Here is a 71,367-nt window from a genome sequence, read left to right as displayed (position 1 = left end):
ACAAACAGCGCATGCGCGAATACAGGGGAAGCCACCTGGAAAAAAATCAGGGGAAAAAGCAATCAGGGGGAAGTGATTTCTTTTTAAAGGAAGAAGGAAAATAAATGAACTGGGGATATTATTAAGCTCTCATGGGAGCTCACCTGCATTTAACACAGTCCAGAAGCGGGAATAGTAGGGGAAAGAGGATAGGAGGATAGGTGAGAGAAAAGTAAAGATGAGAAAGGTGAGGAAAGAGTAGTTCCACTGTGGTCGATTCCGTCGCACACAACACACCACGAACACTGTTGGCTGGCGTAATGGTGCGTCCGGGAGACGTGAAACCTCGAGGGGTACGGTGAAGCGCGGAGGCGAGCATAGTGCGACGAAGAGCGAAGTCTGCGGCGGTCCCGACCGTTTTGGAGGCGGGTACTGGGGGGGGGGGGGGGGTGGGGGGGGGGCGGGAGCTGGCACTCGACCGCTCACACCAGCAGAGCGAAAGCCGGGCGACGTCCAACGGCCCGCGCTAGAGACGGGCCGCCGAAATGAAGCCCCTCCGATGCACAGGAGCACGAAAAAACACGTCCGCTCAACTCCGAAGCGACGACCGAACTCCCCTGACGCACCCGCAAAAGCTACCTCTCCGAGCGTACGAAGTACCCGCTAATCTACGCGCTACCCTTCTCAGTTGCGGAGAATGCAAAACTGCATCTAACGCGGCAGCATGGCACAAAAGTTCGCTACCTACCACAGGAAAAACTTCACACAACGTTTCTGCACAGCGAAGTTTTCACGGCGCACTCACAGCAACGGTGGCTGCCATGATGGAATGCGTTGGTTACTAGGTGAATACCCACTACTGCCGCCAACTCTAGTAGGCAAAAAGACAGCGGGCAACGCTGTGAGGGTGGCATCATGTCAGCGCCCGGGTGTAGCACGGTTTCAATGCACGGGCTGGCCGGGCAGCTTTTCCTCTAGAGTCAGTAGTATTAACTCTATGCTCTCTCGCGAGGGGCATTGGATTGGATTCGATTGGATTGGCTTGGATTGGATTGGATTGAATTGGCTTGGCTTGGCTTGGTTGGCTTGGCTTGGCTTGGCTTGGCTTGGATTGGATTGGATTGGATTGGATTGGATTAAAGTGGATTGTGTTGGATTCTGTTGCGTCATACCCGCGGCAGACGCGCTGGGGCCGGCGCATGTGCAGTACTCTCTCTTCCGCGGTTTCCTCTCCTTCGGGCGCGCTGCGCATATAACCGGTGTGCCGTTCTCCGGCGAAGCAACATCCACGCTTGGCTCAAACACCTAGAGTCCACGCCGCTTTACAAGTACGCCAACGTCGTCATCGACTGGGACCGGCTTACGCAGTCCCCTCAACGTTATGCGCGCTATAAAACGCGGTCCCTTCGCCGTTCCGCCTATGCGTCGCATCTACACAGGGGTTCCCGCGAGGGGAGGTGGGAGTTTTTCGCTGGTGTATTGCACGCCTGAGTATGCGCCCATCGCCAGTTCCAGGTTATGCATTCTGCCATAGGGGACGGAGGGAGCGCACACGCACAGCTGGGCTAAGGGAATTCTAGATCACTGTGGCTGGTCTTCATGCCGCTACCGCTGACATGCCTGTTGCGCTGGTGGGAGACACATGAACGGCTCATGGCTGAATGCTGTGCTCCGCTGACCTCCGTCACCTGTCCTACGTAATCAAGCAGTTTTGGTCTGGTTTGGTGTTTCAAGGTATGTCCTCACTTGCGGCGCCGCGCGCGCAAAAACGCGCGCCGCAAAACACCCCTTCGCGGCAAGATTCCTCTGCCGCGAAATGGTAGGCTGCCATTCATCACCTGAGAATGCCTGCCGAATGCACTCCACCCCATTCTTATCCTTCTAATTATCTCTGCCTCATGGTTGGGATCTGGGGCCACAACTTGGCCTCAATAGATATATTCGCTCACCACTTCTACTGCCTCGTAACCTATCTCAAATTGCTGTGCTGTCCCGAGGTTATTGAGAATTACTTTAGTTTTCTGTATATTAATTTTCACGCCCACGGCTCTACTCTGTTTGCCCAGTGCGGTAAGCATGCTTTGCGATTCGTCCCCCGAGTTACTTACCGAGGCAAGCTACATGATCAGCAAATCTGAGGTTACTGAGGCATTCTCTATTAACACTTACTCCCACCTCTTCCCAATATAATGTTCTGAATACTTCTTGTAAATATGCTCTGAATAACAGTGTAGAGATTGTCTCCTTGTCTAAAGCCCTTCCTGATAGGTATTTTACTGCTCTACTTGCAGAGGATGATTGTAGCTGTGGACCAATTGTAAATATCCTCTAGTATGTTTGCCTAATGGTCTTCTACACCCTGGTTCCGTAATGCCTGAATGACTGCTGAGGTTTCGACCGAGTTGTAAGGTCCACTTATGAGATTAGCGACCAGGCACCCGAGCTGCGCGTGAGAACCCGCCGCTCTGTCTGGGGGCCCAGCACGGTGGACTCTAAGCTGCAGCCGTCGCTAATTCGTCACGGCGCGCACGGGAGACGGATCGTCTGGCACACCGCATACCACAGGGTTAATCCCCCATTGAGAAAGCAGACGGCGCCGCCGGATTCAAGGGAACGCGCTGACGCGCGGAGGTGATGGGATTACCGGCGTGTCTCCATTGTTGGCGCGCCCTGGTCAGCATGACGCACTGTCGCCGTCTTTCGCTTTCACCCCGCGGGGTCGCACGAACCTGCTCGTCTGCGGGCGTGCCGTTGACCCGAAGGTGCCGGGGCCTCAATGAATATTCCGTGGCGTGCTGAGTGACAGCTGTCTACGTGAATTTGGGCACTCCCATCCGCGTGTACATACGCTACAGGGGCGTTCCCGAGAGAGGGCGATCTCGAGGTTTTATAAGGCCGAACTTGGCCGTTGGAAATCGTTCTTGTCTGAGCGCTGAGCTGGCAGTTCCCGGCGGGACAAGGAGACTCGACCGTTAAAGCTAGGTTGGGATTTGTGAGCCCCCTAGTCGAGGTTAAGATCGCGTCGGAGGTTTAGGGTGCAGCGCCGTACCGGGCAACTAGACGGATCTTGCGGCGAGACAGAGTCTCGGCCCTGGTTTCTCGAGCGGTTTGTGTGCGCTCCGAGAATAGGAAGAGTTAGATGAAGTTGAGGAGCTCGAGTGATTTGTGCGCACTCGGAGCTAGCGTCTAGCTGAAGTTTGCAGTTTTTCCTCTATTATTCATGTACCCAGTTTGCCTACTGTAAATAGCTGTATATAAACTCCTCGTTTTATTTAATCAACCTCAACGCCTCGAGTTCGTCAATTCGACCGCCGTCTCCAAGAGCTGCAACACCATCGCCCTGGCAGCCTCCTGCCAAATCAACCGGAGCCCGGGAGATTGGGTTCCTGATCGACACCGGACTTCGGGGAAACGATCTTTACTTGAGTCAAATGCTTTCTCATAATCTATGAAGGCTATATATAGGGGTTCAGTATACTCAGACATCTTCTCTATCACCTAATTGATCGTGTGAATAATGTCCATTGTTGAATAGCCTTTACGAAACAAACCCTGCTTGTTTTTATTTTTGACTGAAATCTAAGGTGGCAAAAATTTTGTTAGCGATTAACCTAATAAGTACCTTGTAGGCGACTGACAGTACGCTGATCGACCTGTAATTTTCAAGTCCTTCATGTAACCTTTCTTACGGTTTAGGATGATGTTCGCGTTCTTCCAAGATACTGGTACACTCGCAGTCACTAGGCAGTGCGTGTACAGGTTTTCCTGTTTTACTAGTACAATTATCCCAATCACGACACCAAAATAATTAGAAAAATAAGAATGGGGTGGAGCGCATTCGGCAGGCATTCTCAGATAATGAATGGCAGCCTACCATTGACCCTGAAGAGGAAAGTGTTCAACGGCTGCGTCTTAACGGTACTCACCTACGGGGCAGAAACTTGCAAGCTTACCTAAAGGGATCAACTCAAACCGAGGACGACTCAGCGAGCAATGAAACGGAAGATGATAGGTGTAACATTAAGGGACAAGAAGAGAGCAGAGTAGGTCAGGGAACAAACGCGTGTTAAGGACATACAAGTAGAAATTAAGAAGAAGTAATTGGCGCGGGCAGGGCATTTAATGCAAAGGCCAGATCACCGTTCGGTCATTAATGGTAACAGAGTGGATCCCTAGAGAACGAAAGCGTGGCAGGGGGTAGCAGAAAGTTTGATGAGCAGATGAGATCAAGAAGTTTCAAACTTCTTGATCTTCTTTAACCCCGCGGTGGGGATAAATTGGTCGCAGTTAGCACAGGACCGGGATAATTGGAGATCTACGGGAGAGGCGTTTGCCCTGCAGAGGGCATAGATAGGCTGGTGGTGGTTTCGGTGGTGGTGGTGAGGATGATGATGGTGTGACAAAGCTTTCGCGCATCTCAACTTTCTTTAAGAAGGGATGTTAAAGATTTTTTTAAGATGGAGCGAAAAAGCACCGGTTCCAGACGGCGGCTGTCGGACATTGTCGAAGGACACGTCGAATCTCAGTCGATCGCGACAACATGGCGTCACGGATAATATAATAGCGATTTGCAGAGGGCGACTGATCGTGGGATAGACGCCTTCACGGAATGCCGTAGGATCCGTCGGGCACACTTGAAGTCCATGTTTGTACACTTTTGATGCTAGAGTTCTGCTGCACAGTTGAAATTAACCAAGTTGAGGTATTTCTTTCTAAGCGGACTCGCAGGGCTTTGTTTTGAAATCTAGCTCGTTCCTTCAAAGCTGTCGGGTGATGCACCAAAAATAAAGCTTATACGGGTGTGGCTCCAATCATTTTTAACAGCGTAGCTGTAGAGTAAATCGTAACTTTTTGTGTCCGCAGTTAAAAATACGAAGAAATTGCGGACTGCGTTCACTGGAGCTTGGACTTCGCGGCGACCACCCGGAAGTTAACCAAACCAAGAAAATGTCTAGCGCCCGTGTGTGCGCGCCTCGCGACGACCGGCCAGCGTCCCCTGCGCCCGTTTGTCAAGCCAAGCATACCCACTTATGGAAATTTGCCAAGATTTCGGCAACCACGGGGCACTTTAAAAATCCAGAAAATGCGAGTGCTCGTTTGCGCGAGTTTCGCGGCAATCGCCCAGCGTCCCAGGCGCACGTCTTTCAAGCCGAGCATACCCACTTAGAGTAATTTGCCAAGATTGGACAAAAAGGAAGTCCAGCGTTCGGCGCAATCGTGGCAACACTTGTTCGTAACGCATAAGATTCAAGCGTTCGACGTAATCATGGCAACAGTTCCCCGGAAGGAGAAAGACGCGTCATAACATACGCCCCTCCAAGGTGGTGTCCAATTATTATCACTTCCAAAACAAATGAATGAAGCTCACAGTTAAGCAACAATGATGGAGTAAATGTCGCTGCGGCATAAGAGAACCTTGCGCCGCAAGTGAGGTACTAGCAATGTTTAGTGTACCAGCCAGTAACACTGGAGACCAGTTGTTTAAAAGGTGGACCACCGCCTAGGATACGCTGTATTTCTCTGCACTGGGTCGTGTCTGTTGCGGACCACTGAGCTGGAGCGTCGCCCGCAATAAATCAGCGTGGTGAGTGAAAATCACGTCAGAGTCGTATTTGATAGTTTTTCTGGCCAATTCTAGAGTTGCATACTTTGCGTATACCCTATTGTCGAATTCATTGTTTTTCCGTGATTTCTAGAGGTAACTCTTATGGCATCGCACCCGCCTTTGAGCATTCGCGGCACCAAGCAAGCAACCGACGTCGGTTCGGAATGCACGCGTGCCGTTTCTAACAGAATTGGAGTGGATTGTTCAATCACTATCTCACGCACTCCTTTTCCTTTCATATGTACCAATTCATCTCGTCGCCGCGTCATCACAGGGAAGCTGCGATTCAGGGTCATCACCCTTTCTTGCTACCTTTCGGCGTGGTGTGGGTTCATACGGACCATCCCGCCCCCCCCCCCTCTTTCGGTCTTTCGTTCGCTTTTGCATCCATTCGCGGCAATAAAAATTAAAAAAAAAAATGTCTGTGGCTTACCTCGTATAGGATGGTTATGGAAGCGAAAGCAGAAGAAGCACAGTTTCTCAACAGATTTGGTTAGATGAACGTTCCGTACTGCGAGCGCTCACTACCGCCATTTTGCCAGTTTACCAGACGAGAAAGCGAAAAGAGCTTGTCGAAAAGAGCACTGCTTGCGACGGAATTGCAGATGGCGGTGAGCGGAGTGGAAACCCGAAAAGCATCTTGGGAGGGACATCTCGTGCACCACACACAACGACGAGAACTGTGGAAAGGGGAGCTACCGTGCCATGGCGGCACTCCATAGTTTTTCATTTACAATTGCTTCACTAATGTTCATCGCTTTAACAAACTTCTTGAAGGAGGCTATTACTAATATCTTTCATTTGTATATAGGTACATAAATGTATCGGCGGACAGTATTTCAAGACCACTTTATTTATGTCCTGTTTCCTTGGTCAACATCCATAACCAGGTAAGTAATGTACAAACACGCAATACACCAACACCTTACTTTGTACATGTAAAATAATCAGAATAGCTCCCATAGACAATGAGATAAAAAAATAAACGCAAACAATTGCCGATTGATTTCAGTCCTTTGTGCATCATACAAACCCTTTGGGTCCACATAATATACAACGTTGACTTCATCGGCGGAAAATGCGTTCTAACCTCCTCACCACGGCTTCATGAGTTGACTGCCTATGACTTCTAAACTCGCGTGCTTCAAAACGCAGGCTCCCAAGACAATTGCGGAGAGAAGCCAGACTGACGCAGTTTACTGCGATCTTGGAAAGGCTTTCGACATTGTTAATTGTACACTATTGCTTGAAATAAATTGCTATTCTATGACGTCGATGCTCGTTTAGGTCTGTTAGTAGGCAGATATCCGCACATTAGACACCAATAAATTAGTGTAAACATCTGCCCATTACGGCGCAACCACTGGCCCGCTTGAAGGGTCCGCACTGGACCCTTTGTATTATCTCAGCGTATCCATAGCCACTCACACTTCCTTTTCTATGCTAGTGATATAAGCGCCTGCAAAACAGTTCACTGCATAAAGTACTGCCTCGCCCCTGCAAATAAAATATCAACTCTCGCACGCCGGTGTCATGAACAGTGCTTGATTTAAATCAACGAATAATCAAAGCGATCATGCCTTTCAATTCTCCTACAACAAGAGTAATCCTCGTATTTCGGAACTTATCAAAGTTATGGACCTTTTAGGTACTCCTAGACAGTACACTAAGCTTCACTCTCCATGTATAGCTGGTCAGACTGGTACTAATTTATCTTCGTGCGGTGGTGAAGTTTTACGGTGATTTTGATTCTCCTGTTTCAATTCTCTGGAGCTTTATACGTCAGTTTACCATTATCGATTGCGGTATTCATCCCCTGTTACAAATACCAACCCAGAAGACTACCTATCAATATTTTTAAAGGTGCGATAAAAATCTGCAGGAATTAAGAACAATGTCTATTATGCACAGGATTCTTAGGCCGCTTGTGCAGAATACTAGTTCTTTAGCACCAAATAAGCCTATAAGTAACAAGCGACGTTGGAATATTTTATTCCTTAAAATTATTTTATTTGTCTTTGTCAATGATGAATATTTATACCACTGTGGTGACGAAGTGCCTTCATTTAGTTCTGCTTGTTTTACACAAGCACAAGGTGTCGCCCTGCGTATGAGCGGACCGGACCAATCGTTGGTACTGTTAATAATATGCCAGCCTTCCTGTTGCAGTGGGTCGTTGTTTCTTGGAGAACTTGAACCAGCAGTGCCATCTTTCGCAATAGATGAGCACGTTTGCCTGCTAGGTGACATACATTGATACTCATCGCCCCACCACAATGGCGTTAAAAGCAGATTATCTTGATATTCTGCCTTTGTGGGGCTTGGAAAACTATATTCGTAAACCAACCCGTGTCGAATTTTCATCACGACAGCTGACCACGTCCTGCATTGACCGCATTAACATCCGGTCGCCTTGGGGTCCAATCCGCTCTAATAGAAACCACGTTTGCAGACAATTACGTCGTCTGCTGCAGCATAACACAACTGCTTAGACCACCCTCAGTAGAGATAGATTTCGTGAAAAAATCGTCTCGGGTACCGATCACCGGCAGTTCGACAGACTAGATGGCCAGTATGATTGCCGTCGCTTTCTAAACATTGCGCCTGATCCCCAAATTTACGAAAAGTTGTTTGAGGTTTTTGATACTTGCCGAAAAATAGCTACGTGCAAATATACGATGAGACCGCGAAACACGGAAAACAGGTGGATGTAGGCTGAAATTCTCTCTGCAATAAACGAAAAAGATTTACTTTGGGCACAAGCTAGGCACTGACCTGAATACGTTGAACTGCAAAACAAATTTAAAATGTTCAGAAACAAGGTAAACACGATAATTCAGCGTGCTAAACGTGCTCAGCTTCGAAGTGAATTCAGAGGAGCCCGAAGAAAAACGTGGTCAATTTTAACAGTATAAAAGGAATAGAAAAACGTGGCAATAAAATTGCTTCTATTCTAGCTGCTTTTCCGGGTAATGCTCGAAGCATAGCTTATCATTCCAACAACTTTTTAAAGCCAAGCTTTTTATTTCTACCCCCCAAGGCTTCTGTTGCAGCCGTTGTGTCAACAGAAAACTACCATGAACAAATAAAAGATGTTACTGGCACTGCCAGGAATCGAACCTAGAACAAATACAGAAACGGAGCGAGAGCCCGTTGTCCTACCGATAGGCCTACAAGCCCCCGCGGAGACGGGAGAGACAGATGGTGCATTCACCGAGCACATCTGCGGGTTCACCCCCTTCGTTCTTGCTGAATGTCACGTGAGAGTGCCCCCGCGACCGGTCATTCCGCAGTGCTCTACGCCCGCCGTGCCTATCGCGGCCGCGTGCACGCCTTCAGCATCCACAGGTAGTCGTGGAAATTAAAGGTAGGTCACATCAACGCATGGCATCTCACTTCTTCTCAGTCTCTTCCGCCGATCTCCTCGCCTCTGCAGGCGTTGCCAGAGACGGAGGAAAAATGAGATCGTCTAACACCGGGTTTCAGCTTCCTTTGATTTTATATAAACAAGTTTCCACTCGTGCTTTAAAAATACAACTCAACCAATTACCAGTCATTGATCGCGCATTGATGTGAAATTAGCAAAGAGCTACGTGTGTAGAACCACGTGGCTATGTAGCAACGTGACTTTGTAGAGCCATGTGTTTGAATTCAAGTGACCTCGCATGGGTAATCGTTGTGGGTGTCGTGTGCAGCTTCGCTTTCCAACCGGCTTCACAGGATAGATTGGCGCGCATTTTTTGTTCTCGAGTTTTGCAATAGAAAGGCCGAATGCTCAGCTCTGCACGCTCTCAAGCAGTTTGGTGCGATCAGCCTATCTGCTCCTTATCACAGAGCATGCGCTTCTGTCACTCTTTTCTGGCCTCCATCCAAATAAATTCCTAGGCATTGATAAAATTTCGATCTCGGAACTGCGACGAAATTTTGATGCCAGTTAATATATACTCCTGTCACCCCTGAATAACGTTATTGCAACGGGAAAAATACCAATTCATATGAAAGCAGTAATGGTTAATCCAGTTTACAAAACAAACGATCGTAGCAAAATAGAAAACTACAGGCCAATATTTATTTTATCATGCCCCGCCAAGATACTTGAAAAATATCTTTTTGGAATTATTTCAGACGTTTTAGAGATTCACGATGCTACTTCGCCTTACCTGTACAGGTTTGGTCAAGAAACAGGCACTGAAACTCGGCCTGAGAACTTTTCTTATTTGTTTATTTGAGCTTTCGAACACAGTCAACATGCCTGTGCTCTGTTCCTAAATATTAACAAAGCTGTCTACTATGTGTCTTTTAGCCCTCTAGTACGTAAAATTTTCTTGCTTGGATTCAGAGGACCATTCTCTTAGTTGATCATAATGTCTTGCACTGCCGGCGTCACTGAGTTTCTGTAGGGGAGTCTCGTAACAGGTGTTTACCAATAAAATCTAGAGTTCCTCGAGGTTTGATGTTATTCCACTAGCTTTTTAAATTTTTGTTAATGATCTTTACAATGCGGTCTCCACTCCGCTGTTTCAATATGCTGACGACACTTTGATAGGTTCCCGTGCTCAACACTACCGTCAGGCCATTACATCATTGCAGACTGCAGCACGTAATGCAATGGGCTGGTTTTCTGCTGATATAATTATTGTTGACCCTCTTAAACCGTGTGTTTCCACAATACATTAAAAAATTAGCAGTGGCGGAGCTCGGCTATGCCAGGATATAAGTAGCGTGAGCTAAGGTTCAGCTGGTTATTCTTACCTTTGCTGGTTGTGTAGGATTAGCTTGATTACCATGCTTACGGCTGCGTCAGTAACACACACACGGTATACGCATTATGTGCCACATGTATTTATCAAGCGGCTCCCGCGCAGCGTCACCAATCGCCCTAGAGCTAAGCTGGTTCCACAGGGGCACGCCGGTGTTGCTGCGATGCGCGAGCCATCGGTTCCACATCTGCCCACCCCTCGCATGATCATCAAGTGTACCAGGCCGTCACGTACGGAACGGAGGTCGGCGAACACACTGGACACGTGGGGTCTGTGAGAGACACCGGGCAGCGAGCAACGTCCTGTGCGTTGTGTGACATCACTGCTCCTGGCGCATGCGCAGCACGGCTCTCCAGGAGCCACGCGAGACTGTTCAAGCTCGGCCAGTGTAGCTCACGCTACAAAGGTTGTGCTTGATTACCCGTTAACTGTGTGCACGACTTCATGTTCTTCATGTGCGTGCAAACCAGTTAATTGTGCCTCGACTGTTAAATATTTTTGTCTAATCTTTCAAAGAGAGCTCACATGGAATACTCACCTAGCATACGTCCGCAGAAAGCGCCGCGCACTTTTTTGCATTTTGTACCACTTGCGTTTCTTTATGCCATTATCAGCGCGGACGATTATTTTTCATGCATTTGGCTCCAGGTTCTTAGTTATCACTGCGCATGTCGATGGCAGCAAAGGCTGACTTCTATTCTGAGCTCCTTTCTAACAATTTAACTTATAATGTATGCCTCCGTGGAAGTACGAATATTTTACACGCTTACAATGGTCCATTTTAGTCTTCTGGTAATGAAATTATAACTATCGTGTTAAGGAATTTAGGGACGATTGACTTCTAGGAAATATACATTCCTACACGCAGCGTTAGGCCAACAGATCGGTATAAGGAACAACGGTGCTATACAACGCATGGTCAAAGAATGCGGCGCTACTACCTACTGTGGTCCTTCAATGAATTGCCACCCAGTGTATTGGAAGTGACGACTCACTGAAAATAGAGAAAATACCTACTTGCATTTTCTTGCGAAGATGCCTGACATTTGCTTGCCACCGCTGCCCACTACTATTTCCTTTTGTTAGGTTCCTGTTGCTGTAGGGCGGAGTATATCCCGAAATGTGCTTATAGTTTACCCTCTTAGTTCCACTGATCGTTACGTTCTAGCTGCTAAACTAGATGATTCCTAAACTTTTTTTGTATTCACCATGTGTGCGCATTTTCGCTGAATGCAAGGCACTGCCCTTCAAGCCCACTGCAGCTTTGGCAGGCCTGCGACTTTCTGCAGTTTTGTATTCTCTGTAATAAAAGTATTAATATTAACATTATTGTTTTTTCGCTAATTACGTACTTTTTTCCGGAGATGCAAGGCGAATTCAGGGTTGGTTGGTCCACTTTAGTGATTTTGTATTTGTATTTTCAAGGTCATTTTGCATACCATTAAAGCGAACCTCCGGTGTTCGCATTGCAGGCGTCTGTAACGTGAAAACGTCCGGCGGGAAAGCAATACATTGGCCACCATAAGGACGGTGTTTTGAAGCGTGTAACGGGTATGCGTCTTCCGGCAAATGCAAAAAACCTTTTTCTTTAGGCTGCATACATCAACACTCCCAGTGAAAACATGGTTGCGCGAAAAAGGAATCTCTATTACTCGGTCTGACAATTTCTGCTTATGTAATCAACTAGAAATCATTGATTATTGCTTTGTTTTGTGCGGGGAAGCGGTGGTTTTGGACATTACCCCTTTTGCAATTCGGTTCTTGCCCTTTCGAGATGCTACTGGAGTGCTCTATGATATATGCGTTGTGATGAGATTGTATAGCTTGTTGAAGTGCCGCGTGATTGACAGGCACGCGGAGTCCCCTCGCCGAACGAAGTCCATTTTTCGGGAGCAGGCTGCGTTGGTGCGGAGCATTTATGCGGCGCATAGTGAGCCACCGGAATTGCCGCATCTGTTGGATGCTTGCGTCTGCTGGCCGGAGATTTGAAGGGCGGTTTATTTTAGCTGCAGTGATGTGGGTCTTCTTGGATGATAGATAGTTTTTGCAGCCTGCAATCAGTGCAGCTTTCCATGCAGTAAAAAAATAGATAGTTGTGCCGTAGCAATACTGTACTAATAGGTTTGCCACAGCGAAGACCTCAGTTGAAATCCCGTCGGATCAGGCATGAGCTTAAGTAGTACAAGTAAATTTATGCTAAAAAGTTATTTATAAAGAAGACACGTAATACTAGCATTTTTATTTTATCCTTTACAGCGCGGCCATTGTTTTACCTTGCAAAAACGACGACGGTTTCTCGCAGTGCACTTTTGGATTTCACCCTAAAAGTGCCTTGTCGTTGCAAAGACCCCTTTCTTTATACCTGGTGCAACAAGTTAGACAACTTTTGTACGGCATTTTATAGCCACTGGATCACGGGTGCTATTTTTTTTATTCACCCCCTGCAGCGGTGGCTATTATTTTGACCGCACAACTACAGCTGTCCCTTTTCGTTGAAAGGGCACCTAATGCTTTCACCTAAAAATTTTACAGCTTTTAGCGCTCCTTGTTTCTCTTCTTTCAAAAAACAGTGGCCCCTAATCTTAACTCTTTATAATAGATTGCCCTTACGTTCAATAGTATGATTGGAAATCGTTTTAGCAGAAGTAGGCATGATAATCAGCTAAACCTACGCAACCAGGAAACCTAAGAATAACCAGCTCAACCATAGCTCACGCTACGTATATCCTGGCATAGTCTAGCTAAGCCACTGCTAATTTTCCCTCCGAATCTTTGTGTCGTTTTAGACGCAGTACGAAGCTTATCACTATGCGTTACTCACATTCTTGACTGCCCCGAAGGATGAATAATCTAGTTCATGCGCAAATATGTCCAGGTGCAAACTACGCCTTTTCTTGTGATAACGAGGTCCTAAAATACCTTAGGAAAATTTAGCCGAAGAATACAACTGTCCTGTAAACATTCTGGAAATATTTATAAAGTTTTTGTGCATACGGAAATCATTTTATTTTATACATCGTCCTCGGGACAGGACGCAGCCCGCCCAATCATTTCAGAGAAAATCTGCACCAATCAGAAAATTCTAGTTATTTAGATCCCAAGAGAGCTTCATGAAATGTTCCTCCATCGTGCACCGAAGATCATCATCAGTAGAGGCGAGTGCTGTGACTAGTCGGCATAATCAGTCCCACTACACCTTGGCGTGTATATCGGCTCGCGGACAGAGAAGATCAAGATCCTGTTGAAGCCGGACGCCTGTCGCCGTCTCCCTGGATCTAACCCTCATACCTCTACAATTCCTAACTTCGCTATCTTGTCGAAGGCCATCTCTGTATCAGGTGATCAGTTCCGGTGAAGAACATGGAGAAACTACAAGCCCAGCATCATTTTCATCCACAAGGATGGAACGAGAGCTCCAGGCGCAGATGAACCACCCGTGAACTCATCATCAACCCTGGAGGCCTGTACGTGATCATTGCCGAGCTGGCAGTGTCCATCCTTGGTTTCGCCCGCAAGCTGACGTACTCATTCGTCAACTACCGCAAGCTGAAGAGCAACGCCGAGGATGTGCGGCGTTACATCGCATCCATGGTCAAGGTAGTCGTATTGCACCGTGGCAACGAACCGTCAGCTCACAGTCCAGGCGCAGCCCACTTTCAATTGCACAGCAATAAGCCCCTTCTAGGACAGCCGTCGATGGAAGCAGATCTCAAAAATGGCGGAGCACTCAACCAGATGTTCGCTAATGTTGTCAGGCAGGAGGGAGAAAATTCCGAGTCGTGTCGCCATGCACAAGCCCTCAACCCAGTGTATACTTCGTGCATAAACACAACCGCTGAACGACGAGAGGAACATGTCGGCTGCACGAGACAGTTTTGCCATCATCGCTGCTTCTAAGCAGATACTCTTGGTTTAGAAAAATACGTTAGGGGACACACGTATACTCAGACGTAGTGTTCCATCTTCAAGAGTACTGAGTTAGCACTGGCGGTTACAATGGGAAAACAGAGACCTTCTGTAACACATAGTGAGATGTAGTATTCTGTGATATTAGCGCACTGAAAGAAGGCATCACTGGCAGTAATACCAACCAAACTAAAAATTGACTAGACATCTTGGATATTCAGATTCTGTTGCTGGCTTTTTGTGAGGAATAAATATTTTCGATGCGTATTCTGTCTCACTTGGGTTTTGTCTCGCTCCTTGCCAAATATTGTTTCCTATGTACTTTAAAAATTAAAACAGAATTGTGAACGCAGCCGCTCCTCTCCTCGTCCAACTCTGTGGGCTTGTGCACTGCTTGCAGCAGTCCGGTGGACAGTGAAACTTACGGTATGTTTTGAGTGCGCAAAATTACATTTTTCTCTTGGTTAAGTGGCTTCTGCAAAAGAGAAAAATGTTCCTTGTTATTGTATTAAAAGTTTTTTTGTCTTTTTCAGATCGCATTAAGAAAAATACGGGTCATGTAACATCTTTTTTATTTGCGTCTCATCCTATTATGTGGTCGAAGGAAGCTTCGTTTATCTGAGACATGCTTATAACTAATGGACGCACTTTCATGTACAGCAGAATCGACTGATTTACTCACCTCGCGTAATGCGCACACAGCACCCTGGAACATTGCATGTATAACATTGGGCACGGTTTTCGATTGTCTACGCCTTTCAAAGCAAAACAATGGTGTACGTTTACATATAGCCTTCTAATGAATATAATTCTTTTGTATCATCTATGCCGTCTAAATCGGAGTAGGCAGCTCATGGCATCCTTTTATAGACTCTGAATTATAAAGAAAATTGTAGCGCTCGACAGACCAAATCCACAGCCAAAAATGTTGATACTACGTGCAGCGATAGCTATCATCCTTCCAAACCAGCAGGTGCTAGTCATCATTAGGCTTGTCTGGATGCCTGGCCACTGTGGAGTAGCCCTTAATGAAGCCGCGGATACATTAGCGAAAATGGCATTGTCGTTACCTATTGTGGAGGTGCTTCCCCCGTTTGCTTGCGTGTTGGTAGCCCGTTATCGACAATACCTGTTGGCCCAGGACGTGTCCGATCACGGGCTGCACACCTCTCCGGAACTCGAACACCTCAGGTTGCGGTGGAAAAGAAACCTCTGCCAAACTCGCTCGTGCGAAGTTTCGCTGACTTCGTTTCACTTTGGTGTTCCCCCACTTAACAGGTATCTATACCGGGCAGATCTAGCAACGTCACCCTTGTGCCACTTCTGCCATGAAATTGAATCGGATGAGCATTTCTTCCTTTTTTGCCGCTGATTGTCGCATCACCGGAGAAGGCTGCTGGAGGCTCCCCTGCGGCGTCTTGGAATGCCACTAACCTTGCCAGTGCTTTTGTCTTTTGGAGGCACGCAGCTAGGCCACTGCCATGGGGATGTCTGTCAAGCCATTCATTCCTTCATTTTAGAGACGGCTCGTCTGCCTTGTTAAAATGATTCTGATCAGGCTGTCTCGCTCCTCTTTCTTGTTCTATTTCTGTCTTCAACCTATATTCTAAATTCTTTCTTCGACTGCACCTTTTTGCCTATCTGGTTTTTTAGTAAAAAAAACTCTTCTTGGCCAATCCCCCTGAGTGGGTATGCGCCACTTTATGGGCCACCACGACCACCACCATCGTCCGTCACTCGCGACCTACGTGTGGAATTTCGGGGCACGAGCAGAGAAGAAAACGTAGATTTGTCCGTGGCCGAACCCCCGGCTACGTCGGTATGGCACGGCCCATCGCCTGAAAGCGCCTGCCGTAGGCCCCACGTCGAGCCCGGATTCTAGAACGGCGTTTCTACCAAAGGTGCCACGCTGGCTGAGGCAATCGTCATTACTGCCAAAAACACGGCGTAACTGCGAGCCCATCGTCGTTCACAGACATGGAACCGGAGGTCCAGACGCACGCGAACCTGCCCGTGGTTCTCCTCAACCGCGAGAGCCTGTACGTGGTCATCGCCGTGCTTGGACTGTACATCCTTGGTTGCGCCTGCGTGCTGACATACTCCTTCGTCAACTACCACAAGCTGAAGAGCAACGCTGAGGAGGTACGCCGGTACATTGCTTCACAGGCCAGGGCAGCCGACCAGCAGCATAGGAAGCAACTGGCAGCGCAAACTGCAGGCGGATACCCCGTCCCGTCGGACGCGAAGAATGCTCTTCCTGGACAACAGCCGATGGAAGAAGTTCTCAATAAGGGCGTAGCCCTCAATGACACCCTCACTATTGTGGCCAGGCAGAATGAGGTGCCGAGTCGTGTCGCCGGCGCACATGCACAAGCCTCGGGTGAAGAGAAGCCCATTGGATCGACGTGAGTGCTGCGGGAGAAAGAAGAAATGACTGGTGCGGCCGACGCTTGCGTCGTCGCAAGTCCTTATTACAGAAGCCTTTACTACCGAACAATGTTCGCGTGAATGCATACGATCCCGGGAACTTTTTAATTTTCTAGTGGGATAGATTAGCACTAGTGGCGTATTTCAGTTTTCTCTAAGGGGGTTGAGATATGGATCTCTCTCACAGTCGAATATTTCGTGGCATTACTGCACGGACAGAACATTGTATCACCGTCAAAAATGCTCCAAAACAAATTGACCTCAGAGCTTGAATATCCCCGTTCAATTATCATTTTTGCTTGCTGGCTGTGCCTGTCCTGTTAAGCTAGCGTTTCAAGTTCTCAGTTAAGGAGTGAATTTTAAAGCGATGCAGTTAAGGAGTGAATTTTAAAGCGATGCTGTTAAGGTCTGTGTTTACACATATCGTATACGTCAGCGAAACAACGTACAACGCAAATTTTAAATGCAGAGCATTTCTTTACCTCACGATGTTATGCGTCCATAAGTCGGCGTCCGCAGCCAGCCAGCACGTGCGCCCCTCCCCCGCTCCTCCTTGCTCTCAACAACAGGTGCGGGCGCGCATGCGCGTGCTCCGGCGCTGAAAGAGGCGTTGCAGCAGCAGCTGCTACCTCCTCTCCCTCTACTGCGCGCGCTACGAATATACTCGTTGCCCGAGCGAAGGATCCGCGGCCCGACGTTGACGTTTGGCCACGGCTTCTCGTGCACGAAGTTCGGCGTCGGCAGCGCGCTTCAGACGCTTGCGTTCGGCGTCGGCAGCGCGCCGTCTCGCCGCCTTGTCTTCTGCCGCCGTCGATGAAGAGGATGGCACGATGTCTTGAACTGGTACTGCAACGCTGACGTTGGCTCGCGTCGCGGTACTGGTTGAAGGTGTTGCTTCCATCGCTTATGAACTTCGACGATGGCGCACTGCCCTCCGGAGAGGGATAATAAGAAAGAAGAGAAAATAAAGAAAAGAATAATAATAAAGATCCAACTGATTGCCCCGCAGAGAGAGTGGGGTGCAAACGATGGCAATAAATAACACGCTGCGTACTTACGTCTCTCGTCTCTCTCTCTCTCTCTCTCTCGTCTCGCAACCCAACTACCCAACCCCTACGACAACAACAACTACAACTACCACCGCCAACTACCACAACCTACGCCACGTGACCAACCCCACTGCTCTGCATTTACTCGTGTCCCCCGCGCGGGGGCATGCGACGGAGGTTTTTTAATCTCCAGAGCTAGTGTTTTGTGTTGACGTCTCGAAGGGCTCCTGGAGTGACGCCTTCGCAGTTCTTCCCCTTGAGACACGAGCACCTTGGAGGGCTTTTGGCGTTTGGCGTCGTATGTTTCGCGGGCAGTATGATTGCACGACGCGATATAGAAATAGGCAGACCCATGTTGGTCCTCTAGAATAAAACTCTACTGCTTCCAAAATTTTATACAGCTAAAACTAGGAAGTAAGCTCCATCACAAATCGTGAGCGCATATCGTGAACGAATCGTTAACATCTTCCTCTTTTTATTTTTAACGAAAGTGCAGTTTTGCGTCACCGACGGCCCCGAAGAGGCGAAGCTGAGAGAGGTTTGCTGAAGGGTTGGCGGGTAGAATGGAAGACAGAGTTTGTTAACATGGCGTCACTTTTATACCTTCGCCGTAGCCCTCTGGTGGTGGAAGCACTACATATACTTAGAACCGGTACTACATGCTTCCTCCTTTGATACGAACTCTCCCTGAGGAGGAAAAAAAATTGCACCATGTTCCCGTGGGGAACCCTGATGATGATGCGAAGCATGATAGGGGTTCCTGGGGTTCCATTGTGTTGCCGTTATGTTGAGTGATCTGGTGTTTAGTGGCGCCAGAGGGAATTCCGCGTCCGGGTCCACACCGGTGGCAAAGGCACGCAAGTACTGTTGTGTGACGGTGACTAAGCGGTGGTTCTCGAGGCCCCGAAACTCGTCCATCATGTTCTTGTCGATGTTGTCGTCTCTGTAGTAGAATCGGTAGTCTCCGTCAGCGTTGGTGAGGTAAAGGAAGTTGACGTTGGTGCACCGGCTGAGAGCAATGTACACGCCCTCCTCTTCTTATCTTCGTCTTCTCCTTCTTCTTCTTTAGCGGTTCCCCTACGGGAAGATGGCGACGATGGTTGAGCGCGAAGCTATCTCGTGATGAATTTTTTGGTTGGCCAATCCCTAGGGGTATCCTGCCACAATCATCATCAGAGGCGCGGCGGACGGGGCACGGACAAGTGACATCCCCCCGAGCAAGAGATGCTCCGCATCTAAAAGCCAGATACAGGAAACATGAAGCAACAAGCGTGAACAACATCCACATACCCAAGCATGACAACCGTGGCAGGCATAACATACGTTTTTCGCTCGCCTATGCATAACAATCCCATAGCCAAACTATGACCAAACGCCAGAGAGAGAGAGAGAGAAAGACTTTATTTGAGGCCAGCAGGGAGTGGGAGGTCGGGATGCGCAGAGCCTCCACATCCCACCCACGTTCACGACGTCCTCGGGACTAGGCCCCGCCGGTGTCGGCGTGAGCGGTGCGCGAAAGGTACTCGGGAGTTCGTCCCTTTCCCCCCCGTCTGCGACTCGCTCCGCTTCTGCCTGGCGAGAGCAGCCTCGAGCTGCTGGACGGCTAGAGTTTGTGCGTTCAGGTCCGTCGAATAGACGGCACTCGTTATGGTGTCCGGCAGCCGGCCGTAGAGGTCGGCAGCTTCCACGGGGTGCACTGCACAGTCCCACAGGATGTGGGCCAGAGTTGCGCGATGTTGCCCGCACACACTACACACGTCACTGGCGTACACGTCCGGGCACACGTGACGCGCGAGCGCCGGCGTGATCACTGACTGTGTTTGTAGTTGGCGTAGTAGCACTGCCTGCTGTCGTGTTAGTTCCGGGTGGGGCGCCGGAGCAGTGCGCCGGCCGAGCCGGTACCACTCCAGCACCTCCCCGTACGTGAGGAGGGGCTCCGGGTCCCACTCCACGTCGTCGTTGTCGTCTTCGTCATCGTTGTCTTCGCGATGGCCTCCCTCTGTCGCGGAGCTCGGCAGGGGGGAAGAGACCGCCGCCGCGCGGTTGGTCAGTCCTCGCGCGGCTGCGTCCGCCGTCTCGTTGCGGTTGGGGAGACCGTCGCCCACGTTGCCTCTGATGTTGGTGTGCGCCGGGAACCACCGAAGGTGGGTGGCCGGCACCGCTGCACTGATCACCGCACTGCACTTCACCGCGCGCACTGCACTTTCACATACGTTGTTCTTGGCGTAGTTCGCGATGGCCGTGCGCGAGTCACTGAGCACTGTGGTGCACTGCGGATCCGTCAGCGCCAGCGCGATCGCCGTCTCCTCCGCCTGGCTGGCGCACGGCACGCGGACGCTGCAGGCGCTGTATATTTCTCCCGTGGTGGCGCGGACCGCCACCGCTACGTAGGCGTCGGGTCGATTGGTGTACCGGGCGGCGTCCACGTACAGGGCGCCCGTGTCGTTGGCGTGCGTTGCGGCGAGAGCGCGGGCCCTCGCCTCTCTGCGACCGCGGTTGCGGTCGGGGTGGACGTTGCGGGGCAGCGGGAGGATCCGGAGTCGCCCCATCACCTCCGGCTGGAGCTGCTGCCGCTGCTGTTGCTGCGCTGTCTCGTTTTGCTGCGACGACGTGCCCGCCAGCCCGAGGCGTTCCAGGATACGCCTGCCCGAGCTCGTGGTGGCGAGGCGCTTGAGTTGCGCCGTTCGTTGGGCCTCGCTGATCTCCTCGAGGGTGTTGTGCACCCCGAGCTCGAGCAGCCGGGCCGTGCTGGTGCTATTTAGCAAGCCCAGGGCCGTCCTGTACGCCTTGCGGATGGCCGCGTTGATGCGGTCCCTCTCCTGGCGCAGCCAGAAGTGGAACGCCCCGACGTAGGCGACGTGGCTCATCGCGAAGGACTGGAGCAGGCGGAGGAGGCTGGCTTCCTTCATTCCGTTGTGCCGCGTCGACACCCTCCGGATGAGTCGGGCCGCCGCGCCGATCTTGGTGACGAGGCGGTCCACCGCGGTCTTGTTGCTTCTGCTCGCCTCGATGTGCATGCCGAGGACCCGGAGAGTGGCGACCCTGGGGATGACTGTGCCGTCCCTCGTTCGTATGTGGATGTTTGCCGACTCTTCTGCCACTTTCTTGCGGTACCTGCCCGGCGGTGGGACGATCAGCAGCTCCGACTTCTGGGGCGAGCACCGCAGTCCCGTGCCGATGAGCTGGTCTTCGATGGCGTTCACCGCTGTCTGCAACGCGTCCTCGATGTGTCCGTTGCTGCCACCGGGGACCCACAGCGTGATGTCATCCGCGTAGATGGTGTGGCGGACCTGCGGGATCTCCGAGAGCCTGCGCGCCACGCCGATCAGGACTAGGTTGAAGAGCAGCGGTGATATCACCGAGCCCTGGGGGGTTCCCGTGCTCCCTAGCTTCTTGGGCGGCAGCTGCAGATCGCCCGCGTGTATTGTGATGGTTCGTTCTGAAAGAAAGTCCCGAATATATTCATAGGACCTTCTGCCCATGCCGAGGCTGCTGACCTGCGCGAGGATGGCGGAGTGCTTTACTTTGTCAAACGCACTCTGCAGGTCCAGCCCTAGCACGGCCCTGTTGTCGTTGGTGCGTACGGACGCGTCCAGAATGTCATGTTGTAACTGAATCATTGCGTCTTGTGTGCTCAGTCTCTCCCGGAAGCCGAGCATGGTGTCCGGGTAGAGTCTCTCCGATTCTAGGTATCGTTGCCACCTGTCGTTCAGTATGTGTTCTAGGATCTTCCCCACGCATGACGTTAGGGAGATTGGGCGCAGGTTCTCTATGCTCGGCGGTTTGCCCGGCTTTGGAATGAGTACCGTCTTCGCCGTCTTCCACTGCTTCGGTAGTGTTCCCGAACGCCAACAGCGGTTGCAGTATGTCGTCAAGGACGCGATGGCTCCGTCTCCGAGGTTTCGTAGGGCCTTGTACGTTATCCCGTCCCGTCCGGCCGCCGATTTGCAATTGATGCTCTGGAGCACAGCCCGGACCTCCCACTCCTCGATGTCGCGGTCGAGAGCCGGGTTGTCCACGCCCGCGTATTCGCCGTGTCTTTCAACGGGGGTGCTTGGGAGGTACTTGGTATCTATGCGGTTTCTCGTCTCTTCTTCTCCCAGCGCTTTGGTTGCCGCGTGTATGACCTGCGCGAGGCGGTGTTGCTGGTAGCCCTTGGTGCCGGTCTCGTCCAGGAGGTGGCGGAGTAACTTCCACGTTCTCCCCTTGTGGAGTTGGCCGTCTGCTTCGTTGCACACCGCGTGCCAGCGTTGGGTGCAGAGCTCCCTGCTGTACTTCTCGATTTCGCCGCCGAGCGTCGCTATTCTCTTGCGGAGGCGGTGGTTGTTGCGCTTTCCCCGCCACCTCTTCTGCATCGACCGGCGGGCTTCCAGCATGTGCGCCAGGCGGTTGTCCATGCCGGGGCAGTCCTCGTCTACGTCGTGTTCCGTCGTCACGTCCTTCGCTAGGCGAACGACGTCGCTGGTCCAGTTCTCGATGTCTGTGATGTCTCGTGCGGGCCCTTCTTCTTCCACTCGCGCGCGGAAAAGATTCCAATCCGTAATCTTTTGTCGGCGGCGATCGCGCTCGTCTCGGTGTCGTGCGGACGTCGGCAGCTCGATCTCTATCACGAAGTGGTCGCTGCCCATGTTCTGGCCCGTGTTTCGCCACTTTACGCCTCCAACGCCACACAGCCACCTCTGAAATCCAACATATAGCAATCGCAATGCCCACATACTTCCCAACCCGAAGCGAAATACATACCTAGGACCTTGACAAATACTTTCGGTAAAGAAAATAAAACTGACAACACAGTGACACCGTATTGATTGATGAAATCGGTTAATTTACAGTGATGTGATCCGGACACAGCCAAGCGAACAAATCGAGCAGTGGCCGCCGCAGTCAGCACCTCAACTTCCTCTTCTGCCAAACCACAATGCGCTTTTGGCCGATCCCCTTCCATTAGAAACCTGGGAGACAATATCCTTCGGAGAAACTGCGCTGTAAATATAGTATTTTCACCCATTTCTCTTATACCATGGAGGAAAATGGTGGCTGTGCCAAAGTCCGAACAATTGGTTTGTTCACTCAGGACCACAAGATGTCACCATTCCATTTCTTTAGCCGCGCTGTCTTTCACTTGACTTCTCCGGGAACTTAACCACGTCATATTCACTTCACATTCACTTCATATCCACATCACTTCACCACTTCATAGAGTGGGCATGTATGCACGGCAACAGCAATGTACTCACCGTTATTGTTCGTTGCGCAGTCCACTGGACTCCTCACGGCCTACAGCTGGATCACCCCCTCTGAGACTGCGCACTCGTGTACCTCGACGCACAATTGCTGTTTGGCGGCTACGGACTTCCTTTGCCAGCCATCCGCATGCATCCCGATAGCCTTATCGTCGGTGAACAGAACCGGCCTGGTCCCCCCGGCTTGTTGTCAAGATACCCTCGTTCTCGGGATCCCATCCTCAACGTCATCGTTTCCTTGTTTGGTGGACCACATAAAAGGGCACCCCAGCGGCCACCACGCCAGTGGGCATGGATGCACGGCAACAGCAATGTACTCACCGTTATTGTTCGTTGCGCAGTCCACTGGACTCCTCACGGCCTACAGCTGGATCACCCCCTCTGAGACTGCGCACTCGTGTACCTCGACGCACAATTGCTGTTTGGCGGCTACGGACTTCCTTTGCCAGCCATCCGCATGCATCCCGATAGCCTTATCGTCGGTGAACAGAACCGGCCTGGTCCCCCCGGCTTGTTGTCAAGATACCCTCGTTCTCGGGATCCCATCCTCAACGTCATCGTTTCCTTGTTTGGTGGACCACATAAAAGGGCACCCCAGCGGCCACCACGCCAGTGGGCATGGATGCACGGCAACAGCAATGTACTCACCGTTATTGTTCGTTGCGCAGGTTAGTCCCCTTTCCATCCCACCTTGTAAATGCTTCAGGTCAGATGACCTCTGTATTGTTGTTCTTCCTTGCCCAGAAGCCTTGCTTGATCCATTCTGTGCCTTATTTTTGGTATTATGTGGCGACGTTGAGGTAAGCCCAGGGCCCAATGAGGAAATACTGCGATTCGTAAGGGAAACTAATGAGCGCTGCATTAGAATTGAGACTAACCAAACGAACTTGTCAAAGGCAGTCGACGAACTTAAAGCCGCTCATGAATCGGTCGTTGCTTCTATTTCTGTCATCAATACCCTCCTCGACGCCGTTGAGAAGCGGGCTACTACTCTTGAAGGGTGTCAGCGTGACACTGCTTCTGGAGGCCGAACTGATTGTCTATTTAATGAAATAATTACTCTAGGAGCAAGGCTTGACGATGCCGAGGACCGCTCGCGGCGCGATATCTTCTGTTTTTCGGTTTCGCAGAAAACCCCAAGGAAAGTTGGCAGGAATCAGAACAGAGGATTTTGTCGTTTGCCTCTGCCAAACTAGGCTTAGAAAGCGCCGCAGAAAATATTGAGCGCGCTTATAGGATAGGCCTATATGCTCCAGATAAGAAGAGGCCTATTGTAGTAAGATTTGCTTCTTACAAAACGAAAGAGCTGGTGCAGTCAAAGCGATCGTTGCTGGACGATACCGACTTTTATATTAGAGATGACCTTTCACTAGCCACAAGAACTGCCCGCAAGAAATTGCTTGAGTACGGGAAAGGTCTTAACACCTCTTACAAACTGCGCCACAATAGGCTCTCTGTTGGCGGTAAGAACTACGTGTACAACGCTAGCGCTGACTGCGTGCATGAACTTAAGACGACACCCTTTGCCTCAACACCTGCTGTATCATCCCCACGGTCGATGCGTTCAGGACGTGTGTATGGACAGCAGAGCGGCAGCTAGGAGTGCGCGAGCGGTGGTGGTCCTCAACATGAGAATAAAGCGTCCGTCCTCTACACAAACATTCGTAGCCTGTACAGTAAAAAGGAAAGCCTTAGTGCTTTAATAAATGACTGTGAGGCTGATATTGTTGCACTTACCGAGACATGGCTGTCAAGTAAAATAGCGTGCAATGAGCTCTTTCAGCGCAACAAAACGTACGTGGTGTATAGACGCGACCGTGGCTGTAAAATCGGTGGTGGTGTTTTAATTGCTGTTAGTGACCATTTGGAGTCATTTCTAATCATGCTTCATTCTAATCTAGAGATTCTTTGGTGTTGCATAACTTACAGTTTCAAAACATTTATATTTGGCGTTTGTTATCGGTCGCCCTCTAGTGCTGGTGGTTTTTAGGAGAGTCTTCACGATTGCTTGAACCAGATTGCTGTGCGTTTTCCGGGTGTGCCACTTTTCCTTGTCGATGACTTTAATTTTTCAACAATCAAATGGGCGCATGCGTGTCCCTTTGCCGACCCTGCGTCTGCCGAGGCTTGGTGTTTTCTTAATGTCTCTGCCGAATTTAGTTTATCACAGCTAGTCTGTCAACCAACACGTGTCACGCCTACAACATCTTCTTTGCTTGACTTAATTCTGACGTCATCCCCTGACATAACATCCCCCATTACTCACGTGCCGGGATTAAGTGATCACACCGTGCTTCACTTTCCTTTTTCTCTTCCTTCCAATCGAAAACCTAAGCGGCTAAAACTAATCAGAGATTATAACAGAGCTACCTTCGAGGCTATAAACGCTGAACTTTGCGCCTTTATGTATACTTTGCTGCCATCCGGCATGGAACAAAGCAGTGAAGACTTATGGTCCTCTTACAGATGTAAGGTTTTAGCATTAATCAATGAATACATACCTTTGAGGAATGTGTACAGCAATACTAATGCTCATTGGTATACGCGATATCTTAAAAGGTTATCTAATAGGAAAGCCAGGCTCTTCCGTGCTGCTAAAAAATTGTCAAGTCCGGTGCGGTGGGCTACCTATAAGCTAACAGCAGCATCCTACGCGAAAGGTTTAAAAACGGCTAAAAAGTAATATTTCCACGGTACCTTACCCTCCTTATTGAAAACTAACCCTAAGCGTTTCTGGAGCAGTGTGAAGCCGAAGCAGGACTGTAACATTTGTCTGGTAGACACGTCGGGAGAACCAATTCCGAACCATTTCTGTGCCTCTGTACTTAACAATAGCTTCGCCAATTCTTTTTCCGACCCTTTATCAGTGATTCCCCCCACATGCAAGAGTCTAATTGTTTCCCTATGTACCCATTAGCTCTTGATCCCGCTGGTATTGCAGCCATAATATCTAAACTAAAAAGGTCGTCATCCTGTGGTGATGATGACATTAACTGTAAATTTCTTCAGAATACTAAGGAGTACAGCTCAATTATATTGTACTTCATTTACACCAAATCTATTGACGAGAGTTACTTGCCCAGGGAATGGAAGACTGGCAGGGTGGTTCCACTGTACAAGTCAGGTGACGCCCATAACCCTTCAAACCACCGTCCCATATCCATTACTTCAATTCCTTGTAAAATCCTCGAACACATAATATTCACTCATTTGGTTAACTTTCTCGAGTCTAATCAGTTTTTTCATAATTCCCAACATGGTTTCAGAAAAAACTTCTCTTGTGAAACTCAACTAATTACGTTTACCAATGACTTGCATGCATTTCTTGACTCCTCTTTTGTAACTGACTGTGTCTTTCTAGATTTTTCCAAAGCGTTCGATAAAGTTAATCATCAACTTCTCCTACTGAAATTACGTAATTTGAAAATTGATCCCCAAGTCTTACAATGGATAGAAGTATTTCTTTCTAACCAAACTCAGTTTGTGTCTGCCAACCAAACTAACTCCCCTGAGGTACCTGTGCGCTCAGGTGTACCTCAGGGCTCTGTTCTATGACCCTTACTTTGTCTAATATACATTAACGACTTACCTAGTAATATTTCTTCTTCTCTTTGCCTCTTTGCTGATGATTGTGTGCTTTATCGTAACATTACTAGTTCCCCTGACGCTCAATGCCTACAATCTGATCTTAATAATATTTCTACTGACCCGTCGCGGTTGCTCAGTGGCTAAGGCGTTGCGCTGCTGAGCACGAGGTCGCGGGTTCAATTCCCGGCCGCGGCGGCCGCTTTTCTGATGGAGGCGAAAAGCAAAAAACGCCCGTGTGTACGAGATTTCGGCGCACGTTAAAGATCCCCAGGTGGTCAAAATTAATCCGGAGCCCTCCACTACGGCGCGCCTCATCGTCTGAGTTGCGTCGGCGCGTTAAACCCCACAATCAATCAATAATATTTCTACTTGTTGCAAACTCTGGCATATGGAGCTCAACATTACTAAATGTAAAGTGATAAGGATATCCCGTAATCAATTAATTTTTCCTGGTTATTTTCTTAACAGTACCCCATTAGAGTGCGTAGTAGAGTATAAATACCTTGGTGTGTACATAACCAACAATCTCTCGTGGTGCCGACATATTGATTTTATAACATCTAAGGCTAACCGCATGCTTGGATACTTAAAGCGAAAGTTTTCCTTAGCACCTTCTTCTTTCAAAAAACAGTTATATGTTACTTACGTGCGCCCCATACTTGAGTATGCTTCGTCAACCTTGGATCCTGGATATACTAATCTCACTAACCAAATTGAAGCTGTACAAAACCGTTCTGCGAGATTCATAATTTCTAGCTATCATCGTACGGCCAGTGTAACTTCTATGAAATCCAGCCTGAACCTAACTCCTCTCGCTACACGTAGACAACTGTCCCGTCTGCGCATATTTCAGAAAGTGTATCATAACAACCATGTACTCAAATCAAGCTGGATACAACCCAAACGTTTCATATCTGAACGTCTTGACCATCGTCACAAAGTTTATATACCGCACCAAAACACTGTCACCTACTCCCATTCTTTTTTACCGAAAACGTGCCTTGAGTGGTACCACCTGCCTGCTTCATTAGCTTGCATTACTAACCCTGACCATTTCCGGGAAGCATTGCCAAATTCAAATTTGTTGTAAGTTTTCTTGTTTTTTTGTCTTCTACTTCCTAGTAAGGAGTGCTTTTTCGTTTTCGTTGTGTACTGTTTCTTTCTTTATTAGTGTATTGTATGGTTGTGTCGATCGGCCGTTTCTGTGTTCTTTTACGGCGAATGATGTACGTTTACCATTTGCTTTTCTTTTGCTCCAAAAGTGATTGCGTGTACGGTTGCGTTAGTGCATTTGGTCTATTTTTTTACTGTATTTTTTTTGTGTGTGTAGAATGGTTAAACACTTGCCGTGTGCTTCTGACATTATTTTTGCTCTTTTATGTGAGCCCCTCCCCTCTACAATGCTTGTATGCCCTGAGGGTAAAATTAATAAATAAATAAATAAATAAATAAATAAAATATTCACTGCAAGAATCAATGTAAAACACTGAAGATCGCTTCAGTTCACCGGATCTCTGCACACTGCTGCAATGCACGCACACGGCACTTGTTCCGGGAATACCCCGGTCACCGTACTTTCCCCGTTTTATTTTTCTTCCTTCGGGATGATTGCAGGTACGAGGGAATTCCTGTTGTCATTAGGAGACATGTATCCTGTATCATCCGCAATTCCGTCTGTCGGCTTCCTCAAGCTAAAATACACTAGCCTGCTGCGCCTTGCCTAGGTAAGCAACATCAGAAGTCATTTCCTCTATGTCGTTATCTAGGCTCATGCACAGTTTCGAGATCACTGTCGTCTCAACCTATTTGTCATTCCCGCCGCTCAACTTCCTGCAACAAACGTAGTTCTCGCTACGTACTGTCCTTTAGATGGGACGCGCTTATCTCTGGTTCCTCACGAAGGTCTCAAGCCTTCGAAGTCAGTTTTGTTACGCCTGACTCCTTCGGCAGCTTCAATGACTCGACCTCTTTCGTGAAGTTGGAATCTCTGTGTCTGACTTCATCAAGCAAGGACAAGTCATTTTCGAGGTATCTGCGAAAGACTTCAAGCTCAGGAGTCAGCTTAAGGACCTCGGATTGTTTCGATTCCATGAGCAGCTTGTTGTGCTTCGCGTCCTTCTCAATGCCTTGCCTCTTGTCGCAAGAACACCATGGCTATCCGTTTCAGACGTCAACTACAGAGCCTATTGAGAAAGCTGAGATTCCCGTCGGAGCTGATTTTATGATAGAGTCAGCCGGTGAACACGAATAGCATTTGTGCTGAGGAGAGCTGTGCTTGTGGGCACGACATAAAATAGCAGAGATTCCTGCCTATCTTGAAATTGAATAGTTCCTCTGAACCGCCCACATACCGGTATGATACGACCTGAGTCGTTTTTTGGAATTCTTGGCAAACCTTCAAGTACTAGTTTTGCAGCGAAGTACTATGAAATATCTCCTCAGACAATATTGAAACTAGCGATCCTGTATATAAAAGAAAGCAAAGTTTCGGTCACCTCCATCTCAGTGTTTATCCTTGTCGTGATGGAGTTGCATGTTGGCCGAGCTGGTTGACGACGAGTATGTCCTCTTCGTCGTTGGGTGGGGCCCCGATGATTCGTACCGGTAGACATGTGTGTCGTTGGATACGAGGTGACGGTAGATTCATGGCTGCAGGGTTTTGATCACGGGAGACGTTTTCGAAGTGGCCTACAATGTCGCAACAAAAACAGTTTTACCTTGGGCTGGACCCTGTTGGAGAGATGCGAAGTCCTGTCACAACTGCGGGACGTTGGAGGCGGAGAGCGCCAATCACTCGTTCCGGAGACTCTAAGTCCAGGACGTCATGGTGGTGGACTCCTGTTCCTGAGGGTGCTGCAGTAAAATTCGTGACGTGGAAACCCGACTGGACCCCGTTGTTGCTTCCTGTCGCTGGCTCGAATTATTTCTTCCTTAGCTGCACAGTATTGTCGAAGTAAATCATGTACTCATGTTTTGTTTTCTATAATTTGATGACTTTGTCGAACGTCAGTACCATGCCTTCGGCGCGACACCACAATGGCGCATTGTGGTGTCGCGTCGGCGACGGCCCCGAAGGGCGAAGCAGGAGACAAACGCCCGGTGAAAGAGTCAAGCCAAAAGAGAATAATTTATTCAGTGACGTCATATATATAACCTGGGGTTAGCCCCCTGTGGTAGAACCACCGAAACGCCGAGATGCGAAAACCCCGGATACTACACTGAGTAACCACTCTAACATGCATGCTCCAACGAGTTCGTCCGGAGCAGCCGCCGAGAGCGCACGCTGGCAGACTTGCTCCCGTGGTAGCCTATGAAATAAACTTTTCTCTCTCTCTCTCTACCCGCTAAGTCGTCACAAATCTTATAACGTCAAGCGCTGACCACCGTCAGTCGAACCGAGTGCTGTCAAAGTCATCATCATCAGTCACGCACGGCCTAGGCGTACCAACTCAGGGCACGAGCCGAGAAGAAAACGTTATTTCTCCGGTGCCAAACTCTTGGCTCCGTCTGCGTGGTCCTGCCCAACGCTCTAAATATCCCGACGTAGGCATCCAGTGGAGTCCAGGTGCCTTCACCTAAGTTGCACCTCTATCCTTCCGGTCAAGTACACTGGCTAACTGCAAACATCGCGTCGTCCATAGGCATGGAACCTGAGCTCCAGACGCAGATGAACCGGACCGCGGTCATCATCAACCGCGAGGGACTGTACACGATCATCGCCGTGCTGGGCGTATCCATCGTGGGCTGCGCCTGCGTGCTGGGCTACTCGTTCGCGAACTACAGCAAGCTGAAGAGCAACGCCGAGGAAGTGCGGCGTTACATCGCTTCCAGGGCAGTTTCAGCCGACCAGCAGCGCGGCAAGCGACTGGCAGCCCAGATTGTAGGGGGAGCCCCCGTTCATTCGGACACCAAGGAGACCCTTCCCGGACTACAGCCGATGGTAGAAGCTCAAAACAAGGGCGAAGTCCTCAAATATACCTTCGATGTCGCGGCCAGATAGGAGAAGCAGCCCAGTCGTGTCGCCATGCAAAAGCCCTGAACCCACTGCCTTTCGGCGCGATGACACAACTGCTACGGAAGGGAGGAGGGGTACGTGGTCCCCGCAGGAAACAATTATGCCACCACGGGTGTTTCTGAAGAGATACTCTTGGTTCATAATAATTTAAATGCACATGAACGTAGCCTCGGATCTGTTTCGCACATGGCTGGGTTAGCATTAGTAGTGTTTTGTTGCTTTGCATGGGGTAAACGCACAGCTCCTGTAGCCGTATAGTAATAAGGTCTTTGCGAGATTACAGCACCGAAAAATATTCGTATCAAAGGCAGAACTACACGCCAAAAAAATTATACTCATGTCTGAAATATTCAATTTCAGTTGATGGCTTTTTTTTGCTACCAATCCCCGTTGTATGTTGTGGCTTTGAGTTTTCTTGCATCATGCAACAGTACATTTGTATTAGCCGCGTATTAAAAACCGCCTCATGAGAACCCATGGCAACAACTCTTTTCAGTGCACACGCTCAACTTGCAAGCCCGTGGGATGAATAAATGACCGATGTTTGAGGTGTATCTACGCCCTGCGGCCTTCCCGAGTTGGAAGCGGCGACCCACATCTCTTTCTGTTATTTTCTCAGTCGCAATAAACTTTATTCAACAACAACAACAATAATAACACGTATGTTTACAAATTACACGATATTTTCTTCGTGTTTACCTTAGATATGTAGAGACGTAAACATACATCAATTGCTATGTTTTTACTTGCTTCTTTATATTACGATATATTGTATTAGTTACTCTGGATTAAATACTATGGCGTCTGCTCTACGTAGAGACGCGGCCTTTTTGTGAATAAGCGCTATGTATACGACAGCTCGAGCACGCATTCTCATCCATGAACCGTTTCGTGACTGTGTTTTAAATAGTCTTCGTACCTTGAGGCTGTATGAGATTGCAGATATCGCTTTTATGGGTGCACTCGTATTGTATGACATTTTTCTTTTATATTGCAAAAGAATCATGGTGCTTCTAGATGCGACAATACTAATTTGTTGCCGTGCATCTCGTCTTTAAGCAATGTGAAGCATACGGACTACTACCAAAGTTTTATAAATGGAATATATATGTCTAAACAGTGTATCTTGTGAAATTTACTTTGTTGATGTAAAACGGGCTGGCTAAAACAATTGCACGCAATTAATTGCATATACAGATCTATGATATATTCCCGCTCGGATTAGTGCACACGGAGTTTAGCGTATTGTTGTATATATTTTCGCCGGAACTTATGTTTCCTCTTGCTTTTATGTAAAAAGCAGTCCACATTTATTCAAACATCTGTTTTTGTCAAGAGGAATCATTTTCTGCCTCACATCTCTCTTTAGGTGCATTACGCAAGCCATCATAATGTTTTAAGACCACTCGGCAGTGCCATGAAGGAAATAGTCATTCTGTGCAGTCCTACTAAGTTACCATAACGGTCGCAAGGCGTGCGGAACACCCAATCATCAATCCAACCGAGCGCTGTCAAAGTCATCATCGTCTGTCACGCGCTACCAAAGCGCAGAATCTCGCTGCACGAGCAAAGAAGAAGATAAAGATCACGCCGAGGCCGCAGTTCTCGATCCGTATCTATGGCCAGGCCGCACGCTTTAAAGCTCGTGACGTAGGCACGCCATCCAGCCCCAAGGTTCAGGACCGTGTCATCGCCCTGGGTGCGGCGCTACGTGCGACGGGTGTCCTTCCTGTCAAGAGCGTGGCCTAACTACGAGCCCAGCATAGTCCTCATCCACTGCCATGGAACCAGAGCTCCAGACACGAGTGAACCTCCCCGTGGTCCTCCTCAACCGTGAGGGCCTCTATGTGATCATCGCCGTGCTGGGAGTATCCATCCTGGGTTGCGTCTGCGTGCTGACTTACTCCTTCCTCAACTACAGTAAGCTGAAGAGCAACGCCGAGGAAGTACGCAGATACATCGCTTCCCAGGCCATGGCAGCCAACCAGCAGCAAGGCAAGAAACAGGTCGCGCAGAGCGCAAGTGGAGCACACGTTCCATCAGACACCAAGGGGACCCTTCCAGGACAAGAGCCGATGGAAGCAGCTCACAACAATGGCGAAGCCCTCAACGAGACGTTCGCTATTGTGGCTAAACAGGAGCAGGTGCCGATTCGTGTCACCGGCGCACATGCACAGGTCCCGAACGAAGAGCAGCCCGGTGCACCGACATGACAGCTGCGGGAAGAGTAAGAGATGGCTTGCGCGGCGGCCACGTGTGCCATCTTTGCAGATACTCACAGAGGAAGATTTCTCCGTGAATTCGTGTAGCCTCGGAAAATTGTATTTCATTTTGCACTGGTGGTAATTTGCAGCATTCCATTCGCTGAAGACACTCCTCCTGTACTGCCATAGTGTTGTGAATTATATTTCGAGAGTACCCCACGACAAAAGAAAACGGCCGCAGGGTCTGCAATAGTTGCAGGAATAAAAAATAATCTGATACGTTCAATATTCTACTGACTGCCTTTCTTTGCTATCTCCACCTGTCTTGTTAAGCTAACTTCGACGGTATTCGTACGAAGAAACCTTAATTTTAACCGCGCGGCATAAAAAAGCACCCAGTTTTAAGGCACCACGGCAGTAATCTTGGTGAGTACATAAAACCTAGCATGTTCTATCAGCGGCGGAGTTACGAACGCGCCACAATTGAGCCGCAATAAAGGAGAAATTTTGAGAAATTGTTCGCGTTTGTGTTTAAACTTTTGGCATATACATTGTTCCGGAGCCAATATTCATCAAGGTCACCATCATCGGTGGTGACAAGGACTAAACTCTATATTCTAATCTCATCGCCCAAGTACTGTTACCTCGACCTGGAGAGAGAGAGAGAGAGAGATAGAGAAGAAACATTATTTAAGAGGCGTTCATTGCGAACTCTATACTGGACGGAGGTGGGTCCCTGCTTACAGGAATCCATATGCTGCTCTCGCCGCCTGGCCCCTGGTGACCAGCAGTAGGTGATCCTCCAATGCGGAGCTGTTCAGCAAGATCCTCCATCTCTCGTTAAAGGGTAGAGTGAGGTTGGTGGTTGAGGCTCAGGTAAGGGGGGCGGGTGCTTCGAGCTAAACCTACACACTCTTATCACCTGCTGGAGAGTGCGTAGTTTTTTACAGATTAGGCAAGCTTCTTCAAATTGGTTTGGGAACATTCGGTTGAGTAGACGAGGGTGCGGAAAGGACTCTGTCTCGATTTTCCGGTATATAGTTTGCTGTTACTTCGTGAGTGCTGCGTGTTGTGCTGGGAGCTTGCTCCTGTCGTGCCTGTAATAAGTGGTTATTTCCCTGTTGGTAAGCAATGGTTGGTTTTTTGCCTCCACTGCGAACGTGGCCCTGTAAGTCAGCGCTCGGGCCTGCTGGTGGGAAAACTCGTTACCCTCCACCGCAGAATGGTCCGGTACCCACACTAATTCTACTGTTTCCTTCGGCGTTTTTTTCTCGTTCAGCACTCGGAGGGCCAACCGCGACACCCAGCCGTGCTTGAAGCTTCTGTAGGTTGGCTGGGAATCCGTGACCCCCTTGGTCTCGTGCGGTAGAGTAAGGGCAGAGCAATCGCTAGCTCATCTGCCTTTTCAATAATCTTAACTACAGCGGATGCGCATGTCAGCAGCTATTTCGTGGTTGGCACTCTTGCTGTTGACCGGTTCGTACCGTCATTCATGGAGGCGTACGTGAAGATAGTCTCTTCTTATTTTGCCAGAAGCCTGATGAGAGCAAGGGCTCTTGCCTCCCGCCTGCCACACTGGTAAGCTGGTTTAATGTTCTTGGGAATCGGCTTGGTTTTGATGGCTTCCAGCCATTCATCTGGCAGCTGGTATCTGTGCTAAGATGTCGTCGCCCTCCAGCCAATTTTCTGCAAGATGCGTCTACCCGCTTTTCTCCGGTACGGTCGCCTTCGACGGGGAGGAAATATTAAGGGAAGCAGTAGTGGGCGTTGAAACATAGCTCCATGGTACCCACGCCGACGACGACGAAGCAGTGGGAGGCACTGCCTCAGCTCGCGCTGTCATGGCCACATTGTGATCGATTGATTGATTGTAGGTTTTAACGCGCAGACACAAAGCAGGTGATGAGGCGCGCCGTAGAGGAGGGCTCCAGGTTAACTTTGACCACCTGGGGATCTTTAACGTGCACCGAAATTTTGTACGCACGGGCATTTTTGCTTTTCGCTTACATTAAACAAGCGACCGTCGCGGCCGGGAATCAATCCCGCAATCTGGTGCTCAGCAGCGCAACGCCTTAGCCACTGAGCTACCGTGGCGGGTATGGGCGTATTGTAGATTCCTTTTCTTTATGAACAGATCGCTTCACCACTGACCAACGCTCATCTTAGTAGTCCTGCTGCCATGTAACAATATATTTATATACACATAAAGCTATCTTTTCTTTCATTTTTATAATACCGATTATTATATTCATGACACGAAGATGTTTAAACTAAGGGCTCCTAATCTGTCATTCCCGCGTCGAGGCTCCTGAAGAATTATTTCAAGACCGTTCGCCTGATGGTGACCTGCTTAAAGGGATGCTGACAAGAAATTTCAAAGCTGAGATAACTACGGAAAAATATTCCTTTTTGTATGAAAATACCCAACAAAAAATAATATATCAAACCACTTTTGAACTGTTCGCTAACGAGAAAGCTCAGAACGGATGCCGTTTCGACATCGGCATGAGCAAGACGCCTAAGCGCCGCACCATGCACCTCACCCCAAAGTGCGACGTCATGGCCACTCAGATGTAACCAAAGCGCTTGCTGCTGATAGCGCGTGCGGCCCAGGGGCGGTATTCTCGAGTTTTGTCCCTTTTGCGTCCCTTTCAAAAGTGTCCGTTTAGGCAAGCCCTGATTGGCTAAAAGCCAACAACCAGAAGTGACGTAACGCAATCGCGGCAAACCTACTGCCAACGCCCAAGGCGTAACCGGAAGTACGTCACGAGTAAGGGGCGCAAAAGGGACGTTTTCAAAAGGGACAGTTACGAGATTACCGCCCCAGCTTTGAGCAACATGTCACAGTTCTCAGACTGACGTCATGTGGCCCGTGCGCGTGCGACCACAACTGGTCCGGACGCGCTAGCTCACTCTAGCGCGCGCGTCCAGACCGGCCGTGGTGCGATGAGAGCAGTGGCATGAATGGTGCGGTCCTGTCATGTCAGCCGCCTCGGTATTTGTGTCGTTGAAACCGAAACTCACAGGAATAAATCAGGCTATAAATAATTATTCACGCTGTGGTCGACCATTTAAGCCGCCATTTATTCATTAATGGGCTGTAGGCACCGAAAGCACCGAAAAAAGTGTAAGACGAAAATTTCATGTCTGCACGTATTTAATGTAAAATATAAAAATTATCTGCTTTAGTAAACAAAAAAGTGGCAGCGATGCTTGCTCTTAAAGTTCGCCAACTCCGTAATATATATAGAGAAAAAACTTCAATGACTCTGGTGATGTCAGCCGACCTAAGCCACCTGGCTTGCTACGCCAGATAAATCTTTTAAAAATAACCGTACGAGAGAGCAACAACAGAAAAAAAATTACACCACTTTCCCGTAAGGGAGCCCTGAGTAGTATGCAAAGAGGCATGGGGTCGATTAAAGTGGGGGTGTCACCCATCTTCTATGCTTAGGCTCCACTCGGCGCTCATCTTGAATCGGGTTCTTTACCAGCTACCTGTTTTGTCTCCCTCGGAGTCCCAGTATGCTCGTCTGGAAGCGCTGCACCGACAGGGCGTTAAGATATCCCTAGGAGTTTCCCAGGCGGCGGCAAACAAAAAAAAACACCCGCATTTCCCCGAAGGGGAGCATGGGGAAGTGCGAATGCACTGGTGATGCTATGAGGGGGAGTTATGTTGAACTGTGTTGGCATTCGCCCGTTAGTTGCATTTACCACCCCCGCGTGATCAAGTGGGGATTCACACACCCCGGTAGTCGTTCTCTGGAAATCTTGAATTAAAGTGTATGTTCGAGGAGATCACACACACACGCAAGTAAAGTGAAACGACAGTATTCTTTATTCAGCACTTGTTGGTGTTGTCGTTGTAGTTGACGGTCATTATGACCGCCTTGTGGTCACTGAAATGTACGGTCAAGAGTTGTTGCAAGACCGCGCGTATCAGACAGTTCCTCGCAAAGGCCAGGTCGATGTAGCTGCCGTTGATGGTGGTGGGAGCCTCTAGCGGTAGGCACGTCATGGAGTGGTTGGCGAGCATGTATTCCATCAACCACTCGCCGCCCTTTCGCACGTCCACGTTAAAGTCCCCAACAACCACGACCGGGTCCGAGGGCTTACGCGCCTGGCCACACTCTCCATCGCCGCGTCCACGTATTTGACGACGTCGTCGCGCGAGATGTTTGGCGCGAGGTAGAGGGTGACGACCACGATTCCGTCGCCCGAGTACGCGTCGGTGTAGACGGCACTGTACGGCGACTCGTCCCTGACCGTCGAGGTGGACACGGCGTGCGACACGAGGTTCGCGTAGACGTGACCGACGAGGTAGACGCCGCAGTACTCGCCCCGACTTCCGCTCCAGGCGAAGCAGCAGTCGTCGATGGCGTCGGTGGCCTGGGGGCAGGCTCGGGGCGGGGCGGCGGGCGCGGTAGCGCGCTGGAGGACTAGGAACGGGGACCGGTCCTGTTGTCGCCTTTGTCGCCTGAGCTCTTCGCTGAAGGGGAGGTAGCGCTTGAGGAAGACGTCCACTCCACCGGCTCTCCTCTCGGCGAAGGCCCTGGCCGCGAAGTCGTACCCGCACAGGGTGACGTCCGAGCCGGAGTTGTTCCAAGTCTCGGTGAAGCAGAGGAGATCCACTCTGGCCAGCACGGGGTCCTTGGCGACGTCCAGGGCATGCGCCGAGATAGAGCGGACGTTTAGGAGCGCGAGCGTGAACTCCCTGCGGCCGCCCTCGCACACCCTGCGGAGCTCCTGGTCCTTCAGAGCGGAGAGGTACCGCTGCGTGACGGTGACGAGGCGGTGGTTCTCGAGCCTGCGAAACTCGTCGGCCATCGCCCGGTCGGGGTTGTCTTGCTTGTGGTAGAAGGTGTGGTCCCCGTCGGCGTTTGTGAGGTAGAGTCCGTTGAGGTTGGTGCACCGGGAGAGCGCGACGTAGACGAGCTTCTGCGGGTGCGTCTTTGCGTAGTCGTATACGACCGAGGCGTAGGTTCCCCCCTGGGACTTGTGCACTGTGATGGCGCTGGCCTGGACGAGCGGAAACTGCGTCCGCTTGCAGGCGATGCCGGCCTTTCGGTCCACGGTGACGGTGGCAGACTGCATCTCGATGGGCACCCAGGTGTCGACGGACACGTCGTACCCGTTGCTCCGCGCCTCGTGGACGGCCCGAGCGGCTCGCGCGCGAGTCAGCCTGCCGGTGCCGGGCACGTCGAAGTCGAGCCACATTCGCTTGGCACGCGCATCCTCTTCTCCCTCAGCCAGCGGGGAGAACCCGCACATGCGCAAGACTCCGACGGCTCCGTTGACCAGGCTGTCGACCAGGTCGATGTTGTGGGTGATCAAGTAGGGCTTGCCGACCACGACCATCACTTCCCTCGGGAGATTTGCGAACTCGCTGATGACCATCCGCTCGACCCTGCGCTTGGCGTTCTCGAGCAGGTGCGGCGTCTTGCACCCGAGGAAGTCGTCGCGCGCGCGCAGCGCCCGGAAGCCGCCCTCTCCCTGCGCCTGGGCCACAGTCTCGTTGTAGCGCGTGACGTCGGCGTTGGAGTAGAAGATGCGCACAGCCGAGGGCGCGCGTTCCATGGCTTCCTCGGCGGTGACCAACCTCGACTCGATCATCCGCACCTCTTCGGGTTCCAGCGCGCGGCCGTCCCCGATCTTGGTGAGGACCGCGGAGAAGGTAACGTCGGACTGGCGCACGACCCTGACGAGGGGGAAGTACTCGAGGTGATGCCAAGTGACGACGGTGAATCCGAGGAGTCCGTCGGCGCTGCGGGGGCGCTTGAAGATCTCGCTGGCGCGCACGGGCGGCAGCTGGCGCAGGTCTCCGCAGAGGATGACGTCCAGGCCGCCGAAGGGCTCGTTGAGGCGCTGCGTGATCTGGCGCAGGCGGCAGTCAACCTGCCTGAGTTGGTCGGCGGACATCATGCTGACCTCGTCGATGATGACGCACTTGACTCGGCGGAAGGCGCACCGAAACGTGTTGAGGTCGCTGGGCCGGAGGCCGCCGTCTCCCATGATTCCGAGGCGGGAGTCCTGCCTGTTGGCGCGGGCCGCTCGCACGAGCTTGAAGGCGGCGTGGACGGTGGTTCCGCCGACGGCGACGGCGGCCTTGCCGGTGCTGGCGCAGATGACGTAGGCGTTGTAGACCGAAGCGGGGGAGTCGTCGGTCTCGCTGTAGCGGTTGTACACGTCCATGGCGAGCTTGAGGACGAAGGTCTTGCCGCAGCCCGCGGGGCCCGTGAAGAAGACTCGCAGCGGGGGCTGGCCCGGAGTGGTCTGGCGATGCAGGATCTCGCGCAGCAGCTCGTACTGCTCGGGGTTCGTGCTGCGCATCATGGAGACAAACTCGTCGCGGTCCATGACACCGCGTCGCTTGCGAACCGCGCCGCACGGCGTGTTCACCTCCTTCAGCAAGCGGAGCAGGCGCTCGTTGGGGAGCACGTCGGCGTCGGCACCGTCGACCTCGGCCTGCCCGGCCTGCTCGGAGTCGGAGGCGGCGGTGACCCGCGGCGCCGAGTCTTCTTCGTCGTCGTCTTCTTCTCTTAGGCGTTCTTCTTCCTCTTCTCGCTCCCGCCTGAGCCGCAGCATCTCGGCGTAGTGCTGCTCCACCATTTCCTGGACCATGGCGTCGTCGTTGGACGGGTTGTACTCCTTGCGCTTGCGCTCGATCGACTGCTTGTCATCCTCGTAGATGGCGACGTACTTATTGCCGTCCAGCACGTCGACCGCCTCGCTGCGAAAGGGCACGTACAGCAGCACCTGCTCCAGCACGTACGACTCCACGTCGTTGCCGGGGTTGTAGTTGCGGTAGCGTATCACGGCCTGCCGGTCTCTGAGCACGTAGCGGTTGTCGCCCTGCGCCGGCCGGTACTTGCTGGCGAAGTCGGCGAGACACACGTCCTTCAGGGAGGGCGGCCTGGCCTCGTATTTCTGCACGAGGTTCAGCTTCCACACGTCGGTGGAGCCGGGAGGGAGCTTGTCGAGTTCTTCGCGCGTCTTGCGCACGCGAACACGCTCTTCGGGAAAGCCGGTGGGGACGTACACGACCTCCCTGCTCTTGTGCGACATGTCCTGTCTGAGCAGGAACCAGGCCGCCTCCTGCGACGACATCTCGATTCCCTTGAGCATGTCCACAAGGAGCTTGCGGATCACGGCCTCGAAGTCGTCGTTGGGGTTCGCCTTGAGGATCTCCATCACGGTGCGCTTGAGGCTCGACATGCCGCGGTCGGACTTGTTGACATAGTCGACCACGTACGCGGCGCACGCGTAGTGGTCGAGTATTATCTGCAAGTCCATGTTGGAGTCGAGGACCCGGCCTATCCACGGATTGAAGGGATTCACGAACTTCTCGGCCGGCGTCCTCGGTGAAGGACGCACGAACGCGAGAGACCCGCGCGCAGAACGTCCATGTACTCTTCCTCGGAGCGCACGCCGAACGCGTCGAGGAACGAGGCCAGATCGTCGAAGTCCCCGCGCTCCAGACCCTCGTGCATCTCCTCGTACTTTGCCTTGAGGGCCTTCCTGCGCTCCCGCTCCCGCACGCTCTGCTCGTCGTCCCCGTCCGAAGGCGGCGGGAACGGCACCACGATCTTGGTGGAGTCGCTGGGCATGAAGGGCAGGCCGAAGCGGCACTTGGTGCGGCCCCGCTTGTAACACGCGTGCGTGTGCTGGTGGGTATGCACGCGCGGTCGCCTGGTCAGGGTTGTGTGCAGCGTGAGGAGCGTCTCCACCATCTCGAGCGTGTCGGGCATGGCGCCTTCCTCCCCGCTGAGTTCCCCGTCGGGCGCGTTCTCCAGCCAGAGGATCACGTGCACGTGCGCGCTGCCCCGCTGCTGGAATTCCACCCGCTTAAAGTAGTCCTTAACGACGTATGGCCGGAACGGCGAGCAGTTGCGATCTCTGAGTATGTTCATGATGACGTCGAAGATTCTGTTAGTGTAGACGGCGCAGGTCACGGGGTAGTTGTTGACGAGTTCGACCCGCTCCCACGCCATCATCTCGGCCACCGGGCGAGGCGAGCCGTCGGGCCCGTCCCGCAGCCGCTCCAGGGTCTCGAGCAGGCGCTCCCAGTGCACCTCGGAGGCCGACATGGTCAGGAACGCGTGCGGCTTGCCCAGCTGCCGGATCATGGCGAAGAGCTCGCTGCGTCGATCCTGCCAGTACTGAACCGTGTTCGGCACGCCCCGCATGAAGGCGAGGTCGCGGTCCAGCACTTTGTCCAGAAACTTCTTGCCGCCTTTCTCGAGCTGCTCCCGCGTGATGGCGCCCGTGGTCTCGTTGGTCCGAAACATCATATTACTCTCTGCGACGTTGAACCGCATCACCTTCGCCGCCATGTACAGGACGTGTTCCGGAGTCGCTCCCCTGCGGTCGGTGCGCCGTATCTCGCTGCTCGCCTTGACGAACGGCGTGGGGCGCGAGCCGGTGATCACGCGGGGGACGCCCAGGTAGATGGTGGGGAAAGCGAGCTCCTCGGCGTACACGTCCATGAAGAGCGCGATGGGGACGCGGTTCTCGCCCGGAGCGACGTGGAGGCTGTGGGACTGGTCGACCAACCTGTCGGCGACGGCGGCCTCGTCCAGGTCGCCGGTTCGCTCGCCGTCGTCGCTTACCACGAGCGCGTGCGGTCGTTGCGCGCCCTCGCAGGTCTGTAGCTCGATTCGCCTCGCCCCGCGGTGGCCCTCCTCATTTAAGAAGATGGTCTTGGACACGGCGTTGAGGGCGATGGCCAGCTGCATCGGGTCGTCCAAATCGACTTGATCCGGAACGGTCTCAATATCGTCGTCGTCGGCCGCTCCTTCACCTTCGTCTTCTTCTCCGGCGTCGGCGTCAGCACCGCCGGCGTCGGCTCGAGCACCCTCGTCCTCGTCGTCGTCGAAGGCTCCGAGCCGATTCCAGTCGATGCGCACGCCGATCGCGCGGTACAGCGGCGCGTGCTGCAGGTGCTTCAGCCACGCCAGAATGTTGCCGCGCTTGACCAGCCCGCGCGTGTACGTCGCCGGACTCAGCAGTCTCCGCTTGACGTGGACGTCGATCGCCACGTCCTCGGGAACCATGCGGGGAAGGCACTCCACCACGCTGGGAACGTCTATCGGCACGTTCACGATCTGGCCCTTGATGCCGAACTGACCGTTGCCTCGCGTCAACCGCCGGATACTCATGAAGGGCAGCCGGGGCGAGATGAGGCGTTCTTCGACTGAGTTGAGCTCGGGGAGGTGCGCCGGTCGAGGGGGGTAGACGTAGCCGTGACTCTTGCTCATGGCGGACACCCGGCCCGCGAGAAGCGACTCGCGACACGAGGCACACACCCTGTACGCACCGAAGGGAACGAGTCGAGGATCCGTCGCGTCGAGGTCGCTGCGTCTGTGCTCGCCCGGCTGCCTCCCGAACTCGTTCCAAAGAACCCGGAGCGCCTTTAACCGGTTGGCCTCATTGCGGACGCCGCCGATCGCGCTGAGGTTGTTGTCAAACCACAATCTATCACATACGTCGCAGCTGTGCCCGAAGCTGTGGTTCTAGAAGTCTCGTTTGAAGCGCGCGTCCGGCCGCGCAAACTCGCGGGCCCGCGCCCTCGCCTGCGCGGCGCGTTCCCGAGCGCGGGCGGCTTCGGGATCGGCCGCTCGCCGTTGCCGCTTGGTCTCGGCCTCGCGCCGCGCAAGCGAGGGATCGTCCGCTCGTTGCCGACGCTTGCGAGCGGCGTCTCGACGTCGGCCTTCCTCGCCTTGCTCTGCGTGACGTTGGCGTTGTCGCTCCGCTTCTTCGGCCGCGTTCGCAGCTCGATGTCGGCACCTCGTAGCGGCCTAGCGAGCGCGGAGTTCGGCATCTGCAGCTCGCTTCGCCCGCTTGCGTTTGGCGTCACGAGCTTTGAGTTCGGGATCCCCGGCCACCCGCTTCGCCCGCTTGCGTTCGGCGTCACGAGCTTTGAGGTCGGAATCGCCGGTCACTCGCTTCGCCCGCTTGCGTTCGGCGTCGCGCGCCCTTCGCTGTGCGGCCTTGTCTTCCACTGCCAACGACGATGAAGTTGAAGCTACCGCGGTGACGTCACCTCTAGCGACGGGTGCAGTGTTCGCGTTGGATTGCGCTATACTCGTTGTTGGGGGTAGCGTTGCTTGCGAAGGTTCCATCTAGGCGACCGATCTCGACGGAGGCGCGCGCTCGACTGAACTGCCGCGTGGCGCGCGACAGCAGGCGAGCGAAGGGGAGAGCGCGCTACGTCACGTGGCGTACTACGTCATTGCGCCGTTGGAATGCACCGGTGATGCGAAAGAATTCTTCTTGGCCAATCGCCCTAAGTGGGTCAGCTCCTGGAGTGTCAGCTCACCATCCCGGGCATCCGCTCGAAGAGATATACACCAGTGGCGGAAGCGAGAATGTTAGCACTTGAGCACTTGGACCGGTCGTACAGAGATTGTGTTCATGTGCTCACGGACGGATCTGTCGACAGAGAAGCCGATACCAGCGCAGCGGCCTTTGTGATTCCCGGCATGAACGTTTCCTGGGCGGCTCGCATTGACCATTTGACGTCATCAACAACGGCAGAGTGCATAGCGATCGAGGCGGCCTTGAAAAAGGTCAAATTGCTTCGGGTGCAGCATGCGGTAATTCTAACGGATTCCAAGTCGGCCCTACAACTCTTGCAGCTTGGATTTCCAGCCGATAAAATTTGCCAACGCTCCCTGCGTCTTCTTCAGCAGATAAAAGAAAACGGATTTCGCGTTCGCTTCCAGTGGGTCCCTTCCCACGTAGGAGTGCTTGGAAACGAGGCTGCGGACCAGTTGGCTCGTGAAGCGACATCGTGCACTCGTCTTCTGAAGGTGGCTCCAGATGAACGGCGCGTTTTAAAAACAATCATACAGGATCATTTCCGCTCTCTTTGGCGACCACTACATCGACCTTGTGTCACAAAAGGAATGAAGAGGATAGAGGCAACCTTACTGTTCCGCATCCGGACCAACTCAGCGCGGACACCGGCGTGGCTCCATAAGCTGAACATTATCGCTTCACCTCTGTGTGGAACGTGTGGTGCTACAGGTGACATCGGTCATTTTATTATGGACTGCCGAGAGCATGCGGAGGAGCGGTTAGCTTTGTTTAAAGAACTGCGAAGGATGGCCGCTTCGCATGCCTCTTTGAACGATTTAATTTTCCTGGAAGGCCATTGGATCACGAGGAGGGACATCTTTCGTTTGATCCTGCAATTTTTACGTGTCACAAGCCTCAGCGAGGCATGGTGAATTCCCGCGCATAGCGGTAAAAAGGTGCTGATCGGGTGAGCAATTGCCGGCATACCACGCTAGGCTAGGTCCACCCGTCAATAAACATCATCACCACCACCACCACCACCCATTAGTTCTCAGTTCATAGTTTCCGTGAGGTTGAGGTACGTAGCTACCGTTATATTTACCGTTTGGTTTTCCTAGTAATACCACACTTTTCACTTACCGGAACTAAGAAATGGGAAATTGCGTTGACTCCACGGCTGTTTCGCATACTACTCAGGGTTCCCCTACGGGAAGATGCTATAGTTTTATTGGCGGGGGGTAGGGGTGTTACAATGGAGAGGCATTCAAGCGAGAGAGAGAGAGAGAGAGAGAGAGAGAGAGAGAGAGAGAGAGAGACGTTGTACGTGGTATGAGTTTGTCTTTATGTATTTAGGAATTATCATCATCATGTTAAACGTGGGTGACGTCGAGCTGTGGTTGGCGTTCCGTTTGATTATCACCGCCTCATGGTCTGTGAAATGTAAATTCAAGGGCTGTTGTAGTGGATGAACCCTAAAGTGGCTGAAGATGAGGTCGATACACGTTCCCCGGATGGTTGTGGGCTGCTTTGTAATCACGGCCCGCCGAGACTCGCCGACGCACGCCGCTGCCGACGACGATGAAACGTCAAAGGCGCGTGAAGCGTTCTGGTCTCGTGCCGGCCCAGGAAGACACCGGCAATACTGTCGCTCCAGGAGCCATAGAAGGGTAAGACACCACCGGGAGTACAGCAAGCCGAGCACGCGCAGTGGGGATGTGGACGGCGCAACAACGACAACGACAAGGGAGGGACATAGCCCCGACCGTGAGATGCTTTTCATCTAAAAATCGGGGTTTATACCTCCAGGCTATGCGGCGCTCCGTAGAGACGGCAACAGCATAATTTTGACAACTGGAGGGATAAATTACGCTGAATGCAACAAAAGCAAGCAAGAAAAAAGGTCGGTTTGACACGCAGGTTCTACCTATTTTTCATCAATCCCCAGCGCGAGTAACTGCATCCGTGCATATCTTTATCCCGGACTGGGAGAGGTGATCCTGTAAATTCATCGGGCAGTGTTGCTTTTATTTATTTATTTATTTATTTATACAGGTACCTACATCGCCCTCACGGGCATTATTGTAGGGGGGAAAACAAGCAAAGGAATACAGTACAGTCAATATAACAAAAAATGGTTGCAGGTAAAAGGCTGTATGGTTGAAACAACGAAGTGTTGACTTACACTGTCATAAATAAGGCATCACATTGCAGATACAAAGCAAAAACGCAAAAAAGAAGAGTGCTATCGGTTACACAGGGCAATAAAGTAAAATAAAAAGCAATTAGTACGGAACGCCGCAGAAATGTACAGTAGGGATTAGTTCAACAAAAAATTGTGCAAATTTCTAACAAAAGATGAGGGAGGCGCAGAGACAATTTCCTCTGGCAAGCCGTTCCACTCATGCGTGGTCCTTGGAAAAAAGGCGTATTTGAATGCGTTGATCCTGGACGCGTATTCACGCAGTTTTAAAGAATGGTCAGTACGGGGTGACACATAGGTAGGTGGTCTTATATACTGTTCTTTGTCGATGCCTGTTCTGTTCATGAATATGCTGTAAAATAGGGACAGTCGTAGGTATTTTCGCCGGTCAGCTAACAGAGGCCATTGTAATCCTGAACGAATGTCAGCTGATCTTACGGTGAAGTTATAATTGCTTGCCACAAAGCGTGCTGCTCGTGCCTGTACACGCTCTAGGGCTTCTATATTTGATTTTGTTGAGGGGTCCCAGGCACTGCAAGCATATTCCAATACGGGACGCACATTGGATATGTATAGTGTTTCTTTCAACTTAGTTGGTGCCTGGCTAAAATTGCGCCTCAAAAAATTTAGCACGCGACTAGCCTTTAATGTTAAGTAATTAATATGAGCGTTCCAAGACAGGTTGGCAGAAAAAATGATCCCTAGATATTTATATTCTGATGCAACCGGCAAGGTAGCCCCGGCCATGACGTAATTTGAAATCCGAGGCTGTTTTTTGTTCGTAAACCTCACCAATTTACACTTCGACACATTTAATGTCATTCTCCATGAATCACACCAAGAAACTATAGAGTTCAAGTCATTCTGCAATTGAACGGTGTCCGCTTCAGAGGTAATGTTATTGTAAATGCAGCAATCGTCAGCGTACAATCGAACACGGCTAGAGAGATTGTCAGAGATATCATTTATAAAAATAAGAAAAAGCAGGGGCCCCAAAACTGACCCTTGCGGTACTCCTGACAATACATCGACGCTTGATGAGCACACACCGTCAAGAATCACGCACTGCTGTCTTTCAGAAAGGTACGTTTCGATCCACATGAGAAGGGCATTAGGTATACCTAGACAACGAAGCTTTTGCAACAGCAACACATGTGACACGGAATCAAATGCCTTCTGGAAATCCAGAAATATACAGTCAACCTGAAGGCCTGAGTTAATAGAAGCTGCAATGTCGTGCGTAAACTCGACCAATTGTGTATCGCACGAAAAACCCGCCCTGAAACCGTGTTGCAATGGGGAAAAGAAGTTATTACTTTGTAGATGATTCATTAAGTTTGTGTAAATGATATGTTCGAGTGTCTTGCAGCACATGCTTGTCAGAGAAATAGGCCTGTAGTTACACTTTTTTGTTTTATCTCCGCTTTTATATACTGGAGTTACGTTGGCATTTTTCCAATCAGCTGGTAAAACGCATTGTTCAAGCGACGTTTTGTACATGAGTGCTAAAAAAGGGGCGATAGACACTGCGCAGTTTTTCAAGACGAAGTTGGATATACAAGTATGTTCTTGCAAGTTTTATTGACTAGAATGGCTCGAGGCCAGGGTAGGAGGAATGAGTGGGTGCAATGGGAAGTTACAGCCAGTGATCCCGTTAGAGCGCGGACGATGTTGTCGCAGAGCTTGCAAAAGGGGCTCGAAGAGTCGAAGAAAGGGGTCTTGACAGCTAGATCTAAGGGACAAACACATGTGCGGAGAGCGACGTGGTTCCTCAAGCGTTTTTTTTTCCTTTTTAAAACCAGGCCTTCAAGCTTTCATGAGTGTTCCTGACTGCTGCTGAGCCGCTTTCCAGGGAGGAAATCCGCATGCGGGAATGCTTCACTCTTGCAGAGTCATCATCATCATCACGAGCCTATCTACGCCCACCGCAGGGCAAAGGCCTCTCCCATTAATCTTCAATTATCCAGGTCTTGGGCTAACTGCGACCAATTTATCCCCGCAAACTTATTGATCTCATGTGCCCATCTCATTTTCTGCTGCCCCCTGCCACGCTTGCCTTCTCTAGGGATAGTCTGTTACCCTTAATGACCAAGGGTTATCTTTCCTTCACATTACATGCCATTCCCACAACCATTCCTTCTTTATTTCTACTAATATGTCCTTAAAGGCCAACTGCACTGAAATTTTTCTTTGTCCAAATTTGATCCAAATAAGCAGCCTAATCTCTAAAAATCACCTTGGCGAAATCCTAAGCTTCGTAAGCACACAGCACACTAGGTACCATCATTCGAAGTAGCTCCGTGCCCACGACGCTTGCACCTGGCGGAGAGTCGCCGAAACAAGTTCTGAGCGTCCTGTGACGGTGTTTAGGGAACCTGTCCCGCGGAGCTCGTGTTTCTCGACGACTTGCACGGCGCTCCGCCGGGCGCAAGGGCGCGTTCGGCCGGGGTTTCTTTGCTACACCACCGCGCTGTACCGCCGTCGCCATCACACGTTTGAAACTAACCGCATAGGCAGCAATATTTGCCTTTTTTTTCAGCGCAATAACAGAGAATAGAAGCCTACAAACTATACGCGCGCTTGCGAACGTTTTGGATCTAGCAAATGTCTGTTTACTTGGAACTAATATTTATGCTAAAAAAAAAGCGCGCCATACACTTGCCTCACATTTGTCATTCCTATTGCATGTTTCACGGAAAAAATGATCTTTGATAAATTATTGACCGCTGCACTTCCGCGTCCTAGGTCCGTATTCTCGACTGCACGAATTGCCGGCAAATCAGGCAATTTTCCGGAAGTCTTTTCTGATTGGCTTTCAATTTTGATCACGTGCTTCCGGTTGAAAAAGCGGTTGTGTGTGCAGTCGTCATTTTGACGTTGCATGTCGTTTACGGACACCACTTATAAAGTTTGCCTTATTTCTCGTTACTAAAGGCGCATAATCCTTGACCGGCAATGAAAAACTAGACTAAATGCAGCGGACATGACAACGTAAGCTTGTCTTTGCTATTCAACAACAATACCGCTTGTAATACACACCCCCTCTGTGATTGGCTGAGAAGGCGTGACGTAATTTAAACAGTTGGCGGGAACGATTACGTCATGCATTGGCAACTTAAGCCTGCGTAAAAGTAACGTAATGCTACGTAACAGCTGGAAAATGGCGGCTCTTTTTGTCACAAAATACAAGCAAAATAGGGCAAAAAATTGCCCCGGCTTAGGGCACCGCGAAATGCGCGGCAATTTGCAGCAGGTGCAGTTTTGCATGCGCGCTGTTCAAAGCATGCTTCCTACTGAAACAAATTATAGTTTCAACTGCTTCCAAGTCAGCAATCATGGAACATACAGATAACATGCGGTATTTTGCTTTTATGTTTGGCAATAAAATAAAAATATTTGTTTGGCGTAACCGCAACATAAGAGGGCAGTACAAGCCTCTCCATGACAAAGAGAACCCAATGCATGGCATTTGTCCATACTTGTCCTAGTAAGCTGTTGGGTCAGATGATCGAACTCAAGAGAAAAATAACAGTGAAAAGTGACTATTTGGTTCATTACAGCGCTTATTGCAGTCGAGCTTGACGAATGAGTGAATCGGCGACATCGGTGCGCTCCGCAGTTATCAGGCGTAGCGCTTCGCTGCTCTTATGTGTCATAGAAGCGATGGTCGCGGCCGTCTTTTAAATGCGGAGCATTTCTTAGGCTCGCGATGTCACTCGTCGATGTTGTCGGCGCCGTCCACACGCTCACTGCGCATGCGCGTCACGTCGAGGCGCACGTGCGCGTCTCTCCCCCGTACCCTCCTCGCTCTCAACAACAGGTGCGGCGGTGCAGGAGGAGCGCGTGTACCCCGTGCGCTCCGTCGCTCTCAACAACAGCTGCGGCAGTGCGAGGGGAGCGCGTCTGTGCGCGCATGCGTCGTAGCTACCCGTGCGCGGTGTCGCGCTCAGCAGTAACGGCGGCAGGGCGTGTACACGTGATAATGGCGTGGTGGGTGCGTGGAAAGTTCGCGCGCTTGTGTATGGAAGGGTGCGCATGCGCGTCTCTCCCCCGTACTCCTCTCCCTCGAACGCGGGCGGTGTGTATATAAGCGGAGGAGCGCGCGTTCGGAATTCAGTCAAGGGCGTCTTTGCTTGGCTTTCGCTTGACTTGACGCTTTGCTTGACGGCACCAAGCAATAAATACAGACTTTAACTTTACACTCCTTGCCTTCGCTTCTCCTTCATCCAATAAATAAGAATAATAAAGACGAAATAACAATTAAGCATTCCCAAACCATACCCAATTACGCAACATTCACGCGATACCCCCACCACTCTGCGACGCATTTACTCGAGTTCCCCTCGTGGGAAGATGCGGGCGGGTTTTTTTTTCTGTGATCCCGCCATAAACTTGAAACATAGCAGCAGACGATGGCGTGGCGGCGGTGGCGGCAGGGAAGGTGATAACGCAACAAAGCTTGCATTGAAGCAGAGAGCCCAGATATGTTAATAAAAGCGATTGAAAGAAATAAATAGATAAGGTAAAAAATTTTGTGATGTTCTTTAGCTCGACATCCACCTTTCGCTCGCTTTTGGATTAACGTTACTCTATCGCCTTGTGGTGTTGGCGCCAAATTTGACCTCCAAAAATATTTTTTTGTCAGCCTTATCTACCGTCTCAATTTGTATAGTACATGCCAAGTGTTTTTATATATTTTTTGCACAATATTTGATACCTTGGTAGCGATCTTTATGAGTGACTCGTCAAATTACGCTGGATGTCGTCATAGCTATAGGTGTAGCACGTCACTGATTGCTTACGCCATGCTTACGCAAAAAAATATGGGCGAAATGCCGGCAATTTGTGCAGTCGAGAATAGGGCCCCAGTATGTGTAATCTTTGGGCTGGGCCAGCGCCACCTCCATTCTTTAGACCAGTCCAAAGTTTTGCGACCTAACTAGAGTTGCACACGCGGGTATAAACATTTGTGCGACTTTTGCCTCACTCGCTATGTGAACCACAATCAGCCTTGCCCGTGGTAACAAATACACCCTCACCAATGTCGGCCGTCGTCTTCGCGAAGTGCGAAAGCTAAGAAAACTGCAGCTCTCATAAACAATAAACTTGATTTTTTTTTAATTCCCAATTAAAGAACAGTAATCCCGCGTTATGACGAAATCGCTTTACCCAAAATATTGCTTTATTCGAAATTTGTTCTGGTCCCAACCCAGACATGTGCATTTTGGGTCGCATTACTCGAAGCGCGCGAAGAGCGTGACCCGCTTAGAGCAAAGAGGGGAGCGGGGTTGTCTCTGAGTGGCGGCGACCCAGCGGCGAGTCAGGCTGTCAACATGTCGTCGGTTCAATGCAAGCCGTTGTTTCCCCGGCGATTTTCTCGAACTGGTCATGCTCAATTCGCGCCATCCGACTTTAGACAAACGGTCCAAATGCGTGGTACCGTCATTTAATTTTGTTCCTAGACATTCGTCAATGGAGTGGACTCGACGGTGCGCGTACAAGGCAGTGTTGTACACGTTCCTCACAAACAGGAACGAAAGCCCGTTCTTCGTTCCTTCCCAATTTCGAAACGAGTTCCCGTTACAAGTTCTTTTATTGTGAAAGGAACGCGTTCTAGTTCCAGTTGGAACATTGGAACGTGTCGTTACATTACCGTTACATTTCATTTTTAAATGAAAATATGGTGTCGGATTCCTGAGGCGAAACAAAGTGAGAAATTTAAAACTCACATAGAACTACGTATAATATAGGAACACGAAGACCGCCGGAAGCAGTTTATCGGGAGGTAAAAAGAATTCACAGAAACGCCCCTAGACGATTTTGTTTTCAGGGAGCACCAGACGAACTCCCGACATGTCTAACTGCGATTTTGGTGCTCGTCTGTTATAGGTGCAACACATATGACACTTCCCACTTCGGTCTTACATATGCGCAGTAGGTTTAATGCGCTTCAGCTATGCGAATAGAAATTTACTCACATGCAGGAACGTAATAAATGTCTCAATTTTGTTAGAAACCACGTCGAAAGAAACAATACATGGGCCTTTAATGAATGCTGATTTAATGTTACACTAACCTTACGGGCCCGTTTGCTGGGAATTTAGTAAGCGGGTAACAAAAGCGAAGCTTTGCGGATCATACAGCGCAAATTTGCCAGTAACAAAACACAGCAGAACAAGTAATGACTACGAGGTTCGCCATTCAAGTTTAGGTCGGAAGGCGATAACAAGAAAAAAAATAACAACCAACAGTGTAGTCACACACGAAAATAACGCAAAAGAATAAAAGTATGCTGAACACAATCAGGGTAGTAGGTAAAGGAAACAACCAAACGTAGCCAAGTATGTGGACGGGACGCACGAATCAGTTGCGATGGTTAGAAATACGCATAAGGGTACAGCACAGAAAATAACACGGAGCTTAGTCACGCACGTCAAAAACATTTATGCTATAAAAAATATAGCCGGACACTAACTGCGACACAATAAAGTAAAAGAGCAAGCACAAATAAATAAAAAGTAACAAGAAAACCAGAAAACACGTGCCGTGGTACTTAAACGACAGATTCTTCGGTTCTTCAAGCAGAAAAAAAGTTAAGAACATACCAACGGTAGAGGATATGGCAGAAGAGAAAAAAATGTAGAATGAATTTAAAAAAATGAAAACAATGAGTAGAAAAAAAATGGCCGAATATATAGTAGCAACAAAGTAGAGTCCCTTGTTTGAACTCAGCAAGAGTTGCATCTTGGTGTTGGAGTCAGGCAGACAAACCCGTCTTTCGTCAACACTTCGTTGGCAATGTTGAAGAGCCGATCTAGGAAGCGCTTGAGGGTACTGACACGTTGTACTTGAAGAAAAGTTGGTTCCATCCCTCGAAGTTCTTCATTTGCTACAGCGGGTTGGCAACTGGTACCAGCAGGTACCGTGACAGATCATCCTGTGCCTCAGCTGGAATTGTTTGCTGCCCAAAGGAAAAGAAATCCTCGGTCTCGGACGAGGTGGCAAAATCTGCGCTGGAAGGCTCGGTCTCCGCTGCCAGCACTGTCTTTATGTCGTTGGCTGCCTTGTCTCGCATAGAACAACGTGGGATCCATGATAGCTTAAACGTTGGGATTAAGCTAGTTGTGGGAACGAGCTCGCGCTTTCCTTTGAGCGGTCCAAACCTGCAATACCGAGCAATTTCCGGTGACCCCGTGACCCTTGGAATGACCTCACAGCGAGGCAACTCCCTCGACAACAACGCACGCCCGGCTGCGTATTCCCAAACCATATACTGTAGGGGCCCAGGCCGACCACACCCCCTTCAAACAGCGACGTCGCAGCGTGACGTCACTTTCTCTTCGAGTGCGACTTCATGCGCCGTGGATTTTTTTTCCTCGTTTTGGACAGCGGCCGATGGCTTCGCTCCGTGCGCGAAGCTAGGGCTGCGGGGCTGGGGAGCTGACGCACATTTAGTAGAAGTTAAAGGAACCAACCACATGCAGCGTACTATCGGCGTTTTAAATGCAGAGCATTTCAGTAACTCACGATGTCACCCGCGTTGACGGCCGTAGTCCGCATCGCTCCCCCTACACTATATAAAAAAATAATACTTACCGGCGCCAGGTTTCGATTCCACGACTCTGCGGGCGGAACGCAAGGTACATGGTGCTCTACCCACTGCGCCACAAAGCTGACACAGAATGAAAGGATAGGAACGCGCCTTATATCCTTGACTCATTCAACCTTCGGCCACAGGTGCGCCCTCTCCCCCGCGTTCTCCTCGCCTTCTCTCCGCTCGCAACACCCTCTCTCGCCGCGTTCGGTTCGGGCGCACAACAGGTGGGGACGTGCGCAACACCCTCTCTCGCCGCGTTGGGTTCGCGCTGAGCAACAGTCGGTTAGCGCGCAAGAACAGGTGGGGGCGCTCGCATCGCGCTCTCTCGCCGCGGTCGGTTCGCGCTTAAACCACATATGTCGTTCGCGCGCGCTCCGGTCGCTAACATCTGTGGCGTGATCGTGACGTCAACATCACGCGTTCATGTGGCGGCGCGATTTCGGCTCTGTAACACGCTCTCGCGAGGGGCACTGGATTGGATTTGATTGGATTGGATTGGCTTGGCTTGGCTTGGCTTGGCTTGGATTGGTTTGGATTTGGATTGCATTGGAATAAAGTGGATTGTGTTGGATTGTGTTGCGTCATAGCCGCGCCACGTTGCGTCATAGCCGCGGCAGGGGGTTCATGGCACGTTTCACGTTTCACCATCGACTTCATCGACAATGTCTACGGTAGAAGACAACAATTACAACAACAACAACCAATACGTAATTCATACGACTTGCAGGCGCGCCCCCCGCGGAAATGCTCTGCATTTGATCGTGCCCCTCGCGAGGGGGATGTTTAAACTAATTTTTATCGGCAACGCTGAACAGCCGGTCTGGCCTGCCCTTACTTCCCCGTTGACCCACCACGACCACTTGCCCGTCTCTACCATGACCGACTGCTCTCCGACGTGCCAGCCACTTCCAGTCTTAATAGGACTGGCTTACCATTCCAGTACTCGTACTGCATTCGTACGCCTGATTTTATGTGGGTAGCCTTTCAGTTTACCTTCGTTTCTCTTCTGGCTTTATTTTTGTACTTAGTCTCTGTCTATACAGCACTTGTGAACCTGTAGCGTGGGGCTGGTGACTTTCTTCATGAGGTTCAGGCCGCCATTCATAACAATACCACTTCAGTCACTTCTTTTAAACAGTAAAATTTCCGTAATTCAATTGTATGTTCTTACAGTCGGTCAGAAAATTATCTATTACACTATTTCTCAGCACTTTGCTTGAGCGACGGGTTAGAGACGTTTGAGTCCCTCAGCTATGTGCAAAAACGGTCCACACTTTCTATTTAAACACGGTTATCTTTTGGGAAACTCAAATGCGAAAATTGTGTGTATCTTTGTATGTGTGTATGTACTTATGCATTGTATGTGTGTATGCATGCATGTATGTGTGTATGTACGTATTTATTGCATGTATGAATGTATGTAGTTATGTATGCATGTACGCATGTAATTATGTACGTAGGTAAGTATGTTCGCATCATGTATGTATGTCCGTATGTATGTATGTACGTATGCATGATATGTATGTATATGTATGTACGTATGTATGTAGGTATGTAAGAATAAATGTATGTACATATGTATTTCAATGAAATAGTAAGCATGAATGGAAAACTTAAACAAGAGGCTAAGCGTAATTTCCAATGCAAAATTTCTCTTTATAATACCTTCCAACGAAATAGCTACAGGCTTTTACTTCTCAGCGGTAACCAATAATTTTCCTGGTTCAGGATATGTATATAGAGCCAAAATAATACGTTTCGTGCAGCGGCATTTTCTCTTGCTCTTCTATTGCGACAGCGATAAACGCTTGCCATTCCGGATTTATACGTGCGTTGGTAAGAACAGTCTTTTCAACCAGTACACAGAAAAATTAGTAGCCATTCCACCGTGCGAAGGTACATTATCAGCGAGGCTATTTAGAACCCGAGCTATAGAGACGCAGCAGAATTAAGGCCAGAAGTACGAGAAAATTTTCTCGCGTAGCGATGCGAGCTGAGGCGCGAGCAATGGCGAATGCCTACGCTCACAGATATCGGCGTCGACGCAGCGCGAGAAAGCAGCGGAAAGCGGGACATCTGGCGCCATCTGGCGCACACGCATGCAACCGGTGCAACTTCTCAATCGCGATTGAAAGTGCCCGTGTCTGCGAGTTGCCGCTGAATGACGCCGACGCTCGCGCGACGCGTGATTTCGCGTCCATGTGGTTAGGACTTTAACCTTTTCGTACCTATACGTTCTAGAAAGCACTCTCATCAAGTAAAGACAAAATTTGTTTTGGTCTTTTGTGGTCGCGCTGGTTCGCGGCGGTCGATGGTTTCGCTCCGTGCGCGAGCATGACGTACGCGCTGGGAAGCTTCAAGCACGAAGTATACATTTGCTTACCTGTTCACGCTTCTCACTCTCCGCACTCTCTTGCGAGCCTGCAGACGCTCGTCTTCCATCCTGTTCCTAGTTAAGCTAGCGCTGAGCGCGGTGCTCTAAGTGTGCGCGCAGGCGGACGCTTTTTCACGTACAGTGCTCACGGATTGAAACGCGACACAGCGAGCGCGTAGACGCCCGTGGAAGCGAGGTGTTGCATTGTGGTATACCACGAGGGTGAGAGCGGTTTGAACGTAGGGTTACTGCTTCCGGCTGCCAATGGGCGGGACCGTGGTTCCCCGCAGCGACAGCGGGGTGCTGTAAGACTGCAGCGCGTGTGCGCGGCGACGGGAGTCGCCTAGCGGTGCGCGCAACCAATTTCGCGATATCGTCTGCGCGCGCGCTCTTGTTACGCGTGCCCTTCAGATGCGACACAGATAATGTGTATGTAAGGCACGGTCACGCTTATCTGAATAACACGAATGTCTGCACGAAGGAACAGCAAACATTATTCCAGGATAATGAAAAATAAAAAAAGGCAAGGACGCATTTTTTGCAAGCACGTTCATTAGTATTTCGTCGGCTCTCCTCTCATGGCCACGACGGAAGCCATTCTGCGTGGCAGACTGTCGTACAGGCTGGTGGCAAAACTAGAGCAAGCCGCCCGCCTCTGCCATTCCGCGTGCACCGCCGCCCATAGGTCGTCCGCAGAACACCGTTGCGGTGGACAGCGAGAAATCGCTTTTTTTTTATTTCCGCCCAAACGTTTTCGATAATGTTCATGTCCGCACCTTGCGGCTGCCAGTCGAGCACCATCACACACCTCTCCTCCAGGAGGTTAGTGACGCATGCAGCAGTGTGGATGGGGCTGCGATCATGTTGGTGAAAAAAACGCCGTCACGAAACGGACCGTCCAGCGCGTACTGCAACATGACGGTGTCCAGCAAGTCTTTATAAGTGGTAGTGTTGAACCGGCCGTCCAGGCGTACGAGTGGACCCAAGCCGTCTTTGGAGATGGCCCCCCACACGCTCACTCCACACCGGCCGCTGCTGGCAACACGCTGGATATTGGAGGCGTCGAACCTGGGTAAAGCAGGCACAGCAGAAGACAATATAATTTTAGATTACCGCGATCCGTGAAGGCATTACATTACCGCGATAATCGTTGGCTGCGCGCCTGCGTGTTGCCCAGGGAGTAGGGAGCGCTGGTTCTTTAATCTATGCAAACTGCGTGCATCAGCCGCTGCTCACAAAAAGCTTCCAAGGGGGCAGGTTGGCCGAGTTGCAAGATCCTTATGGGACTCCACCACAAATTGCGGAACAGTGCAAACCGTTCTAAAAGCTTCAGCGGTCGCAAAGCGGGAGAGGCAGTCAGGGACCCTTTAACTAACGTTCTACTAATAAAGGCGAAGCTGACGCGTCTAGATTTTTTTCTTTCCACTCAATCGCAGTTGCGCTAATGTCAAGACAACGAGAAATGGCGCTGGTGAAACCGTTATCAGGCATGCTCGTTTCTTCGCAGTACAACATGCGCTGGCGCAGCTCGACTTCTCTGTAGCGAATCGCGGTTACGCTGTATAAACGCAGTAACAACCAAACAATTTTCCTCGCCAAATTTAAGAACCATGCAGCGCATTTGGTTGCCCGTCTATTATATACAACGTGAATATTGAGAGACGACGGTTGGCGTGGCCGTTTATTCCAACGCTCGGGCCAAGGAAGAAGATCAAGCGGTGATGATGATTATTTACAGGTGATGATGATGCCGGGCCCATCGGGGCTAGCACTGATAATAGTGGGTGATTACGAAGAAGCGCCGGTAATATAACCCAATGTACTGGGAGCGTAGTCACTGGGTCTCACATAATGTCCCCTCCGCGAGCGGAAGCGGCCTCCTGGCCGCGAGTCAGTCGGTGGTACGGCGGTTGAATGGCTTCAGCCGGGATACATGAACGATTTCAGTACCACGGCGACGGCGGTCTGTAGGCGGAGTTACCGGCGTGATGGGATAATTGACAGGAGAAGTCTCTTCTAAGATTTGGTATGGGCCAAGAAAACGGCGGAGGAACTTCTCGCACAGTCCGGGGACACGAACGGGTGCCCATAGCAACACTTCATCCCCGGGCCGGAACCGCACAGAGCGATGGTCCACGTCGTAGCGGCTTTTCCGTTCGTGCTGCTGAATATCTGCTCGACGTCGCGCGAGGTCTCGGCAGTGGTACTGCTCAAGCGATGGTGCTTCAGAGGCGACAGGAGCGTAGAAAAAACTGCATTCGAAAGTAATCGATGGGGAGCGGCCAAAGACGAGAAAGAACGGTGAATAGCCGGTAGTCTTTTGGTTTGCGGAGTTGTAAGCGAAGGTTACAAGGGGTACGATAACGTTCCAGTTGCGATGATCAGGACTAATATACATGAAGAGCATGTCCGACAGTGTTCGATGAAATCGCTCGGTCAGACCATTCGTCTGGGGATGGCAGCTGGACGTTGTTTTGTGGGCCGTGTTCGAAGCACGCAGAAGCTCTTCAACAACGGTTGAGAGAAAAACCCTGCCGCGGTCGCTCAGAAGGACGCGTGGAGCTCCATGGGGCAAAATAATGTTGTGCAGGATGAAGTCTGCCACTTCTGCGGCGGTGCCAGAGCGAATAGGCGCAGTTTCGGCGTACCTAGTCAAATGATCTACGGCCGTAACTATCCATCGGTACCCACATTGGGTCGCAGGTAGCGGTCCATACAAGTTGATGCCCACGGTCTCACAGGGAGCCGAAGGACAAGGAAGAGGCTGCAGTAGTCCGGTCGGAGGAGTAGTCGAAGGTTTGCGGTGATGGCAAGAGGCGCACAAGCGGACGTACTTGGCCACAGCTGCAGAGAGGCCAGGCCAAAAGTAGCGGCTACGTATTCGCTCGTATGTTTTTGCGACGCCAAGGTGCCGAGCGGTTGCCGCATCGTGATATTCTTCGAGGATACGACGTCGAAGTGGACTAGGTACTATAGGGACCCATTTGTTGCCATTGGGATGGTAATTTTGGCGGTAAAGGACACCATGGAGGAGTTGAAAGTTGGCGAGTTGACGACGTGCACGGCTGGTCGGAGGTGGCACACGACCGTCGAGGTAGTCGATGATGGGGCGGCAGTATGCGTCTGCTCGCAGTAGCGAGGGCAAGTCACCGTGTCCAGCAGCGCTAGGGCAAGTGATGGGTGCCAAAAGGACATCGTGGTCGAGGCTTTCCTGGAGAGCAGTCGACGGAGAAGATAATGGGCAACGAGACAGAGCGTCTGCGTCCGTATGCTTCTTTCCGGACTTATACGTCACGGAAAAATCATTATATGCAGAGCATTTCTTTAACTCACGGTGTCACCCGTTCTAGTTGTCCATCGTAGTCCGCACCCCTCCCCCTACACTATATAAAAAAATAATACTTACCGGCGCCTAATTTTGATCCCACGACCCTGCGGGCGGAACGCAAGGTACATGGTGCTCTACCCACTGCGCTACACAGCCGACACATAATGGAGGCCTGCGAACGCGCCTTATATCCTTGACTGATACTACGTCAAGAAGCAGCTGATACAACGCATTCACTACATGTGGTCGGAACGCGAGGTACATGGTGCTCTTCCCACTGCGCCACAATAATCATACCCACCTGCTAATAAATGATGTCATACCCACCTGCTAATAAATGATGTCACGTGACCACGTAATTACGTCTCCTCATTTAATTACAATACAACAACCAACAGCAACAAGTGCAACAACATTAACGTAACGCAAACTACTTAACGTCGTGCGCCCCCGGAAATGCTCTGCATTTGATCGTGCCCCTCGCGAGGGGGTTGTTTAGTTTCCTGCCGCAGCAAGAACCAGGTGGCCTCCTGCGCAGCTTGTGGTGCATACCCACTTGGGGAATTGGCCAGGATCTTTTTCTCACGCCACTCTCTTTCATGCCATGTACCCCAGCCTCAACTGCGCTACCTGTAATTTGCGTACCCTACCTGGCACCCTGAACCACATAGTAAGGGAGTGTCAGAAAACCCCATCCTTTGCTCCCAATCTTCACCCAATGTACGAGGATTGGGTGGCCCAGCTGGCCAGCACCGACCTCTAAGTAGAGCGTATTGTAGTGAAGAGGGTCAGAGCAGCCAGTGTAGACCAGAGCTTCCCGGACTAGAAATGTCCCCCACCGGCCGGGCGCCGAACTATCAGCGTCTGAAGCTCATCTAAGTAAAGTTTACTCCCTCACTCAGTCCTTCGAGCAAAATATTTTCTCAGGACGTTTTCAATCACTTTTAGACCTTTTGAGTGAAAGAAGTGAAGTGAAAGAGACTTTAATGATCGCCGGCAACAGGCGTAGTGTCTCCACTACCCCCGGACGTAGCCACTCGTCGATCCTGGTGGCATTCTACTAAGCAACACTTTCGTTACTCACAGAAAGAAAAAATAGAGGTTGTGGTGCAAGTGATCAGTTTTTGTTACAAGGACGATATCGAACTATGGCATATGGTGTTTTAAATAAGTATTCCAGCAACAAATGGTATGCTTGTTTTCCTAAATTTTAAAAAGCATGAGAGCACCACCAAAAAGTGAAGTTGGTAGTACAACTAATGTTGGAGGCAGAGAACCCAGCGACCAAGGCGCCCGGACAAGTTTTCCATGGAAATTCCCGGCCTCAGCGGCCGCTTTTCTGATGGAGGCGAAAAGCAAAAACGCCCGTGTGTACGAGATTTCGGCGCACGATAAAGGTCCCCAGGTGGTCAAAATTAATCCGGAGCCCTCCACTACGGCGCGCCTCATCGCCTGCGTTGCGTCGGTGCGTTAAACCCTTCAATCAATCAAGTTTTTCATGGAAGATAACCAGCATAGTGCATGGTGATCTGTGACCACTGTAAAGTGACGGCCATGGGGGTAAGGCCGGAATTTTTGAACAGCCCAAACGATGGCAAGGCATTCCTGTTCTGTAATGGAGTAATTCTTCTCGGCGGGTGTCAACGAACGACTAGCATAGGAAACGACCCGCTCCCGGAGCTGTGCATCACTTTGAAGGAGAACAACGCCGATTCCGTGGCCACTTGCGTCTGTGTGGAGGATAGCGGGCTTGCTTTCATCAAAGTGGCACAGTACCGGGATAGACGTTAAGGTGACTTTCAATGCCTCAAAGGCTTGTTGGCACTCATTGGACCAAACGTAAGCTACGCTGGACTGTAGGAGCTGATTGAGGGGAGCCGCAATGGTGGCAAAGTTCCGGACAAAGCGACGGAAATACGAGGCCAACCCGAGAAAACTGCGCAGATCTTTTTGTTGGCATGGACGCGGAAATCCGACAACGGCAGCGATTTTGTCGGGGTCGGGTCGTATCCCGTCCTTGCTAACGACATGGCCGATTACATTGATAGTTTTGGTCGCAAAACGACATTTTTTTTTAGTTGAGCGGAAGTCCAGCATTGGAGATGCACGTAAGCACTTCGTCCAAGCGTTGGAGATGCTCAGAAAATGTCGAGGAAAACAAAACCACGTCGTCAAGATAAAAGAAACAGGTCTTCCACTTTAGTCCTCTGAGCACTGAGTCCATCATTCGCTCAAAAGTTGCCGGGACATTGCACAAGCCGAACGGCATGACAATAAATTCATATAGGCCGTCTGGAGTTGCAAACGCCGTCTTTTCCATGTCGGACTCGTGCAACGGTATCTGCCAGTAACCAGAACGTAAGTCAAGGCTCAAAAAGTATTCGGCTCCTTGAAGGCAGTCCAGGGCGTCGTCGATCCGCGGCATAGGATACACATCCTTTTGGGTAATTTTGTTGAGGTCCCGATAATCTATACAAAAACGCACGGAACCATCCTTTTTCTCCACCAAGACGACTGGGAAAGACCAAGGACTGGATGAGGGCCGAATACCGTTACGCTGCAGCATGTCGTTCACGTTCTCCTCAATTACTTGCCGTTCTGATGGGGAGACTCGGTACGGGTGGCGGTGAACAATAGTTGATCCATCAGTTTTGATGCGATGCGTAGCTGCAGGGGTGCGAGAAAGGAGCTTTGAATGGGTATCGAACGAGGCCCGGTGCTTGTGTAAAAGTTCCAGTACTGAGGATTTCTGTGATGGGGTAAGGTCCGGACCGATGGTGACCGCAAGAGACGGCGTAGAGGAAACGGTCGTGGAAGGCCCACTGCCAGTGCAAAGAGTACCAGACGGAAGGATGGACACGTCGTCGGCAGAAACAGAAGCAATCGCACAGCCTTGTGGGAGCAGAATCGCTTCGGAGGTCGTATTACGCACAGGGATAAAGGCGCGCCCTCGGGAAAATGGTACCAGACAAGCGGATACAGCAAGACCTCGCGAAAGGAGGCGGCCGCACGGAATGGCCAGCACATCGCCATCAACAATTTTGTCAGCGGAAACTGAAAGAATGTGCTCTTGGCGGGCGGGCACAACATGATCGGTACGTAGCACCAGACGAGGCGTACTTGTTTCCGGGACAGCTGAGTAATGAACGTCTGTGATGCTAATAGCAGGAGTGCGGCAACAAATAACGGCGGAAGTCGACGAAAGAAAGTCCCAACCAAGAATAAGCTTATAGGGGCACTCCGAGATCACCTCACACTGAACGTGATGACACAGCCCGTCGATAGAAACGCGTACCGTGCAGAAGGCAGAAGGTTGGATGGACGTGTCGTTCGCACCACGTAATAAATGGCCACTGTATGGGGTCGTAGTCTCTTAAAAAGGTCTGCTCGAATAATAGAAATACTTGCTCCAGTGTCCACCAAAGCTCCGATATCGTTACCTTCAACTGATACTAACAACAAGTTTGATGGGTGTTCTGGAGGAGTTGCTAATGTACCGATAGATGCAGTTTCCCCTCCAAAACTCCATGACTTAGTTATCCGAGAGGTGGGTGGGGTCATGCACGACAGGGCGAAGCGGAGACACAGATCGTCGAAATGGTGATGGGGAACGGCGTCGCGACGCACGAGAATTGGTTGGGGACTCAGAAGTGGCAGGAGGAGAGGACCGCCGTGGCGGAGATGGGTAATCCCCCTGGCGGTAGCCGTAACGAGGATTTGGTCGGTCACGTTCGTACGTGTCATAGCCACGTCGCTCATCAATTAAACGCCTCCTACAGAACCGTGAAATGTTCCCGCGAATTCCGCAGTAGAAACACACCGGCCGGTTGAAAGAGGGCTGAGGGCGCTGCGGTCGCCATGCTGGATAGTAAGGCTGCGGCCCAGGGACCGGGTTGACCGCTGCCACATAGCCAGGAACTGGTTGGGCGGGGACGCCTGCCACTAACAGAGGCGGCCTGCCAGCCACTTCGGAATAGGATGGCGTGACTGGAGGAGGGGTAAGATCGGCGGGAAGTACACGCGGCAAGCTCCTCTCTAATGATCTCTCGCAGGTTAGGTGTAGCCGATTAGGGACTGGTAGAAGAGACGTGCACAGAGGTGCGGCCGTCAAGTTCTTCCCGAATCAGTTCGCGTATTAGAGCTCGGAGGTCCTCAGCGCGGCTGTTCCGGGCCACGGTACCCTGCTGGAGACAGAGCGACTGAAGATGTCCAGGCGTTGGCACATTGTCCTCACATCCGAAACGGTAGTCGGATTCTGAAGGGCCAGGGCATTAAAGGCGAACTGGCCGATCCCTTTCAAGATGTGGCGCACGCGCTCAGCCTCCGTCATGTCTTTGTTAACCTTTCGGCACAGGGCCACAACATCTTCAATGTACGTGTACGTCTCACAAGGATGTTGGAATCGTCCCTCCCAGCTGTCGTCCCAGCGGTCGTCCCACCTGTTAAAGGCGCTGACGCGTTCGAAGGTATCAAGCTACTCGTCAACGTCCTCATTACGAAGGCCAGCGAACATCGGTGGATCCCGCTGGCGGCTGGTGACGAAGTACGGTGGGACGGCAGCTGAGCCCGCCCCACCGGTTCCGCTGCCGGTTCCGCTGCCGGTGCCGCTACCGGTTCCGGTGGCACATTCCGCTGTCATAGGCGTGGCGTGTCGCGGCAAGCGACGAACCGAACGGAGCTCCAGGGGTGCACTCAGAGATGGAGGACGAGAGGTCTAGACGCACGCTCCACCACTTGAGAGACGACGGTTGGCGTGGCCGTTTATTCCAACGCTCGGGCGAAGGAAGAAGATCAAGCGGTGATGATGATTATTCACGTTTTTAGCCACGTTTCCATCAGAAACAACATACAACAATATGCCAGAGACCTCCACACGAACAAATGACGGGCTGTGCTGTGGCGATTACAGTGAGGTCAAGATGACTGTGTGCCTCGGAGCCTAGGAAGGAAGGAAGGATAATACAGTGCCTGAAAGGCAGGGAGGTTAACCAGGTTACAGTCGGGTTGGCTACCCTACACATGGGAAGTGGGGAAGGAGGGATTTAAAGAGAAAGAAAGAGTATTGAAAAGACAGGAATAGAGCTTGAGAAGCAAGAGAAAAAAAGATAACTACAAAAACAAAACACTAGGCGCTAATAAAGCCTAAACTGAAACGGTAAACTAACCAACTAACAAATGAACAATGGTGCACAGTGTGTCTACAATCGTTCAGACAGGCCTGTGTCCTTTAAGAACCGAAGTAGTGCTTTTGTGGCCTTTTCGTATTGTGATGGGCTACGTCTGTGACACAGAACAGTTTGCGCAGTTAATGGCAGGTTGTCGAGTTTCCGGAAAGCGGTTGACAGGTGCAGTCTCTGCGTTGCAAACCGGACACAGTGACACAAGAGGTGTTCTATTGTCTCGTCCGTGGCGCACACGTCACATGCAGGGCTGTCAGTCATGCCGATAGTGAATGAGTAAGCTTTAGTGAAAGCAACTCCAATCCACAGTCGGCACAGTAGGGTGGCAGCTGAACGTGGCATGTTAGTGGGTAAGTGGCGCTGTAGGTCAGGATCGAGCGAGTACAGGCGGGGGTTTGAAAACTGCGGCGTATTCCAAACGGTCAGCGTGATTTCGCGGCCGATGGAGCGCAGTGACCTTGCTGCATCATGGCGCGACAACGGGATGTCGGCCAATTGGGCACTATGCAGCTCTACGTACTACCACATTCGGCGCCATTCCCTATCCCGGTAATCTGCCCCATTGCGCTGAATGCCCTCCATGGGACAATTTGGTGCAAGCCAACCTCCCCAAAATCGGCTTTAGCGGCGCGCCCGTGATTTCTCTTCCGTAATTGAACGGTGCGTACTTGGAATTACTTCAGCCAATCAGAGAGGTGATTCGGCTTTCGTTTATTGGGTTTATGGATCTCGTTTTCCTTTGAAACTGAATTTATCTATCCGATGCTCTGAAATGGATAGTCGTGTTGAGCTTCCGGGTGCCTAATCATTTCCCCATTGGTTTTGAGTGCACATTGAATTTGGTAGAGTGGTGTTCCTCTAGGGTTTCTTACAACTGAGGCTGCAAAAAGAGTTTAGATGGAACTACTTTGTCAGACATCTACGGAGTAAGACTGCTGGTCTCCCCTATCATTTCTTCTTCTCTGCCTTCTTAAAACTACATACGTGATCACGGGGTAGAATGGGCTGAAAACGCGACTTAAAGACTTCTAACACGGACTTTGCAGTGCAATGAATAATGGTATCGGTATCCGCAGATAGACAAGGCACTTGAAGGTTCTTTTCAGGCGTTCCACTTTGTACAGAATATTTCTAGGCAACTGCCACAAAGAACGACCTTCCTTCCCCGAAGCGGAAAAAATTAATGACTGTCGGCCACGATGGAGCAGACGCGCCCAAAGAAAGATCATTACTCTAGTCGGGGAAGAGAGCGAGATCTTCGCCCGCACGGAAGTGACTGGAGCTCGTTCATTGCAAGGGTAGAAGGAGCAAACTGCAGGGGTGGAGGATCGCGCCTTCAAAGAACTAAGGTACGCCAGGAAATTAAGCAACTAAGGTGTGAAGCGATCAGGGTTCGGGAGCTTAACGGAGGCGAAGGAGAGAGCATGGCCTCGATAAGAAATGCACAGGCTGGAGTTAGGGGAGGTTTTTGTGAGTAAGTGAACGTGACGCGGACTTACGGCTTTCCCGAGTTTGTTTTTGGTTACTATTTTGTTTCAGATTTCGGCCCCTTCTAGGTGAAACGTGGGTTACTTGTTCTAAGAGTGGCTGACGTAGGCGTTTGCGTGCGAGGCCATGGTACGTGGCATTCAGTTGCAGCCGTGCGGCGTCCTGGCTATTCTCGATAGGATTTTTTTTTTATTTGTGCCTATAATGTGTGCTCTATCTCATACCGCATCGGGCAGAACCGACGAAAATATCAACGATATTATACCGTTATGTGCATTACAGCTTTTTAAACCTTTTTTTTGCCGTTATCTAGCCTCGTGCGCAAAGCTTCCAACATATATCTTGATCAAATTCCCCTCCCCCGAATCGTGGGGGAAAGAAACATAGCGCCAGATGTCAGCTGTATTTTTTTGTCGTTGTTCATCGAAGCTGCCTGTAGTTGCTACAACGTCGGTGTGCTCGCGGTAGACATTCTTAGAGAGCAAAGCGAAGTAGTGCACGTTGGCCAGCTGTTGAAAGACCACGCGGAGCACCAGCAGAGAACATCGCCATGCTGCTCTTCGGCGAACTGAACAATTTCTTAAAGCAGGGGGCTAGTTCTAGGGTACAGCGTAACACCCCACCACCCCATTGGAAGAGCGTATTACCCAACACTTTTAAGGGCGAAACCCTTTAGGACCTCGCAATGTCCGTGCCGATGTCTGGCAATGTCTGTGCGCAGAGGGCTTTACGCCGTCGTGCGCACAGCATTGCACGCCAGCCATCTATCGATAGCGGCGCGCACTGTAGTACCATCTGCGAGCCATCTGGGGAGAGCACCGGTAACTGCAGTAGCAAAGAGCGCGAATTTCAAAGGGTAGAAAACGCAAAACTAAAGCAAATACCCTAAACTATCTCACGATAATTCGTGGAAAAAGGCGCCGTGGACGATGCCGAGGGTGCGAAGTAGTGGGACGCGAATTGTCTTTCGTGCGGCGCTTGTCATTTACAGTGCATTTACTGAACCTCAAAATCATTTAAAACTGAGAGTGCATCAGCACGCGCGGATCATGACGCTCATCACACAAGCAATACACAACTTGCGTCCCAGTGCTTCGCTACATCGACATCGTTCACGGCGTTGAGAGGTGTGATTTTTTTGTTATTTAATACACACGACGAGAAAACAAACAGACCTTTGGCGAAAAAACACAAAAGCGTCCCGTTTGCTGCAGGGCGCAAACCTCTGTGTTCGCCGAACATGATGAGGCACTCCAAAACAAACAGCCGCATCACGTAAGTTTTGCCAGGGCGCACTGTACAGAAGCGGCCCCGCAGTTGTGTTCTCTGGTAACTGTGTCCATGTTCTGACACGTTGTCGCTAACGGAACGAACGCTTCCCTGCGCGCCTATGCCGAGACTTGCCCGGGCTCTCTGGCAGTAATTAAGAACCCCGGACAAACTGTACCCGCGGCCTTAATTGGGTTCGCGGTTCCCCACTAATTAAAGCGCATTTTGCGATGGTGTCTTCTGGTGTCTCGTGGCTGACATGTGCGGGCCTTTTCCGGAAATATGTTCTGACAATACATCACAAAATACAGCGAAGACAACCCAGTGTTGCAGCGCTGTTCTGCTTTTTTTTTCTTCGCTGTGTCTAGCTTTTTACTGTGCTTGTCATACGCCACAAATCTTGTCAACAAGCCACGGCCGCTTGATGAAGAACCTCTTCTTTCGCCGAGCAGCCATGAACGAGCCCTCAGGTTCAGCCTTTGTCCGATGCATTGTTGTGACCCCACGATCAAATAAGAGCTATAATCCCCGGACTCTCAAATATGATAGTCTTTCTTGGAATTCTTCGACGCGAGAATTCCGGTATGTTTGTCAGCCTGTCTGCGGAAGAATGTGTTCTGCAAAGTGCTACTCAGGTGTGGAACACATTACAGCGTAAAGGTTCCCACGCCGAACAAAAAATACAAGATTCGCGCTGTCCCATCAGTCGGCCCGCAAGCAGCGCTAAGGCGGGAAAATTGAATTTCATTAAAAGAACCTACATCATCAGTTCATCCAGAGAGAAGCGAGAGCAGAGAGGAAGAGAGTGAGCGGGGAGAGCGGAGGAGCTACGTGGAAGGGCAGAAGATGACTTCATCTTTCGACGACATTTGGAGTGAAACAAACAGATACGCGGCCATTTTTTATAAGAAAGCAATGTGCACTAGATGGCTTACAGCAGGTGTCAGTATTTACTCTGGGGTTCTTTTGCTTGCCCAGCGCCGTCGACCTTGTGCCCATCACCGTGAGTGCGTCGTTGTGCGGTCACCATCCTGTGTTCATCGCTTATATAATCGTAAATGCATCGCTTAAATCAAATAGCAATGACTTAATTACCTTTTGTGATCAAGGTAGGTGCCATGAATAACTTTTATGGTCAAGAAATTTAAAATAGTAAAGAATTGCCTATAGAAAAGCAATTTTATAAGTTACCCTTCGAAAACACGCCATGGCTATTCTTCCTGGGAGGAAATGTTCGCAGACTGCCCCTAATCTTCTTAGTTGAGCGTGCGAGAAGGACATGATTCAAAGGGCCATGGTGGGAGGCCATGTTAGTGGTAGACGCGCGTGCTTATATCATGACATGCATGGAGATGACATGCTCCCCTTCTTATTAGGCTGTGATGAGATGGAGGCTGCAAGGCTGCAAAGAAGAAGAAATTTATTAAGAAGATAAGACGGCGGACCCTGGGCAATCGCTATTAGTGGGTAGGCGCGAGAACAGGAAGAGGAGCAGAATATGGGCTGGTGACGGAGTACTGTAATAAGAGGACGAAGTCTTCCTAGGGCTATCCGCAAGATGCGGTAGCCGTGGTCTTCCGAGGCCGTCGTCGAGGACGCCCGGAGACCCAGCCAGTTTGCAGCGCCAGCCACATCTACTTGCTGCTCGATGGCCGCGCACTAAATCGCCGCCATCACCTAAGGGTCTTGGTGTTCCCGTGCCAGTCTGCGGCGCCGCATGTATACTGGCTTCTGGACGACCGTGCATTAGAATCGCCGACCTCGACTGGGCAACGGGGTGATGTCGTGGCGATCCACCAACAGCCGTCGCATCGATGACGTTTCATCGACTGCATCAAGTGCGCCAGAGCACGTGAGACGCTTCGTTCATTTGCAGTTTCGTTTTGGAACTGAATTTGGACGTGCTAGTTTCTCCACCCTAGCCCAATTTCGTGTCCTTTGGATAGCGGCCCTTATATCATTCTGTTTGTAAGCGTACGTTCGTCTCATTAACTCGTCTCGCCCAGATAAAGGTTCATCTTCGTATACGCGCCATAGAGTTTGTCAAGTGCCTGTGTCATTTGTGCAACACTTATCCCGAGCCCTGGCCACCAATAACACCGCATAGGCCTACTTTCGTGCATCGATGGACTGTTTCAAAAACTGCATAAGAATTGACACCCACTGCGTTTCCCGCCGCTAGTCGTTCTCAAATATAGTCAGCTTTTTGTTTTAATTTAGCATAACATCCCTTCCTTTTCGACGGTAAAATTTCATGTAAGTAGTGTAAAAAACCCCTTATGTACAGATTGTTCCGCCCTTTGGCGTTCCGCTCTTCCGCTACTTTGAGTGAGGTTTTCAAAGCGCATTTGATGCGCTTTGCAAACATTATATTTTAAATACCTTTAATGTGAACAACAAAAAACAAAGAACTTTGCGTCGTATTGAAAAATATGTAATTCGTAGCGCTCTTATCAATTATGGGAAAAGAACACTGTCCTGCTATGTACCTTCTCTTTTTAATAAACAAGAAGTAGACGCTGCCCTTCTTAGCTTTAAAAAAATTGTTTGTGCGCTTCTGGCTAACCGAAATTCCTTGATTATTTAGCTAGACAGCCGCAAACTTGACATTCTCATGCTCATATTTTATAGGTTTCGTAATCAGTTGTGTATTTGAGTTTGCATTGTATATGTTTTTCTGTTACATTGTGTTAGTTACAAAATTTTTTGTTCGGTCTGTGTTGTGATTATAGTCATCCTTCTGCCAGAGGAAGTTCCCTCCTCTTCTTTATCTTCGTATATATAGTAAAGGGCATAGGCATGTGCCCCGTGCACGAAGTTGGGCTGCCCAGCCCACTCGCCAGCATCATTGCTTATGTGGGCTGGACTGCAATGTGTACTTTTGCTGTAATAAAGATTAATATTAATAATATTATTTAATAATATTATTAATATTAATATTAATAACTCTTATGTCCATAGAGTATGATATCATTGTTATTAGCGTTATTTGTGCTTCTATTAGTGTAGTTCTTTGTAGTGCTAATAATAGTTCTTTGTGCTTCTTTTAGTGATACGTGTTGTATGTACCATGTCATTTTGTTTGTTTTTATGTTTGTTAGTGTACCAGCACTAAGACATCACCGTCGCTCCTGGCCACTGAAAATAGATTGATTGATTGATTGATTGATTGATTGATTGATTGATTGATTGATTGATTGATTGATTGATTGATTGGTTGATTGAATATTGTGAAAACAAAGGTAGAAAACTACAGGTCAATTTCTATCCTCTGCTCGGCAAGCAAACTGTTCAAATCGATTTTGCACGTAATTTTGTCGAGTAGTGTCAAAAACATCCTTCTTCCAGAACAACACAGTTTTTTATCTGGCCGTTCAACTACTAAAAACCTTGTGCCTTTTGTCTTTTGCCTCGGAAGCTGTGCATGGACGGGGTCAGCTCGATACCGTGTACTGTGACCTCAGCAAAGCGTTTGACGTAGTTGACCATTCCTTGCTTCTGCATAAATATCTACTTATAACATTCCCTTTTTCTTCGTGGAGTTACTCGGCAGCTATCTTAATAATAGGTCATGTTTTGTCTCTGTTAATCATAAAGAATCTGCTGCCTACTATGCTTCCAGCGGTGTGCCTGAGAGATCTGTTCTGGGGCCCCTTTTCTTTTCTTTGTTTGTCAATGACGTCTCAGCCTCTATAAATCACTCTTGTTTTCAGTTATATGCTGATGACATCAAAGTATTTACAGAAGTTACTAGCGCTGAAGATTGCATAGCTCCTCAATCTGATGTGGATGCTTTTAGCAACTGGTGCTCCACGAACAAACTTGCTCTTAGTGGCACTAAAACAAAGGTTATGTCCTACACTCGTAAAACAAACCCTATACTTTATCCGTACGTTGTGAAAAGTGTTACTCTACCGGGTGAGTTAAAAATATCTGACCTTGGAGTGGTATTTCACAGTGCGTTAAACTTTTCTGCTCATGTGGATTCTATTTCTAAGCGCGCCCTTCGCCGCTTGGGGTTTGTCTGTCGAATATCAGGAGAATTGAGCAACCCTGTCTCACTACTAAAGCTTTATTTGTCTGTTGTCCGCCCTGTTTTAGAATATGCCTCTGTTGTTTGGAACGGCACGTGCCAGTCGAACAGTAATATACTTGACAAAGTGCAAAATAAGCTCATATCTATCCACAAACATCGTTTCTCCCGCCACAGTGGCAATGGTTCAGACGTTTTTACTGCTAATCCTCTCCATAGTTTGAAGTCAAGACGAACCAATGCTGACCTAATTTTTTATTTAAACTTGTACATGGGAATATTTCTTGTTCGGGGTTGCTTGCAAATGTAAATCTTAGAGTGCAGTCGAAACTTACCCGTAAGTCTCCTATACTTCGTACCCGTAAGACATGCAATAGACACTGCACATTCTACCGCATTCAAGAAACCTTTAATCTCTACTCCCATAATATTGACCTGTTTCATACACCCTTCGGTCTTACATGTGCGACCTTCTGACTTCTGTCTCTCCCTGACTTGGTTCCGACCAGTTTTAATTCTATTTTCATTGCCCTATTTCCGTTTTTCTTGCTCGCCTTTGTTACTGTTCCTACTCATATATATCTTCCCGCCTGTATTGTCAAATGTTTATGGTACTGTGTTTTATCGTTTCATGATTGCTCCAACTTTAGTGCGCCGAAGTAATTGATTTTGTTAAATAACCTTTATTCTTCATTGTAGTTCTTTTCTTCGCTTGTATTTTGTTGTTCTCACGCGTGGATGTATTTGTGTCGTCGTCTGTCTTTTTCTTAAGTGTGCCAGAACAAAGGCTACGGCTGTACCTGGGCACTATAATAAGAAGATT

At 50.3% G+C, this 71,367-nt stretch overlaps 2 protein-coding genes and 1 pseudogene across 2 annotated transcripts; 1 reads left to right on the top strand and 2 right to left on the bottom strand.

Annotated features, from left to right (window-relative positions):
* The first annotated feature begins 23,543 nt into the window (after positions 1-23,543).
* LOC144157839 (uncharacterized) lies at positions 23,544-33,046 on the top strand. Its single transcript, XM_077688575.1, has 2 exons — positions 23,544-23,637; positions 31,942-33,046. The coding sequence occupies exon 2, from the start codon at positions 32,354-32,356 to the stop codon at positions 32,783-32,785; it is 432 nt and encodes a 143-aa protein (XP_077544701.1). The 5' UTR covers positions 23,544-23,637; positions 31,942-32,353; the 3' UTR covers positions 32,786-33,046.
* A 2,297-nt stretch (positions 33,047-35,343) lies between these two features.
* Positions 35,344-40,069, bottom strand: LOC144159944 (uncharacterized). Its single transcript, XM_077691590.1, has 3 exons — positions 39,383-40,069; positions 37,254-39,250; positions 35,344-35,368 (listed from the first exon to the last, which is right to left on the bottom strand). The coding sequence occupies exons 1-3, from the start codon at positions 40,067-40,069 to the stop codon at positions 35,344-35,346; spliced, it is 2,709 nt and encodes a 902-aa protein (XP_077547716.1).
* A 2,219-nt stretch (positions 40,070-42,288) lies between these two features.
* On the bottom strand, positions 42,289-42,976 carry LOC144159943 (uncharacterized; annotated as a pseudogene).
* Positions 42,977-71,367: the final 28,391 nt, after the last annotated feature.

The sequence above is a fragment of the Haemaphysalis longicornis genome, unplaced genomic scaffold (genome assembly GCF_048455015.1).
Source record: "Haemaphysalis longicornis isolate Haplotype H1 unplaced genomic scaffold, Haemaphysalis longicornis Haplotype H1 scaffold_10, whole genome shotgun sequence".
In the NCBI taxonomy this organism is placed as follows: domain Eukaryota; kingdom Metazoa; phylum Arthropoda; class Arachnida; order Ixodida; family Ixodidae; genus Haemaphysalis; species Haemaphysalis longicornis.
The sequence above is the reverse complement of the archived record's forward strand: the minus strand, read 5'-3'. Positions and strand labels throughout refer to the sequence as shown.

Bases quoted from the DNA above. Each gene is read 5' to 3' on its own strand.
- LOC144157839 (XM_077688575.1), top strand. From the start codon at position 32,354: ATGGAACCAGAGCTCCAGACACGAGTGAACCTCCCCGTGGTCCTCCTC.
- LOC144159944 (XM_077691590.1), bottom strand. From the start codon at position 40,069: ATGGACTTGCAGATAATACTCGACCACTACGCGTGCGCCGCGTACGTG. The intron at 39,251-39,382 runs GTGGAGCAGCAC...GACTCCGAGCAG, and splicing joins ACGCCATGGTCCAGGAAATG to GCCGGGCAGGCCGAGGTCGA. The intron at 35,369-37,253 runs GCGACAAAGGCG...ACGCGCTATCAG, and splicing joins CCCTTCAGCGAAGAGCTCAG to CAGCAAGCGCTTTGGTTACA.